The sequence below is a fragment of the Canis lupus genome, chromosome 15, assembly GCF_048164855.1.
Source record: "Canis lupus baileyi chromosome 15, mCanLup2.hap1, whole genome shotgun sequence".
Taxonomy (NCBI): domain Eukaryota; kingdom Metazoa; phylum Chordata; class Mammalia; order Carnivora; family Canidae; genus Canis; species Canis lupus.
Genome location: NC_132852.1, coordinates 5,861,554 through 5,933,338, shown reverse-complemented (window position 1 = coordinate 5,933,338; position 71,785 = coordinate 5,861,554). Strand labels below are relative to the sequence as shown.

Below are 71,785 nucleotides of genomic sequence, written 5' to 3'. Positions count from 1 at the left end.
GCATTTCTGAACCTCTCCATAGTTATATTAGTTCCTCCAGCCTTAGTTACCTGATGGGAGACAGCAGCTTGATAGGTTCAGGGGATACGTAGACATTGAGGGTCTCCTGCACACCCAGTGTTCTGCATGAAGTACTACCCAGGCAACATCGATCCCTGAGTATCCAGTGTGGGTTCCATGTGCCCCACATGGGGTCGCGGTTGCACATGGTCTGCAATGGGATGAGTTGACGGTTGCCCTCTATACATATCCCGAACCCAGTTCAATGCTGGATCATGATACGTCCTTTCTGAGGCCTGGGCATGGAGATTTTTCACCCTCCAGATGATTTCCCAAGGGGGCAGTGTTTGACAAGTGGGCACGTAGTGGTCCAATAGCATGAGACCCAGGACCGGTTGCTTCCCTCTGACTCTCTCTCTTTCTCTGTCCCTCATACTCAGGCATATCTCTGATGTGGGCTCATGGAAACAAAACCATACAACACCATGTGAAACCAAACGAAATGAAACCAAATCAAATGACCCCAAACCAAACCAAACCAAACCAAAGCACATCCATAGTCATGATAAGAGAATTTCTTTTTTTAGGGGAAACAACTGACTGCTCTTTCCTCACTCCAGGGCACCTGTTTAAGGGTGTTCCCTCTCTCTGTGCAGATGCCTGTAGGTGGAGGGTAGAGGAGCTCTGCCATGAGCACACTGGGCTTTTAAAAGTCAGAGGGCAGTACAGAAGCCACGATGTGAGATCCTTCTCCCACCCCCAAGCCCTAAGGAACTCCCACTCATGCAATCCTTATGTGACCCGGATCACAGTCTGGTTCCTTGAGCCTCGGGCCCTGTCCTCATCCAATGAACACTGTCCTATTGCTATCTCATGGCCTCTGAGGAAAATGCAGCTTCCTGGGCTCTCATGTGATGTGTGCAGTAATAGAAATGTTCCCTACTTCTTGGAAGCCTATGAAGATCCCAGAGGTCCAAGGGTGGGAAGGCCTATCTTCACAGGGCATGTATCCTGGATGACCTTCACCCACCTGTGCTACCCACACCTGTGCAAGTCCACACATCTGTTTCCATTCCATAGGGGAGGTCACAGGAAGGAGCGTTGCACGGTGAGCTTAGACAAGCAAAGGGCGACGCTGGCCAGCCCAAGTTGTTCCTAGGCTTCCAGGAGGACCCCACTTTGTGCAGCTGCTCAGGCTGGCAGGTGTGCAGCTCCACGCTTTGGGCTGCAGCGTGTGCATTTGCTAGAGCTGCAGAGGCATGATGAGTATTGACAGAAGGTCTGGGGACGTGGTTCCCACCTTGCAACTCTAATGTTGCCACAGCTGGACACTGCCTGCTGAGGAAAGGTGAAAAATCCTTCCTGTGCTGTGCTTCCAATGCTCTGCAGTCCTTGCTCATCCCCTGTGCAGCCCCTGCACCTGGGGAAACCATGGCTTTCATTGGAAGCCTGGAGACCCTACTGGGAGGTCAATATTGGTTTGGAAAAGAGTAGATAAGCTTGTGACCCTGTAAGTGCCAGGAAGTTTCTGATAATATTGCCCTGCGAGCAATTGCTCCTCCTGCTTCACCCCTGGCCAGGACCTTCCAAGCAGGGAAGGAGGGCTGAGGAATAGCTCTCACGAGCAATGTTACTCCCTATCTATTTCTCCATCAACTGTGTGTCCATCTATCGCTGACGAGCCTCCCTGTCATCCATCTCTCCTCCATCATCTCTACATCATACACCTAGAAATTTCTCATTCCTCACAATGCACATATTCACTTTCACATAATAGGAGATGAGATGACTTTCCTGCCGCTCTGCACCTGATTTCACAGAAACTACTAAGGCAAGACTCTCTTGGCCCAGTACACGGTAGTTTTTAAACGTAACTGTCTTGTGTTTTCAAATGACTTAGCCTCTAAATAAATCTAGCAAAAATGACATTGGCACAGGCATGTTAACTCTTCTCTCTCCTTGAAAGTCCTGCCTGCAAGGCTGCTGCTTCCTGGTGAATAGCTCCATGTCCAAGAGAAGAGAAAAATGGAATACAGGAGCCCCCGTTTGGACAAACACCACAATGTCCTCCATTAACCTGGTCATGAACATGTCTGCACATGGCCTGGCCCAGAGCCTGATCCTTTGTCCTCCTGAGCGCTTGGCCCATGGCCCATAGCCTTCCCCATCGCTGTGACAGTCAGCACACACGAGCTGCACTGGAGCTTCAGTTCTGTGAAAGCAAGCGTTCCAGAAGACATAGGACAACCACCCCCTTCTGGACTCATCTAAATAGCACATGAGATAGTTAACATGCGTGTCAGCATAGATATCATTAAATTTGGAATAATTTGTGTGGAGTCAGTCTTCTTGGATGTGTAACTCATGAATCGAAGGGTGAGGAAAAGATAGGTTTTCTGAAATAGCTGCAGTTTTGAACACCTGACCCAGGGTCACAGGGCACAGAGGGTCCCATTTGGCAGCAAAACCATAACCCTAGACTCAGAATCACAACAGGAGTCCAGATGTAGACCTTCTGCCTCCGACCTTCTTCCATGCAGACCTCCCTCCTTGGGAAACACTCACAGTCAAACACACACACACACACACAAATAAAATAATATTGTTGAAAGATAAACTCAAAATGGATGAAAGATCTAAATGTGAGACAAGATTCCATCAAAATCCTAGAGAAGAACACAGGCAACACCCTTTTTGAACTCGGCCATAGTAACTTCTTGCAAGATACATCCACGAAGGCAAAAGAAACAAAAGTAAAAATGATCTATTGGGACTTCATCAAGATAAGAAGCTTTTGCACAGCAAAGGATACAGTCAACAAAACTCAAAGACAACCTACAGAATGGGAGAAGATATTTGCAAATGACATATCAGATAAAGGGCTAGTTTCCAAGATCTATAAAGAACTTATTAAACTCAACACCAAAGAAACAAACAATCCAATCATGAAATGGGCAAAAGACATGAACAGAAATCTCACAGAGGAAGACATAGACATGGCCAACATGCATATGAGAAAATGCTCTGCATCACTTGCCATCAGGGAAATACAAATCAAAACTACAATGAGATACCACCTCACACCAGTGAGAATGGGGAAAATTAACAAGGCAGGAAACAACAAATGTTGGAGAGGATGCGGAGAAAAGGGAACCCTCTTACACTGTTGGTGGGAATGTGAACTGGTGCAGCCACTCTGGAAAACTGTGTGGAGATTCCTCAAACAGTTAAAAATATACCTGCCCTACGACCCAGCAATTGCACTGTTGGGGATTTACCCCAAAGATACAAATGCAATGAAACGCCAGGACACCTGCACCCCGATGTTTATAGCAGCAATGGCCACGATAGCCAAACTGTGGAAGGAGCCTCGGTGTCCAACGAAAGATGAATGGATAAAGAAGATGTGGTTTATGTATACAATGGAATATTACTCAGCTATTAGAAATGACAAATACCCACCATTTGCTTCAACGTGGATGGAACTGGAGGGTATTATGCTGAGTGAAGTAAGTCAGTCGGAGAAGCACAAACATTATATGTTCTCATTCATTTGGGGAATATAAATAATAGTGAAAGGGAATATAAGGGAAGGGAGAAGAAATGTGTGGGAAATATCAGAAAGGGAGACAGAACGTAAAGACTGCTAACTCTGGGAAACGAACTAGGGGTGGTAGAAGGGGAGGAGGGCGGGGGGTGGGAGTGAATGGGTGACGGGCACTGGGTGTTATTCTGTATGTTAGTAAATTGAACACCAATAAAAAAAATAAAAATAAAATCAGTTTTTACCATAAAAAAATAATAATAATGTTGTTGAATTTGAAAGACAAATAGTTTTCCTGACGTTTTCTTATCCCATCACTTTTTGCTACAATGTTGTTCCACATTTTGGAGCAAACAACTCATATCTAACACATATTAGAAAAGAGGACAAGTGGTTAGTTACTTGGATGTGTCTGTGGATTACTCTGGAAAGAGAAATGATGTGACATGTTAATACATCTTTTTTTTTTTGAGAAGCAATATTAACACTCATCTGATAACTCTTCATTTTCTCTTGACAAATTTCAGCAAGAACAGTGTTCTATTTTAACATTAATCCTTCCAAACATGACTCCATGAGTTTGATGGAAACCGAAGGACAAGGAGATACTTGCCTTCCCTAAAAGCATCTTTTCTACTCATGATATTAAATGAGATGTTACATTGTCTGACCATAGTCACATCAATGCTCTTATAAAAAGAAGTGTTATTTCTGTGAATATTTCCTTTAGAAATGTGGGTGTTTGGATGACTGCAAGGGGCAAGACCAAATCCACAGACTTGGCATCAGTAATTGCTCAAATAGTGGTCCATGTGAGGGCACCGTCTGGTGTGCCCACAACCAGGGTCACCCTGCCAGTCATTGTGTTGGTATTATCCAAAGCCTTGACTGAGCTGCATATACATTTGGGAAGAAAATTTCCTGGAAAACTTCGAGAATGTAATACCATTGCCTGAGCTTCCTCCAAATCTTTCACCTGAGCGCAGAGCCCAGGGTCCACAGTTTTCAAAGTAGCGTCCCCGGGGGGAATTTGAGGTCCCCAGATATTCTGTAATTATCCACTGTCCCCTTAGGGCCCTAGGAAATGCTCACACTGCAGCCCAAGCCATGGAGGTGCAGACCTCCCTCCCTGGGCACCTGCACAGAGTCAAAGCCTCCTGGAAGTGTAGGAAATGGCTCTGGTTGCCCACGTCGCCCCTGGTGCTCCAAGGGCTCCTTGCACGATGCCCCCTGGTGACCTCCCTGGACAGCATGAAGCCAAGAGTGTGGACTTCCTGAGGTGTGGGTGGAGCGCACTGCAGAAACTCCCGTGGGAGCTGCGAGCAGCAATCACGCAGGGAGCTGCGAGGATGCTAATGAATGTCCTCATGAGACCACTTCAGTCACTATGAGCGTGGGCATGTGTGTGTGTCTCTGTGACCAGAGATAGGGAAATAGAATTTGGCTTCTCCTCAGAATTGAAAGAGGTCAGGTGACTGTGCACACACCTTGCAGCAGCTGAAGGAAAACAAGCACACCACTGCCACAGCCCCAAACTCTATCTGCAGGAAAGATTCCTTTAAAAGGGGAAGATAGAATAAACGTATATTCAGGGCAAAGAAAATTGAAAGCATTTTTCTCTAGGAGAGATTCCCTACAGTAACTATAAAAGGAAATTCTTCAGGCTGAAGGGAAATACCAGAAGGAAATGTGGTTTTCAAGGAAAATGAAAAACATCAGAAAAGATAAATATCAGTGTAAGTACTTAAAAAATACATTGTCTTTTAATTTATTTGAAATTTATGTAACTTCTTAAAGCAAAATCTGTAACATTGCCTTGTGGGTTTATACTGTATGTGGATGTGATACATACAAAAAATATAGCAAAAAGACTATGAGAATAGGAAGAAATAGGTCTACCTATATGATTACAAGCCTTCCAAATTTTAAGGAAAATGAATTAACATCAACCCTAAGTTGGATGTGTATTGATAATACCAGTGAAGCCATTAATTATAATACATATATTATAATGCAAATTTTGACACAAATATCCCAGTAATCTGAAGAAGATAAGAGAGAGAGAACAGAGGAACAAAATCAAGGAGAACAAAGATGTCAAAAATAGTCAATTGATAGACCAACATCCTACTAATCTATCATTAATTACGTAAAAATGTTAAGGGACTGAATATTCTCCTTAAACAGCAGAGATAATCATATGGATTAAATAGGAAGACAAAACTACATGTTATTCATAAAGGAATCTTCTCTCCAAACATTTTTTTCCTTTGAGATAATTATAGACTCACAATAAGTTCCAAAAATGGTATAGAGAGGTCTTAGGCACCCATCACCCAGCCTACTGCAATGGGGACATTGTCCATAATTGTGAATTGTCAAAGCTAGGAAATAAAGTGGCAGAGTAACCTCAGATCACAAATTATACAGAAAGCATTAAATATAAAAATACAAAGAAAGGCTGAAAACACATGAATGGAAAAGCATAGACTATGAAAATATCTAGAGTAAGGAGGCTGGAGTGCCAATATTCATTTCAGATAAAAAAAGAATATTATCAAATGGAGAGTGGGATGCTGCATAACACTTTTACACAATAACTGGATGGATTAAAATGGGGAAACACAGTTCTACAATGAGAGCAGAAGATTTTGATGTCATTCTTTCCAGCAAAGGCTAGAACCAAAATTAACAAACACGGGTTTGATGTAAACAACACTACCACCACGTTGAGTGAATTGGTATTTATGGAATACAACCCAAAATGACTGCAAAACACACATACACACCTTTTTCAAGTACATATGACACATTCATCAACACAGATCGCATGCTGGGCTATAAAACACATATACTTTTGTTGAACTATTGATTTCTCTCTTCAGTGTGTCAGTTCCCACTTCATGTATTTCCTGGCTCTTGTTAGGTTTGTACACGCTTATAATGGTCATGTGTTCTTAAGGGGTTGACGTGTCTACCACTATACGGGGTTCTCTTGTCTCTCGCTCCATCTTTTTCCATCCTTCTACTTTTGACCTCTTCATTTCATTGAATCCAGCATGTCCCTTTCACACAAGCACACAGCATATAGTTGGATCTTTAAAAACTTTTTTTAAAAACCATTCTGCTAGACTCTACCTGGAATATTTAATTCATTTGCATTTAATACCATAATTGAGGGGATCCCTGGGTGGCGCAGCGGTTTAGCACCTGCCTTTGGCCCAGGGTGCGATCCTGGAGACCCGGGATCGAATCCCACATCAGGCTCCCGGTGCATGGAGCCTGCTTCTCCCTCTGCCTGTGTCTCTGCCTCTCTCTCTCTCTCTCGCTCTGTGACTATCATAAAAAAATAAAAATTTAAAAAAAAATACCATAATTGATGAGGTAGGATTTACATCTGCCATTTGCTATTATACTTTTCTTTTTATTATTAAGCATTTATTTATCTATGGGGGGGGCGGGAGAGAGAGAGAGAGAGCTTAGGTGGAGGGTGGGGAGGGACAGTGGGAGAGAGAGAATTCCAATAAGGCTCTGTGTTGGGCTCAGATTCACAATCCTGAGTCATGACCTGAGCCAAAATCAAGAGTCAGAAACTTAACCAGCTAAGCCACCAGGTGCCCCTGCTGTTTGTTTCCTAAATTTCTCCTCCACCCACCTTTCCTGCATTACTGACTTCTTTTGTGTTAAACAGATATTTCCTGAGGTACCATTTGAATTTCCTTGTCAAATATCAGTGACTCTTGATCCTGTCATATTTTCTATACTCTCACATCTATTCAGTGAATCTTTTTCAGGTATTATAACTTTCAATATCAATATTTTTTTTCTATTTTTTGTTCTCTACTGATATTTCCCTTTTTAAATTAATTATGGCACTATGTATGTTTATGTTGTAAATGAATTTGCAATTAATTTTAAACAACTAGATTCCAATGGCGAAAAAATCATTATTCTGTGTAGCTTGGTTTTCTCCTCTTTCTTTTGTGCTGTTAGACAGAAGTAGGAGTTTTGAAGTACGAGAGACACTCTGGGTGGCCCTGAAGGAGAAAGCTGCCATTTTATGGAAAGAGCCACAGGTCAGGGAATGCCAGGCAGCTTCTGTGTGCTCAGCATAATACCTGGCCGACATCCTGCAAGAAGACAGCAACCCAGTGCAGGCCAACAACCACAAGTGACACAATTTTTCCCGACAGCCCCAGGGGGATGCAAGGGGATCTCTTGCCTCAGATTAGATCAAAGTCCCAGCTGACCCCATGCTGCCAGTCTCCTGAAACCCTGAGCAGGGGCTCCAGATACACCATGCCTGGACTTTGGACCCACAGAACTGCGAGAGAGTGTGTGCTGTTTTAAGAAGCTAACTTTTGTGGTACCTTGTGACACAGTGAAATAAATGAGTCCAGCAGTCTTCCAAGGTAGATCTCTTTGGGGGAGCACATTTATGTGTTCTTGCAAGGTTTCTGTTGGTTCATGGCATTGCACAGTTTCGTGAATGGTTGATGTTCTTTCTAGTTGATCTTATGAATTTCCCTCCACCCAAGCAATGTATCCAAAAATGACTTACTACTGAGTCTCTTTGATTGAGCAGGTCACATATTTTGGGAATATTCCCTTTAGGATGGTTTCAGCCCAGTGGTCTTTTTTTTTTTTAATTTTTTGTTTTCAATCATGAGAGACAGAGAGAGAGAGAGAGGCAGAGAAACAGGCAGAGGCTGAAGCAGGCTCCATGCAGGGAGCCCGACGTGGGACTTGATCCCAAATCTCTAGGATCATGCCCTGGGCCGAAGGCTGCACCAAACCGCTGAGCCACCTGGGCCACCCAGCCCAGTGATCTTGTGTGGTATTCACTTGGTCCATGGGAGCCATGCCCCTTTTGTCCTACCTAATATCATAAGTTGTAAGTGACCCCACGGCTGATCTTTCTGTCCTGCCACCGTGGACAACTCCAGCCAGAGTTCTTCACCTGTCAACACGTTCAGGTATAGAACCACAGGGCGGCATGTTGAATTTCCCAAGTAGCCTCTTGAAGCTCACCTCAATCCTGAGTGGGTTGTGTGGATTGTGTATAAAAGTGCTGTCTTCCTCACCCGTCCCCTTTGAGAGCCACAGTGAGGTCCCAATCCCAGCTCACTAACACATTTTTCCAGAGGAATTTTGTCCTCTGCCTTCTCTAGCTTTCTTTTATACTCTCAAGGCATAGACACAAGGCTAAGTGTCTCAGAGCACATTCTGTGGTCAACTTCTTTGCTATTCCTTTCCCTGGGGTTCAGTACTTCTGTTGGGTATATGAGAGAAGATGATTCTTAATGTTTTGTCCTCTGCCATTTGGGAATTCAGCACAAACTGATCAATCTTGTTCTACAGACACTGCCATTCCCTTTTCGTTATTGTGAGGGGGTTTTGAAATGGACCCCGCATCAAGAAGGGACAATACATGGTTAGCATAGTAAGACCAGAGCCACAATTTCAAACTTAATGGAGGTAAAGTCATGCTAAGCAGGAGCATTATGTAGACTAGAGTGGAGATACTTCAGGGGAAAACCAGTGTCTCTTCCTGACCATTTCCCTCTTCCCATAAGAGGGATGGTTTAGGAAACCATCCTAAAGGGAATATTCCCAAAAAATGTGACCTGCTTCCCTTCTCCACCATATAGAAGACTTTCTTCTTCAGAAAATGCAGAAGACTGACATCCAGAGATCTCCATGAATTACTATGGAAATTAACAGAAATTTATCTGAGGAAGCCACGGGCAGCCACTTGACCCCAGAAAGTGCTGATTTTAATAAGAAATTGCTATGGGTTGAGATTTTATTATTTTATAAGGAGGATTGCTTGTCTCAGGAAGAAGGGGGATGGATAAAAAAAAAAGTCCTAGAAAGAAGCCAAGTGAAGAAAAGAGGAGAGAGCAAGAGAAATAGAGAGGAGTGATTGATGAGTAGGTGAGCATCTAGGGATGCTATACATAGATGCTATACATCTATGGGATGTTATTAGTAAGGGAATATCAGGGCCCAGCCACTGGTCCACCTCTCTGTATGATTCTGAGATGTACACATGAATTCTTCCATGAAAGAGACACCAGTTAGAGTCCAAAGTGTTTTCAATTTGGGTGATCAAGGAGTGCAGTGTTTGGAATGAGTAGGGAATATCTGGTCTCATGGTCCTCTCTAAACCATCCACAGTGCTCTTGCTATGAAAACCTGGGGAGGAGTACCCACAGACAAGCGATCACTCAACTGTAGATTCTTATGTTGCCCCATTGCCCACTTCCCTGAGTTAATTCCTGTGAAAATGAGGGAAGCACTCCGGGGTTGGCAGAAGTGGCGACTCAGATCCCTTTTGGAGAAAATTGAGCAAATGTAAATAGATCTGACAGTAAGACCAAGGGAAAAGCCCTATCAGTCAGACTCCAAGCATGAAAATGGCTCCCACACCAGGTAGTTTGATGGAGAAGATTCAAATGCAGAGGAAGTGATAAAGTGTTGGCAAAGCTGAACATGCAAAAAGGGAGCAGTGAGGCGGCCCCCATGTTAGTCCTAGCTGGAGGTCCCCACTGCCCGATGGCAGCGGGAAAAGCAGGAGTCTGTAGTGTGAGCCCAAGGGCTAGGACTGGCTGGCGGGAGCTGTGCCTGCAGCATCTTGGCTGAGGGAGAAGCAAGGACATAGAAGCAGGGGCTTTACTATGGGAGATAAGCCACTGCTGGAGCAGAGAGTGTGGGAGAGAAATCTGCGGCTCTCCCTTCTTCCCATCTACACTTTTGCCACCACACACTTGCATCAACTAAAATCAACCATAAGCCAGGACGCTTGAAGAACATAGTTTGCAAAAAAAGAAAAAAAAAAGGAACATAATTTGCCGATAATTGTGCCAGTTACACAGAGCAAAGCAGAGAAAGGACAGGGAATGTATCTGTGCAAAATGGTACAATGGTAGCTCAAATGTAAAGCAAAATCATTATGTGAAATTAAAATCATATGTGAAAACTGAGTGATCAAATTTCAGTAGCTGCTGTAAGATGAATAATTTTCACAATTGTTATATGAAGCTACAAATTTTATTTCATAAACAAAAGCTATAGATAGTCAATCATACATGCACAATCCATGCTGAGCATTTTAAGTCGACCTCTAACATTTTAATTTATTGGCAAGAAGAGAAGTGCAAAGTTGGGGCCATGGGCATTAACTGACTAGGTATGAGTTGCTTAAAAACACAGTGTAAATATTAGAATCAATGACTGATCGCTTATTGATATACCAAGAAATGACATGAATAATTTCTTGTATGCTATAGAATTGTAATTCCAAAAACACAGATGCAGATGTCATTTCCTTTTATCTATTTGGTTTAAATTATTATACAAAGATAGATACACAGAACAGGACAGGGGTGTGCACATCCATTTCCAGCTTCCAGGCTATAACCTTCAAGAAATGAAAGCTTCTCTGGGTCTCAGTTTCTTCAAATATAAATGGAGATAATGAATTCATAAGTCGATCTTGAGTCATATGAGGAAAGTATGGAGGAAAGATTTAGAAATTACAAGAGACTCTACAAATACATAGTAGTAGTATCTGATTGGGCTATTAGATGCCCTCTTGGACCTAGATTTTTTTAAGGATTATCTTAAAAAATAAGCAAAGAAACAAAACCAAGGGAGAAAGACAGGAGAATGATTCTGAGACTCACTCACTGTGACGTGGGTAAGGCACACGACTTCTCTTGTCCTCCCTTGAATACCAAGTCCCACTTTGAAGGCCAGGAAGGGCTGGTCTGGTTCACCTGATCCTCCATCGGCAACAGAAAAGGTTCATCTTGCAATTTCCAACAATCTTCTCATCCTCGGTGCATATCCTCCTGCATTTGCCCCGGCCAAGCCAGCACGGCTCACAAACAGCAAACACCTAGTTCAAGAAAGAGTAGCTTATACACCTTTCCAGGGACGCCCTGAAAATGAGGAGAAGGTTAACAGCCACAAAAGAATGAGGGTGGGGGTGGTTTGTACAATTGTAAAGAGTGTTTTTAAGAACCAGCCCCAGATTTTCAAAGAGCTTTGCTTTTTTCAGGATGGAGTTGGGGAAGAGGTATCGTTGAAGGAGGGATAAGCCCCATCTCTGTTCTCCACGTGTTTAAGGCCCTTGCATGGGTCAAAAGTAAGCACAGGGGGATGAGGTGTCATGTATACAACAGAACCATAAAAATACACACCTGATAGTTCTGCAAATGTTACATGATGAAGGTGGAAGGGCTACCTTTTGGTTTTAAAAGATCCGTGATAGTAGAGGTGAAGTTAGGTTTAGTTCTGGTTTGGGCCTGGCAGTGGTGGTGTGTCCTCAGTAAACTGCTCGTTTTCTGCTTTCTCATTTGTCATATAGACATTCTAGAAATGCTTGTCTACACTGTTAACTATTCTAGTGGTCACATGGAGTAATTTAGGTGAGGCAAAGCCTGTTAGCAAGAAAAAAAAGAAGCCCAACCCAGTGGTGGGCATTAGATCTAGTGTGCCAACTATGGGAGAAGGGCCTTGTGGGCAAAGGTAGAAGGACCTTGGTCCAGGGCCCTGAAAGACCCCACCTTCTAGGAGCAAGGACAGCTGGTTGACAGGGTGTGGCTTATGTAAGGAAAGACAGGGGACCCAATCCACACCCGGTATGCAGGAGCCCCACTAGAACCAACAATGAGCGCCTAGTGTTCTGTTATCCTTTGTATGCTAGCTGCCCCTCTGCCATCCGTTTTTTCTTTGCCAGGACCATCAGCTTCAGACATCTCGATGCCCCTGTATGGGCCAGTTATTACCGAACTTATTCCTCTCTGACCTGCAGGGTGGGACATGAAATGGTAGGATCCATGCATAAGCTTCCTGGAGGACTTTGTCAACAGAGGCAGAGTTTGACTCAGCTGCAAAGAGCCACCTGCCTCAAGGCAACTGCTCCCCAGAGTGACCGACAGGCAATGATTATTCACAGAGGCCACTCAGCTTCAATTTAGGACAAGGGTATGGGTCCTGCGAGTTCTCCAGCACCCTGTGTGGTGGGCTGATGCCGTGAGGGTGCACAGTGGTCAGACATCTCCCTCTGCCTGTGTTTCTTCCTCCCCACCCTTTCCAACCATGTTCGCCTTGAGATCACTGCCTAGGAAACACCCAGCACCCTGAACTCCATCTCCTCTGCAGTCGGGGACAACAGAGGAAAGAGTCCAGGGAAGAGAGGGCCTGCACACAAGAGGAATCAAATTCTACTGAGGCTAAAACTAACATAAAGACTGATGACACTCTGTGTGACAGTTTTTTGTTGATTAGAACATTTGAATTGTGAGCAAGAAAGAGGTTCACAAATTAATTGGGACCAAAAAATCAGATGGGTGTGGGCTGAGGAGAAAAGTTGAAGGGGACCTTACCTCTTCTTGGATTGCAAAGAAGATAAGAGAGAAGTAGGCGGAAATACATGGAGATTGAAGCATTTTTGTTTTTCTTCTTTTTTTTTTTTTTGTTATTGGTGTTCAATTTGCCACCATACAGAATAACACCCAGTGCTCATCCCATCAAATGCCCCCCTCAGTGCCCGTCACACAGTCACGCATACCCCCACTCTCCTCCCCTTCTACCACCCCTAGTTCATTTCCCAGAGTTAGCAGTCTTTGTGTTCTGTCTCCCTTTCTGATATTTCCCACACATTTCTTCTCCCTTCCCTTATATTCCCTTTCACTATTATTTATATTCCCCAAATGAATGAGAACATATAATGTTTGTCCTTCTCTGACTGACTTACTTCCCTCAGCATAATACCCTCCAATTCCATCCACGTCGAAGCAAATGGTGGGTGTTTCTTGTTTCTTTTTCTTTTTTTTGTTTTTTTTTTGTTTCTTGTTTCTAATGGGTGAGGAATATCCCACTGTATACATAGACCACATCTTCTTTATCCATCATCTTTCGATGGACATCGAGGCTCCTTCCACAGTGTGGCTATTGTGGACATTGCTGCTAGAAACATCGGGGTGCAGGTGTCCCGGCGTTTCATTGCATCTGAATCTTTGGGGTAAATCCCCAACAGTGCAATTGCTGGGTTGTAGGGCAGGTCTATTTTTAACTCTTTGAGGAACCTCCATACAGTTTTCCAGAGTGGCTGCACCAGTTCACATTCCCACCAACAGTGGAAGAGGGTTCCCCTTTCTCCGCACCCTCCCAGCATTTGTGGTTTCCTGTCTTGTTAATGTTCCCCATTCTCACTGGTGTGAGGTGGGATCTCATTGTGGTTTTGATTTGTATTTCCCTGCTGGCAAGTGATGCGGAGCATTTTCTCATGTGCATGTTGGTCATGTCTGTGTCTTCTGTGGAGAAATGTCTGTTCATGTCTCTGCCCTTTTCATGACTGGATTGTTTCTTTGCTTTTGAGTTTAATAAGTTCTTTATAGATCTTGGAAACTAGCCCTTTATCTGGCGTGTCATTTGCAAATATCTTCTCCCATTCTGTAGGTTGTCTTTCAGTTTTGCTGTGCAGAAGCTTCTTATCTTGATGAAGTCCCAACAGTTCACTTTTGCTTTTGTTTCTCTTGCCTTCATGGATGTATCTTGCAAGAAGTTGCTGTGGCCAAGTTTGAAAAGGGTGTTGCTGTGTTCTCCTCTAGGATTTTGATGGAATCTTGTCTCACATTTAGATCTTTCATCCATTTTGAGTTTATCTTTGTGTCTGGTGTAAGAGAGTGGTCTAGTTTCCTTCTTCTGCATGTGGATGTCCAATTTTCCCAGCACCATTTATTGAAGAGACTGTCTTTTTTCCAGTGGATAGTCTTTCCTGCTTTGTGGAATATTAGTTGACCATAGAGTTGAGGGTCCACTTCTGGGTTCTCTCTTCTGTTCCATTGATCTATGTGTCTGTCTGTGCCAGAACCACACTGTCTTGATGACCACAGCTTTGTAGTACAACCTGAAATCTGGCATTGTGATGCCCCCGGATATGGTTTTCTTTTTTAATGTCCCCCTGGCTATTTGGGGTCTTTTCTGATTCCACACAAATCTTAAGATGATTCCTTCCAACTCTCTGAAGAAAGTCCATGGTATTTTGATAGGGATTGCAATTAATGTGTAAATTGCCCTGGGTAACATTGGCATTTTCACAATATTAATTTTTCCAATCCATGAGCATGGAATATTTTTCCATCTCTCTGTGTCTTCCTCCATTTCTTTCAGAAGCGTTCTGTAGTTTTTAGGGGATAGATCCTTTACCTCTTTGGTGAGGTTAATTCCTAGGTATCTTATGCATTTGGGTGCAATTGTAAATGGGATTGACTCCTTAACTTCTCTTTCTTCAGCCTCATTGTTAGTGTACAGAAATGCCACTGACTTCTGGGATTGATTTTATATCCTGCCACACTGCCGAATTGCTGTAGTTCTAGCAATCTTGGGGTGGAGTCGTTTGAGATTTCTATGCACAGTGTAATGTCATCTGCTGCCCCGCCTCTTGTCAGGTGTACGGCTCAGTGGGAGTTGTTTATCCTGTGAGGCCCATGCGCAGTCCCAGGTACCGGGTGACACCAGGAGGGACAACACCAGTGCCGGTGGCCAGCTGTCCAGCCCTGGAGTCAGCTCCCACATTAACCATCGTAGCTCCCAGTGCGCAGGGGCCTGGGTACTCCGGGGTGGGGGCACTGACCTGCACAGCTCCTTGGCCCGGCAACAGGAGCGACCTGGCTGTCCTGTGTCCTCCTGGCCTCTGCCTGCCCCAGGGGAGCACCGGATCCTGGGTTGTGTCCCCCAGTGCACTGGGCCCCGGGGCTTGCAACACTGTGAATGGACCTAAAGTACCATGATGTGAAATTTAGAAGCATCAGAGTAAATTTTGCGCAGTTAACTTATCCTTTATCAAAAATAAAATACATAAGCCCTTATGGAAGGTTTATGAAAATCATAAAATACAGGAACAGCGCAATGACGGGGAGGGGAAGGCTCCATTGGGCTGCAGCCACCATGAGCCCCGCGGCAGGAGCTGGGGCTGGCTCCTGAGGTGGTTCACGGGGTTGCTCCGTGCCCAGGCCGATTGCTCCATTGAGTTAGGAAGCTTCTCCGGCACATCCACGACCTCCAGAGCAGGGGATGGCGTCTGCTCCTCCCCCAGGGCTATCAGGGGTGCAGGGGGCTCCTCCAGGATGGAGCAGTGAGCTAGAGCAGTGACCACTCTCTGCAGGGGCTTCGCCTCCCCAGTGGGCACCTCAGCGCGGGCTGAGCCCTCAGCCCCAGCAGCCAGGATGGCCTCGATCCCCGCAGGCCCCGACGGGGCAGCAGGCCCCACGGTCGGAGCTGGGGCGCGCTCCTGAGCTGCTTCAGGGTGTTTTCCTCGGGCCAAAGCTGTAGCTCCAAGAAGACAAAGTATCACCATCAGGACGGACTGTCCACGTCCCTCCCAAGTCAAGGCCACTCTTCCCACCGCTCCACGTGTGTGAGGGCAAGAGCCCTGGGAGGTGTCCCCAGGCTGCAGCCCGTGGGGTGGGGTGTGAGCCCACCCCCTGCTCCCGACCCAGCTGAACAGAAGCTGGATCTGCGGGCCCCCCCATCCTCAACTTGGCCACCCCCAGACCTCCTCACCCCCAGCCTCTGGCTCCGCTGCATGGAGGCGTCTGAATTGCTGGTGGTAACGCAGGGCACAGAGTTTCATGTCTGAGCCTGGCATGTGCTGCCTTAGGAATTGCAGAAGTTTTATAAGGGAGGGAAATTCTGGGAGCTGACAAAAGTCATCCCGGTAATAATCCAGCCATATTTCCAGCATGCAGGAGATGGCCCTGGGGAGGGACAAGCAGGCACAGGCATCAGAAGACAGGGCGCCCTCACTCACAGATGTCCTGAGGGAAGCCCTGCAGAACCCGGGGCCCCGACCTCCCTTGCGGATGTTGGAGGCAAGTCCTGTCCTTGTCCCCCTGCCACCTGGTGGTCCTGCCTGCCACAGGCCTGCTCCCTGAAGAGGGGCTGGGATGCAGCCTCTGTTCTGGGGAGCCCACGCCCAGTGGGGTGACCATCACCGTCTCTCCTGGGGAAGTGGGGCTCCCTCCTCAGCCTGGTCCCTGCCCACCTGCCCCTTGAGTCCACCGGCAGGCGTACGGAGACGGGGGGTGTCTGGCCTGTCATTGCCCTCACTGCACACAGTCGCTCTGGGAAGCTCCAAGGCAGGAGGGCTCGGGCTCTGTGTCCTGCCAGGCCTTGCCAGGAGCCGCCTGGGACTGCCACCTTCCCTCCTATGGCTCTGCGCTGCCTCTCTCACGAGGGGCCCCCAGGGGTGTCCTTCCACTGACTCTAATATCCCATCTCTCACCGGGCGGGGCTGCCTGGTCCGGGAGCCTTCACCGGCCCTCCTGAGCACCTGCTGTGCCCCCGGGTCAAGGTGCAACCAGATTGGGGAATGCGATGTTCCCGACCCCCACTGATCTGGGCCCCTGGTGTGGGGCAGAGAGAGGGTTGGGGGGCATAGAGAAGGTCTCCTTAGGGGTCCCAGTCCCTCCCACCAAGCCCGCACCCCATCCTGGCTCTCCTGCCCTCTTTTCCAGAAGGGGCCTTAGACCTTTACCCTGTCACAGGAATTGCAGATGTGTGGGGTGACGGTGCAGCCCCCCCACCACACAGCCCCCTCGCTGCCCTCCTGGAGAGGGAAGGCCCTCCTGCAGGAGCCGGAGTCACTCACAGTTTCTAGCACTGCAGGACCACGTCATTGTTACCCCACGCATCTACGATGCACCCATACCTAGAGGAGGGTGGGTGACATCCCATGAATAATCTTCTGGACACCACCTCTCATCATGGGGGCTGTCACCGTCTGACCCCTGACTAGGCCGGAGCCCCGGGTGCTGTCAGCTCTGTGCGTGGGGCCACGGGCAGCTCCCAGAGAAGCGCCCGCACCTGCTGGGGCCTCCTGAAGGCTTGAGCATGAAAAGGCTCTGGCCAGACCCATGGCACACTATCAGAGTGGGACCGGGCCACCCCGGGGTCCCCCTGTCTTGTTGCCCCAGGACACAGACCCCCAATGGACTCTTAAAACTCCCTTTCAATGGGGAAACAGGCTGCTCAGGACACTGGTGATGGGGGGGAGGAGGCACAGGCCTGGTCACGGGGAGGAGGATGGCTGCTGAGCACAGGCACAGACCCTCTGGCTGACCCGCCACAGGCCAGGCCCCGGGGTTGCCCTCCAGGACCCCGCTATGCCCTGGGTGACCCTGCTTCAGGCGGGGGAGCAGCCCGAGGCCGGGAAGCTCACACCATCCTCAGCCTCCCCAGCAGCAGGTGGCCCAGCCTTGGGCTGCGGAGGGGCAGGTGCTCACTCGGTGAACAGCAGGTCCAGCACCTCGTCCTTGGTGGCGAAATCCACGATAGTTGTCTAAGAAGCTGCAAATGGAGATGATGTCCCTGCACTGCAAGGCGAGCAGCAGTTGTCGGACTTTGTACTCCAGCAGCTCCGTCCGGCTGGACTTCATCGGGGCGATCCGATGCCCCTTCCCGGCCGAGGCCCCTGCACCCTGAGGACAGACGGGACGTGCAGCCTGCAGGGAGCCACCGGGACCCCTGAGAATCTATTTGCAGAAGAGAAAATTGACATTCCACATGGAAGAGTAGCCTTTGCCATAGTGCATGGATTTCCCTAAGAAACGTGCAAGGTATGTTTTGGGGGTGGGTCCCCGGCCCCAGGGGCATGAGAGGCAGCTCGCTGTGGACCCGAGAATTCCCATTCAAAACAGCTGAGCAAGTGCTGATCCCCCACATGAGTCCAGGGGGGGCCATGTCCTCAGGTCCGCAATCACCCCGTCAGGGTGCAGTGGGGTGGAGGACAAGGGTCCAAGGCCAGAAGCTGGATCATTTGCTCTCACTGTCTTCTGAGGATGAGGACACCTGTAGGTCACCGTGGAGGACACTCCAGGGGCCACAGACACAGGCTCCGTCCGACAGGAGGGGGGCAGGAGGGCCCAGAGCAGGGCCTGGCTTCTCGGGAGGAAGGAATGAGGGAGCTGCGAGGAACCGGGAGCTCCAGCAGCTTCTGTCCAATCTGGTGAAAACCATTCTCAGGGGCTGAGTGGGGGGCCGCGCAGAGGGTGGCCATGGGGGCTCGGTGCACCGCTGCTGCATCTCCAGGTGAGGTGTGGCAGTTGTGGGCTGGGGGCCCTTGCTTGGACGGAGGGCAGGTGTCTTCCTGGTCTGCGGAAGCGCGGCTGTGCATCCACGGGCACGTCTGTTTCCTGGAGGATACAGACTCCCCAAAATCCCCACAAGGGCTTCCTCAATGCCTGGAGTTGTGCTGGGAGGGCCTCCATTGCGGTTTCTTTTGGAGGTTCAGGGTCCTGTCTAGGGGCATCCGGGCACATTTCTTGCCTGGAGTCTGGAGCGGCATTTGGGAATTGTCTGCCAATGCGTTGCTGACAGTGGGACGGGTGTTCTCCTCAGGATACTTGGGTGGTGCCTGGGTGTGTCCCAGCCCATGGCCCTTGGAGCCAGCCTGGGGACCCTCATGGGAGATTCTGCAGGGCCTCTTGGCTCTCTGCTGCACACCCAGGCTGTCAGCCCTGACACAGGGTTGGCGAGCCAGCTGAGGGGTGTCAGCGATCAGCACTTCCTGGGCACCAGGAGGTCCAACAGGTGGGCTGAGGCTAACTTTAGGGCTACTCAGAGGAGATGTGGAATGGGACTGGACAGTCTCATCGGGGGTCTCAGTACGTGCCTTCATTGGCAGGGAAGGCTCAGGGATTAAAACTTTCAGGTAAAAATGGAGATATCATATCGAGATTCCTACACAAGTTTTTTATTGAACTCCATGGGTACAGAATCAATATCCTAAAACATGGTGGCTTCAGAGATGACACTTTTATTCTCTTAGTGTCCAGGGACGACAAGTGAACATCAAGAATTCAGCAGGGCCCCAGGGCTTGTGAAGCCCAGTCACTGACCAAGGCCTGGCAAAATGTTCCTGTTTCTCTTGGTCTCTGGTCAGTAAAGAAGACACATAGACTTAGGTTTCCACTTTCCTAAGACTTATACGATTTCCTAAACTTCATTATTCTTCACTATTCTATCCTGCACAAAGATGCCTCCTTTCCCAATGCAAAGGATCATGGTCACAAGTAGGAATTAATTGTCGTGTCGACTCAAAAATGTTTCAGCAGACACTACCAATTCTGTGGGCGGAAGAAGCCATAATGACACTTTCAAACCACAAGCTAACCAGGTGCCGTCCTACCTGCATCTACACCTGCCAAGCCCACAATGTGGAAAAAGGCACAAGCCTACAACATATTCCAACTGAATCAAGAGAATATAAAGGATATTGTGGTGGAATTCCCTGAGGAACAGTTAAAATGAGGCATATAAACACTGGATTGAGGATAGAGACTCTTGTAGGAAAGGCAGTTTCAAAGGAATGTTTCCCAAAAGCATAAAACCAGCCAGAGAATTTCTCTTGTGGTGGACCCGGACCACACCTAGGCAGAAACTGGTATTCATCAAAACCTTCACAATCTTTGTAGATTGGGATCATAGTCCAGAGAGATGGAAGTGTAGAAGCCAAGCAATGGATGCCATATTCCCAAATGATTGGTTACAGCTACAAACATTCTGGCTGGTGAGGAGAACCTGTTCCTATGTGATACCTGCGCTCCTTTGGGAGAGTGATCTTCCCTGTCCTAGAGCACTGACATCTAACACTCCTTGGCTCGCTTGAGGTTACTGAGGAAGAAAAAGGACATTCATAGAGATATATCCATTGAACATAGAAACTGATCAAATTCGGTTCAGAAATGAGCAGGGGCAGTTAGGGAGGTTGAGAAAGACCTGAAGGTGCTGTCTGATGAGAGAGTCAAGATTAGGACCTGGGCTGGCCTGAAAGGTCTCTATGAGAAAGGGACCACACCCAAATCCCTTAATCCAATCAAGCGATTATAGCCGATTGGAAGATCTTGCTCTTTACATTTCACTTTTTAACTGAAAGTTAGTTGACAAAATGGATATAACATCTTGAATAACCTCAAACCCTGACCCCATTTTTAATACCATTAGGTCTAAATTCAGCAGAAGTGTTGGTAAAATACCAATAGTTCAGGAAACATGAGTCCTGAGGTTAATTCCCACGATAAAATGTACCAATATAATTTCACTTGCAGAAATTTCAATCTCCACCAAATCCACATGGACTCACACCTCCATTCACAGAGACACACACACACAGGCACACACACGGAGTCATAGAAATCGCTCTCATGAGGGCATCATTAGCCTGTTGAAGCTGCTGATTGGCTCAATCCCTGCAGCTGCTAAGAGGATTAGGTGGATGTCTTTCAAGTGGCTGAAACGTCACGTGACCTTGGGGCAGTATAAAAGTCCGGGAGCAACGGAAGTGGCCATTCCTGACCATCCCTCTCTCCCAAGGGACACCCAGTCTCCTGCAGTGGAGTGTCCAGGACATTTCTCAGCCTCTCCTGATGGGCGTGAGGACCACAATCGCACTTCAGGTGAGTTTTCAGGCCACTGGTCTGACCTTCCCTGACAGAGCAATGGGACAGTGAGGAAATGATGGAGGGATTGGCCCTTCCTCCACGGGTTAAGGACTCTTTCTGGTCTAACATGTTCTGAGGACAGAGACTGAGCCAAGGCATGGCTGTGAATGCCCTGGACACCCGGAGGTTCCAATGCCAGTGGAATGGGGCCTCAGGTGTCACATTGGTGTGGGGTGGTGGACGAGCAGGGACAGAAGGCCCCTAAATGTCTCAGTGGGCCCTGCAGGCCTAGAGAAGACACAGGATCAGGGCGCCTGGGCGGCTCCATTGTTTCAGAATCTGACTTCGGTCGGGTCATGATCTCAGGGTCTGGAGATGGATCCAGGCCCTCACTGGGTTTCTGATAACTGAGTGTCTGCTTCTCCCTCTGTCCTTCCTACAGCTCAGGTGATCACTCTCCCTCATACACACACACACACACTCACTCTCCCATAAATAATTGACCTTTTTTTCAATAGAAGAATTACCTGGTTCCCAAGGTGAAAAGAAATTCACCTCCCAAACCTTCGATGGCAGTTAATTGGGGGCACTGCCACGAACACATGGAATGGAAGTGTTCAGATGGGCAGCTTCCCATCGAGTAGAGGAGAATGTGTTTTCCCAATGAATTTGGACTTAACTATGGCTTCCTCTGCTGTCACAAGGGGCATTCAGATATGAGAGAGGGAAGCCCACTTTCCTGACGCTTTTGCCCTTTGCGTGCTCCATGGTGCATCCCACTGGACCTCAATTGGGAGAGGTCCCGCCCTTGGTTTTGCTCCCACAGGGGATTTGGAGAGACTTCATGATAGTGTCAACAAGAGTCTTTCCTTAAGGGTGGCCTTCCTCAGAGCGGGGATGTGGCTTGGCTAAGAGAGCGTAGGCAGGAAGGAGGAAAGAGAAGTGACGGGGGGAAATGTGTGTTTCTCTGGCAGAACTGTCCTGAAGCTTGCTAAGACCTCCTTGGGATGACGGTACAGGGAGCAGGCCAGGGTATGGCTGTGAGTGCCCAGGACACCAGGAGGTCCCAATGCCAATGGAATGGGGCCTCAGGTATCACATTGGTGTCGGGTGGTGGACGAGCAGGGACAGAAGGCCCGTAGATGTCTCAGTGGGCCCTGCAGGCCTAGTGAAGACACAGGATCAGGGTGCCTTACCAGCTCCATTGTTTCAGGGACTGACTTGGATCAGGTCATGATCTCAGGGTCTGGAGATGGATCCAGGCCCTCACTGGTTATCCTGATAACTGAGTGTCTGCTTCTCCCTCTGTCCTTCCTACAGCTCAGGTGATCACTCTCCATTACACACGCACACACTCTCTCTCGTAAATAACTTACATTTTTTTCACAAAAGAATTTACTGGTTCCCACAAGCTAAAAATACATATATATATATTTGTCAATTTGGTGGGGCTGTATTGGGGACATTGCCAAGAAGACATGAAATGGAAGTGTTCATAGGCTCAGGTGGGCAGCTCCCCATGGAGTAGAGGAGAATGTGTTTCCAAAGTGACTTTGGACTTAATCATGGCTTTCCCGGTGGGGCATTCAGATATTAGAGAGGAAAGTCCACTTTCCTGAAGCCTGTACACTTTGAGTCCTCCATGGTGGATCCCTCTGGACCTCAACTGGGAGAGGTTCTGTCCCTGATTTTGCTTCCAAAGGGATTTTGGAGAAACTTAATGATAGTGTCGTCAAGGGTCCTTCAATGCAGACTGAACAACATTCCTTCTTGGTGGCATCCATGAGAGCAGGGATGTGGCTTGGCCAGGAGGGCATAGACAGGAAGGAGGAAAGAGAAGTGACAGGGAGAAATGTGTGTTTGGCAAGACTGTCCTGAAGCTCGCTAAGGCCTCCTTGGGAAGACGGTACAGGGAGGACGCCTAGGTCAGGTGAATAGGACTCTCTTGTTTCTTTTCCCTCAGGCTACCGGAAACCAATCCCCGAAGCAGACTGACTTGTCCCTCCAGGACATGGGACACATGGTGGCCCGTCACTCCCAGCTTGGGCCCGACATTCCCTTGAGACCCCAGAAAGGCAAGAGGCCACAGACAGCAGGACTGGCCCTCGGAGTTCCCAGTCCAGAGGAGGAGGATCCCAGGGTGAGTGGGGAGGCTGGCATGGGTTTTGAAGCAGGAGCTCTGCCAGGAGTCTTGAGACAGGCTAGGCTCACAGAAGATCATTGACCAGACCCTGTTGTCATCCTGGCATGGGCTGGAATCCCAGCAGTCTACACATTGGGACACTCAGAGGCTCTGAGCATCAGCCTCAGGGCACCATAAGATCAGATCCACGCTTGTGTTTGTTCCAAATCTTAATGATGTTTCCACCTGTCTTCAACTGACACCTCCACTCCCTCTTCACCTTCCCTCCCTTCCACGGGATGGGGAGTAAGCATCCAGAGGTCTTCACTATACTGACACCTCACTAGCCAGATAGGATGTCCCCTGTCCTCATCCCATGTGCCACTCCATGAGGACGGCCTCCCATTCGTGTGCTTGGCAGGTTCAGTGGCATTTGAGTGGATGCACTGACCCCTGCACCTTCCTTCCCCAGGTAAAGTGCAGGGACTGTGGGGCCTTTGGACACAAGGCATCAAGCACCAGATGCCCCATAAAACACTGGGGCACAACCCTCATTCCCGTGGCCTTGGGCTCCAGGAGGCTGAAGGAGAATGTGGAGCCGGGGAGTCAGCGGGACCCAAGACACCAGGCTAGGCTGTTGGACCAGGCTGAGAGGGAGAAGACACAGAGACGAAGGTGAGGAATGGGGCTTGTGACACGAACGCCAGGGCTGATACGACAGACCCTGAGTCCGTGTGCATGCACAGTGTGCAGGGCGGCTGTGGGCAGAGCCAGCTGGGCGAGGCAGCCAGAGGAGCTGCCAGGCTAACAGGGTCCACATTTGGGTGATGGAGCTGTCCCTGCTGATTTGGTGTGGGGTTTGTGGCTGGAGCAGTGTCCCTGCACCAGTGAATGTATGGAGCTTGGCACATGCCAAGGCAGACCCTTTCTGACTCTGCATGCAAGAAACTGCCTGGACGACCTGTTCAGCTCCCTATAGGATGAGGGGCAGAGGTGGGCGTAGAGTGGCTGAGGAGGGAAAGGACCAGGTTGGCCCAAGCCCCGAGCTGGTGTTGGCTGGAAGCCAGGGAAGGGAGTTCCTTCTCCTTTCTATGCCTTGATTTCTGGTGCAGGCAAGAAGCCGAGCAGAGGAAGGCCCTGCTCCACAGGTTCCCCAGGAGACCCCGGGAGGGGCAGAAGTGCACCTGGAAGGAAGAAACGGAATCGTGTGACTATGTGAGGGTGAGTGTGCGCTTCGTCCCGAACTGTGCCCTTTGGGGCTCGCTGGGTTCCATGGGCCTCCTGGGGGAGGTGGGGCTCCACTTCCTTGCTCACCAGTGGCAGTTGAGTAGCGTGGTCTTTGCACCCTTTTTTCCCTTGGTGCCCATGATGTTGCCTTATGCCTCATATGTGTGTGAACTGTGGCTGGTTGGCGTGTGATGGTCATTGGCGGGCACTCCTGGAGCACATACCAACCTCAAAGAACAGTCCTGTGTCCTTCATGACACGTTACCCCCATGCCCATCCCCACTCAGGAGCTCCTACCATGACTCTCCAGCAGCAGGACTCCTATCGCCTCATGAGCAGAGAGGATGGAAGCGCTGGTCCAATGGAAGAAGCATCGCTGTGAGGCAGGACTTTCCGTGTCCCTCCACCATGTTAAAGGGCATCAACAACATCCTGTCATTCTCCGGGAGGATCCAAACATCCTTTGTTCCGGAGCAGCCCTGCAGCCCCATTCCCTAATCCTAGGTCAACAGATTCCATCTCTTTCTTTCCCTGTTCTGGGGCAGGAAGTGTTACTAAGGTCGTGGGCGTTTGTTGGTTTCTTTCTTTCCTGAATGTTCATTTTAGCTTGGTGCTGAGGCCAAACTCATGGTGTCCTGTGTCTTTTCTTTTCCCAAAGCGTCCACACATGCCGATGCCCGTCTACAACACCAGGAGGCCTTCTATCCGTGAGCCTGCCCTGCTGATGCAGCCACGTACTGAGAACCCGGACACAAGACTCTGGTCTCATTCCACATCTCCTCTGAGTAGCCCTAAACTTAGCCTCAGGCCCCTTGGTGGACCTCCTGGAGCCCAGGAAGTGCCAATCGCTGACACCCGTCAGCCGGCTCGCCAACTCTGTGTCAGGGCTGACAGCCTGGTTGTGCAGCAGAGAGCCAAGAGGCCCTGCAGAGTCTCCCTTGAGGGTCCCCAGGCTGGCTCTAAGGGCCATGGGCTGGGACACACCCAGGCACCACCCAAGTATCCTGAGGAGAACATCCGTCCCGCTGTCAGCAACGCATTGGCAGACAATTCCCAAATGCCCCTCCAGACTCCAGGCAAGAAATGTGCCCAGATGCCCCTAGACAGGTCCCAGAAATCCCGAAAAAAACCGGGATGGAGGCCCTCCCAGCACACCTGCAGGATCATTGAGGAAGCCCCTCTAGGGATATTGGGGAGTCTGTGTCCTCCAGGAAGCAGACGTGCCCATGGATGCACAGCCGGGCCCCCGCAGACCAGGAAGACACCTGCCCTCCGGCCAAGCAAGGGCCCCCAGCCCACACCTGCCACACCTCACCTGGGAACGCTGCAGCCGTGCACCGAGCCCCCACGGCCGCCCTCTGCGCGGGCCCCCACTCAGCCCCTGAGAATGGTCTTCACCAGATTGAACAGAAGCTGCTGGAGCTCCCGGTTCCTCGCAGCTCCCTCATTCCTTCCTCCCGAGAAGCCAGGCCCTGCTCAGGGCCCCCCTGCCCCCCACCTGTCGGACGGAGCCTGTGTCTGTGGCCCCTGGAGTGTCCTCCACGGTGACCTACAGGTGTCCTCATCCTCAGAAGACACTGAGAGCGAATGAGCCAGCTCCTGGCCTCGGACATTGTCCTCCACCCCACTGCACCCTGACGGGGTGACTGCGGACCTGAGGACGTGGCCCCTCCTGGACTCATGTGGGGAATCAGCACTTGCTCAGCTGCTTTGCTTGGGAATTCCCGGGTCCACAGCGTGATGCCTCTCATGCTCCTGGGGCCGTGCACAGACACCGAACCACAAAGACACACCTTGCACTTTTCTTTAGGGAAATCCGTGTGCTGTGCAAAGGCTACTCTTCCCTCTGGGATGTCAATTTTCTCTTCTGCAAATAGATTCATCAAAAAATGGGAGGAATTTTGAATGAGCACTTGTGACTCCAATGGAAATAGAAACTCAGACTTTAAGCTCTCATTGGCGTACACATGTCTGCATTTGGGTTTTCAGCTTTGAACAGCCACTGTGGGCCCTGCAAATGGACACTGTGTTTTCTCCTGAGATGAGCTTTTCTTGACTCAGTGGTGGTAGCTTTGCAGAAACTGTGATTGTCGATATTTAACCCAGGCAGTTCGTTTATTCTTTAATGTTAATTTAAAATTGTGTGTAGTGTTTTTCTGTTAATAAAATATTAGCACAAATGAATAGTGTGCATGTCATTCTTTTGATCTTGTTTTGTGGGGTTTTTATTGCTCAGCATTTCTGAACCTCTCCATAGTTATATTAATTCCTCCAGCCATAATTACTTGAGAGGAGACAGCAGCTTGATAGGTTCAGGGGATACGTAGACATTGAGGGTCTCCTGCACACCCAGTGTTCTGCGTGAAGTACTACCCAGGCAACGTGGATCCCTGAGCATCCAGTGTGGGTGCCAAGTGCTCCACATGGGGCTGCGGTCGCACATGGTCTGTAATGGGATGAGTTGACAGTTTCATTCTTTATATATCCTGAAACCCACTTCAATGTTGGATCATGATGCCTCCTTTCAGAGGCCTGACAATGGAGATTTATCTCCTTCCAGATGATTTCCTAAGAAGGCAAAGTTTGACTAGTGGGCATGTAATGGTCCAAATAGCACAGGACCCAGGACTGGGTACTTCCCTCTGACTGTCTGTCTTTCTCTCTCTGTCCCTCGTTCTCAGGCATATCTCTGAAGTGGGCCAATGGAAACAAAACAATACAACACCATGTAATACCAAACCAAATGAAACTCAGCAAAACCAAACCAAACCAACCCAAATGAAACCAAACCAAAGCACATCCATAGTTGTGTCTTGAGGATTTCTTTTTTAGGAAAAACAACTGACTGCTCTTTCCTCACTCCAGAGCTCCTGTTCAAGGGTGTTCCCTCTCTCTGTGCATATGGAGGGTAGAGGAGCTCCTCGATGTGCACACTAGGCTCTTAAAAGTCAGAGGGCAGTAGAGAAGCCACGGTGTGGGATCCTTCTCCCACCCTCAAGCCCTAAGTAACTCCCATTCATGCAATCATTATGTGACCCGGGTCAGAGTCTGATCCGTGGAGCCTCAGGCCCCTGTCTCATTCCATGAAAGCTGCCCTATTGCTACCTCATGGCTTCTGAGGAAAATGCAGCTTCCTGGGCACTCAAGGGATGCATGCCACAACAGAAATATGAGGATCCCAGAGGTCCAAGGGTAGGAAGGCCTATCCTCACAGGTGATATCAGGAGTGGAGCTAGTGAAGTAGCCTAAGGATTCTTGGTCCTGCAGGTATATAGGGCACAGGGGTGAGGAGGCAGGCAGGCTTGAGCAAAGGGCCTTCAGGCTGGGCTCTCCAGCAGAACTGGCACTTCATGTCCTTGGAGGGGATTTAGTCCATGTGCCCAAGGAGACCAGGGAGAAAGGCTAGCGGAAGAAGGTCTGAGCAGGCCTGTGCTCTCCCCTCTAGTCACTTCACGTGTCTTTTGCTTCCCTGCCATCAAAACACCAAACCAAAGCAAAGCAGACCAAATCTATCTTCCCAATGGAAAATCCACTCTCATCCAGATATGGAGGAAGACAGAGTTATCTGGACAAGCTGGCATAGGTTATGGATATACCATGAGCCTGAGACACTAAATCTCAAATTGTCAAGAAGCAAAACTTATATATGGAGAACAATAAAATTCATTCCAGTGACAAGAAGCCAAACATAAAGAATGTATCTATAAAATATGAGTGTAAAAAATCGAAGTTATCAAATGTCTTAAAATCAAAGAGTTGAGAAAACACGAAACCAGTGGAAAAGGGGAAAAAGACAACATCATGGAATTTTAAACTGCAGATATAGGAATCATTAGATGAACAGTCAAATTCTCTATACTGTGTTGTCCCACACCTGGAATACGCAGCCCTTTGATGTCCATACACATGGTGTTCATGGCATCTTGGGAGTTGATCTCCCGGGGAGGGGCCTGCTGCACTGATGCTCAGGGTCTGTTCCTGGTCCGGTTTACACGTCCCGTTGCCTCGGGGCTGGGCTCACTGTGAGCTCTTTCTGGTTTTCCTGTGTGGCTTTGTTCCCTGAAAGCCCCCTGTGCCTCTTTAGGAGACCACACGAAATGGCTGGAATCTGATCTCCAGCCTGAGAGCAGAAAGATCAGGTCTCGCTCTTCAGTAAGCACTCAGGGCCAAGCAGGAGTCACTGGGGTGTGCCAGATGCTGCAGATGCCTGTGGTGGGCGCCCAGACCAGTCTGCCAGGAGAAGAGAGAGGGTTGCCCTGTTACTGTTCCTTCCAGGGTCTCTGCACTGAGACCTGTCCCCCGGTGGTGCACCTACACTCTCTGCCTCTCCCAGGGGAAGGGGCAGTGTCCCCACTTCCCTGTCCTTTGCAGGATTCCCATGTGGAGAGTGGTCAGCCGATTAGGCAAAGTGGTTCCAGTTTTAGGGCCAACTGAGCTGAGAGGCCCCTCGCACTCTTGTTGGCCATGACCAGTGTCCACACCCCAAGGCTTGGGAACTCCACCCCCATGGGCACCCCCATTCTTTCTGGGGCTCTGAGAATTCTTAGACACTGTGTCCAGAGTAGTGTCTGCCCATTTCACCACCTGAGCTCATTTCAGGCAAGGTTGTGTCTCACCGGATCAGATTGCTAAGGCAGATTGCAATGTGGGCTCTGTGGCCCTCTCCTTTCCCGATTCTGGGGTGCGTAAACTGCCCGCCCTGCCATGCACCTTCTGATATATCACTTTGGATTCACATCTCGCATCTCCCACCTTGTAGAGGGTGGTCGCTTTTCAGTGAAGAGTTCCAGCAATTCTTTTATTAAACGTCAGGTGGGATTCCTACCTTTTCACAACGATCGGATAGCATCTACCTACCTTCAAGGATCCAGCTGAGCGGAGGTCTCCAATTTTCGACAATCTTGCCCCTTCACTATCTTATTTCTTTGCAATTGTAATTTTGCCAGTGTTTTACACAGTTGAGCTCACTGAATTTTTAAATATATTTATTCTTGCGATAACAATAATCAATTATCTCAGGTTCCTCGGGGAGTTGGTACATACACAATGCCTAATATAATCAGTAATTTATTATGAAAATACAAGTGTTGTGATGAATCAATTTTGAGTTTCGATGTGCATAGGAAAGGGTTAGAGGATGACAATACCTTAGTTCAAATCCAATAGTAGATACGGATGCATTTATGGGAAGCCGGAATGCCCACTGTCCTCCTAATTTCTGTCAAATGCACCGAGTCCTATTTGGGAATTTTCAAATCGGATATAGAATACGCTTCTTGCTCAAATGTTGTTTAACTGATGTAGCAGGATCTGATGACTCTACCTTTGCTTATTTAATAGAGGATGCTCAGGCATAGCTGGTGGTTTTCCTATCCTGAGGAATCCACACACATGTAGAGAAAGTATCCTCTTCTCTTTTATAACATAAAATAAATATGTGTCATTTGCTTCAAAAAGTTAAAATACATTGGAACCAGATCTAATGAGGTATGAATACATGTGGAAAACCATTTGACTTTCTAAGACAGCATTTATAATCATTCCTTTATGTATGGATGTGTGTATTCTTTGAGTATCTGCGTGTGTTGGGGGTTTGTTTCAGGAAAGAGGGTCTACCTGGAGGAAGAGCAGACCTTGCCCATCCCACACCCCTGTCCTCCAAAGCCCCAACTGCCCAGAAAATTCTAGTGATGAGTGACCTGTCACTCTTCCTGAAATTTTCTCTCTCCGACAACAATCATGTCTAAGTCGAGTTGTGACTCTGAGCCCGGGCTGTGGATCTCCTCCTAAATAGTTCCCTCTGTGCCCTGAAATCCTGTGTCAGTCATTATCACTGGAGCTGCTTTGGAAAACCAAACATCCTCTACAACGCTGGATCCAGGAATTCTAGATGAATGAAGACTGACAGGTATTTTTGGAATTAAAGGGTTTAAATTCTCAAAGTGGAGTTAGATTTTGAATGACTACATCCAATGAAGTGTCTTTTATTGTTGATTTGATCTGAACTGACAGGAATCTTAAGTGAAATGGCAATAGGGCAGGACACATGAATGATGAAGGAAAAAGCCACAGAAAAATCCACATACTCAAGTCAATCTGTACAAATTTCGGTATCCAAACCTCTGCTGGATTAACATCTGCATTGAGACACACACACACACACACACACACACACACTCACACTATGAACACCCACAGAATCATCCATTCAGCTCCCTGCACGTTGTGGCCAGCATCTCCTGCATGACCTTCTCCCACCTGTGATACCCACACCTGAGCAAGTCCACCCACCTGTTCCCATTGCATAGGGGAGGTCACAGGAAGGAGCCTTGCACCGTGAGCTCAGACCAGCAGAGGGCGACGCTGGCCAGCCCAAGTTGTTCCTAGGCTTCCAGGAGGACCCCACTTTGTGCAGCTGCTCAGGCTGGCAGGTGTGCAGCTCCACACTTTGGGCCGCAGCGTGTGCATTTGCTAGAGCTGCAGAGGCACGATGAGTATTGACAGAAGGTCTGGGGACGTGGTTCCCACCTTACAACTCTAGTGTTGCCACAGCTGGACACTGCCTGCTGAGGAAAGGTGAAAAATCCTTCCTGTGCTGTGCTTCCAGTGCTCCGCAGTCCTTGCTCATCCCCTTGCAGCCCCTGCACCTGGGGAAACCATGGCTTTCATTGGAAGCCTGGAGGCCCTACTGGGAGGTCAATATTGGTTTGGAAAAGAGTAGATCAGGTTGTGACCCTGTAAGTGCCAGGAAGTTTCTGATAATATTGCCCTGCGAGTAATGGGTCCTCCTGCTTCACCGCCGGCCAGGACCTTCCAAGCAGGGAAGGAGGGCTGAGGAGTAGCTCTCAAGAGCAATGTTACTCCCTATCTATTTCTCCATCGACTGTGTGTCCATCTATCGCTGACGAGCCTCCCTGTCATCCATCTCTCCTCCATCATCTCTCCATCCTACACCTAGAAATTTCTCATTCCTCACAATGCACATATTGACTTTCACATAATAGGAGATGAGATGACTTTCCTGCCGCTCTGCACCTGATTTCACAGAAACTACTAAGGCAGGACTGTCTTGGCCCAGTACATGGTAGTTTTTAAATGTAACTGTCTCATGTTTTCAAATGACTTATCCTGTGAATAAATCCATTGAAAATGACATTGGCACTGGCATGTTGACTCCTCTCTCTCCTAGAAAGTCCTGCCTGCAAGGCTGCTGCTTCCTGGTGAATAGCTCCATGTCCAAGAGAAAAGAAAAAGGAAACAAAGGAGCCCCCATTTGGACAAACACCACAATGTCCTCCATTAACCTGGTCATGAACATGTCTGCACGTGGCCTGGCCCAGAGCCTGATCCTTTGTCCTCCTGAGCGCTTGCCCCATGGCCCATAGCCTTCCCCATCGCTGTGACACAGTCAGCACACGAGCTGCACTGGAGCTTCAGTTCTGTGAAAGCAAGCATTCCAGAAGACATAGGACAACCACCCCCTTCTGGAGTCTTCTAAATAGCACATGAGATAGTGAACATGCGTGTCAACATAGATATCATTTAATTTGGAAAAATGTGTGTGGAGTCAGTCTTCTTGGATGTGTAACTCATGAATCGAAGGGTGAGGAAAAGAACAGTTTTCTGAAATAGCTGCAGTTTTGAACACCTGACCCAGGGTCACAGGGCATAGAGGGTCCCATTCAGGAGCAAATCCACAACCCCAGACTCAGAATCACAACAGGAGACCAGACGACACCTTCTGCAGGGTTTGCCTTGGATTCAGGAGCCTAGGATCCTGGGAAGCTGTTACCCATCCCTGCCCAAGGGGACTGTCATCTTCTGGGCCTCCAGAATGAGGGTACCAGTGCCCAGATGTGTGCACATAGGAGCTCGTGGACCTGGATGCATGTACACACCAAGGAAGAACGTGTGGGTGGAGGTATGTCCTGCAGGTGACACCCGCCACAAAGGTCATAGATATGAGGCCACAGTGGCCTGGGGACGTCTGGGGGAAGCACCCGCTAGGACACTCCCTGTCCCACAGGAAAGATGTCGATCATCCCCGATGGGCACAACGGCTACTCCGGGGTCAAAACGGGGAAGACTGGACGGTCGTGTCTGAACCCAGGCGTGTGTCCAGGCCAGGGCCCTGGGTGCACACAGTCCTTCCCTGGAGCCTGTGGACAGGGGTGTGTTGTGTCCCTGTGTGCACATACCATTGCCTGCAGGGAGTGGGGGCGTCGGCAGCACGAGCACTGCCCCTGCAGCTTCCTCCAGGAGTGGGTTAGGGAGCGGGTCCCAGGAAGTGAGGTCACTTCCGTGTCACAGAGCCTAACAGAACTTGGAACCCCTCCAACCAGGCACATGCATCCAGTGCAGCCCCAGCTCAGGCTCACTTGGCTGGAGACATCTGCTACTGAAGGATGTTCTCTTGCTGCCAGCCCACCTCTGGGGGCTCTGGTTCCCAGAAACCCCAGGGGTGCGGCTTGTTCCAATGCTCTAGGCATTGGCTCCAGCATAGATACCAAGGCGTCAGGGCGGTGATCAGGAGGCGCCGTCAGGTAACACAGCGCAGGCCAGGCCAGGCCCCCTGTGCCACCTTCCTTGGAGCCCCATCCCCTCCTCTTCAGGTTCAGGGAACCAGGGATGTGTGGGCAGGTCCCATCCAGGCTGGGGGACACTGCAGGGTGGCAGGTTCCCCGGGGATCCCTTCAGGGTTATCCTGATGTCATAGAGGACAGGGGGGAAACAGGGTTCCTGAGGTCCTCTACCCGCCCCAGAGTCACCCCAAGACCCTTCAGCCTCATCCCTTTGCTGTCCCCGGGGGCGGTGGTTACCGCCTGCGCTGTGTGCTCCCACATGAGTCTGGATCCCCCCTCCCCACACTTGCCCCCATGGCCCTGCCCCTGCCTGGGCCAGATGCAGAGTCCCTGCGCACAGATGTGTGGGAACATCAGAATAGAGCCCTCAGGGGAGGCCTGTTCCCCCGGGGGTTAGCGCCTGCCTTCCCCCAGGCCTGATCTCCGAGGCCCGGTATCGAGCTCCGCCTGGGCTCCCTGCGCCGGGTGCTTCTCCCTCTGTCTGTGTGGCTGCCTCTCTCGGTCTCTCTCTCTGTGTCTCTTGAGGTCCTTGTATTGATCCAAATATTTTGAACATTTATCCTCTGAGATTGTTTCTCTATTGCATAGTTGGTCCTGTTTGTGTAAGAGACAGGCAGGGAGCTTGAGCGGGAGAGGGAGCCCTAGCTCCTCAAGCCCACGGGGCCCCAGCGCAGGGCCTGCCGGGGCGGGATCCCAGGCCTCCGGGCGGCTCCCTGCAGGCTGCTCGTCCCCTCCGTCCCACCTCAGGGTGCTGGGGCCTTGGCCGGGAAGGGGCATCGGATCGCCCTGATGAAGTCCAGCCAGACGGAGCTGCTGGAGCACAAAGTCCGACAACTGCTGCTCGCCTTGCAGCGCAGGGACGTCATCTCCATTTGCAGCTTCTTAGACGACTATCGTGGATTCGCCACCACGGACGAGGTGCTGGACCTGCTGTTCACCGAGTGAGCACCTGCCCCTCCGCAGCCCAAGGCTGGGCCACCTGCTGCTGGGGAGGCTGGGGATGGTGTGAGCTTCCCGGCCTCGGGCTGCTCCCCCGCCTGGAGCAGGGTCCCCCAGGGCCTAGGGGGGTCCTGGAGGGCAGCCCTGGGGCCTGCCTGTGGCGGGTCAGCCAGAGGGCCTGTGCCTGTGCTCAGCAGCTGTCTTCCTCCCCCATCATGAGGCCTGGGCCTCCTCCACCCCGTCACCAGGGTCCTGAGTGGCCTGTTTCCCCATTGAAAGGGAGGTTTGAGAGTCCATCAGGTTCTGTGTTGTGGGGCAGCCAGACCCGGGGACCCCGGGACCCCCCAGACCCACTCGGATATGGGCCATGGGCCTGGCCAGAGCCGTTTCATGCTCAAGCCTTCAGGAGGCCCCAGCAGGTGCGGGCGCTTCTCCGGGAGCTGCCCGTGGCCCCACGCACAGAGCTGACGGCCCCCGGGGCTCCGGCCTAGTCAGGGTCAGAGGGTTACAGCCCCCATGATGAGAGGTCGCGTCCACAGGACGATTCATGGGATGCCCCCGCCCTCCCCTAGGTATGGGTGCATCGTAGATGCGTGGGGTAACAATGACGTGGTCCTGCAGTGCTGGAAACTGTGAATGACTCCGGCTCCTGCAGGAGGGCCTTCCCTCTCCAGGAGGGCAGTGAGGGGGCTGTGGGGTGGGGGCGGGGCTGCACCCTCACCCCACACATCTGCAATTCCCGTGACAGGGAAAAGGTCTAAGGGCCGTTCTGGAATGAGGGCAGGAGAACCAGGATGGGATGCGGGCTTGGTGGGAGGCACTGGGACCCCTAAGGAGACCTTCTCCATGCCCCCCCCAACCCTCTCTCTGCCCCACACCTGGGACCCAGAGCAGAGGGAGTGGGGAGCATCGCACTCTCCAATCTGGTGGCACCTGGACCCGGGGGCATAGCAGGTGCTCAGGAGAGCTGGTGAGGGCTCCCGGACCAGGCGGCCCCAGCCCCATGGGAGAAGGGAGATTAGAGTCAGTGGAAGGACACCCCCGGGGGCCCCTCAGGAGGGAGGCAGCCCAGAGCCACAGGAGGGAAGGTGGCCGTCCCGGGCGGCTCTTGGCAAGGCCTGGCAGGGCAAAGAGCCGGAGCCCTCCTGCCTTGGAGCTTCTCAGAGCGACAGTGTGTGCAGTGAGGGCAATAACAGGCCAGACGACCCCGTCCCCGATGCCTGCTGGCGGACTCAAGGGGCAGGTGGGCAGGGACCAGGCTGAGGAGGGAGCCCCGCTTCCCCAGGAGAGATGGTGATGGTCACCCCGCTGGGCCTGGGCTCCCTGGAACAGAGGCTGCGAGCCAGCCCCTCCTCAGGGAGCAGGTCTGTGGCAGGCAGGTCCGCCAGGTGGCAGGGGCACAAGGAGCAGGACTGCCTCTGACACCCCGCACGGGATGCTGGGTCCCCGGGTCCTGCAGGGCTTCCCCGGGACACTTGCATGTGACAGAGCCCTGTCTTCTGATGCCTGTGCCCGCCTGTCCCTCCCCAGGGCCATCTCCTGCATGCTGGAAATATGGCTGGATTATTATGGGGACGACTTTTGTCAGCTCCCCGAATTTCCCTCCCTTATGAAAATTCTCTAATTCCTAAGACAGCACATGCCGAGTTCAGACGTGGAACTCCGTGCCCGGCGTAACCTCCAGCAATTCAGACTCCTCCATACAGTGGAGCCAGAGGCTGGGGGTAAGGAGGCCTGGGGGTGACTGAGCTGGGGACAGGTTGGGCCCCACGGATCCAGCCTCCAAGCAGCTGGGCTGGGAGCAGGGGGTGGGCTCACACCTCACCCCATGGGTTGCAGCCTGGGGACACCGCCCAGGGCTCTTGCCCTCACACACGTGGAGCAGTGGGAAGAGTGGTCTTGACTTGGGAGGGACGTAGAAAGTCCGTCCTGATGGGGATACTTCGCCTTCTTGGAGCTACAGCTTCGTCCTAAAGAATACACCCTGAAGCAGCTCAGGAGCGCGTCCCAGCTCTGACCGTAGGGACTGCTGCCCCGTCGGGGCCTGCGGGGATCCAGGCCTTCCTGGCTGCTGGGGCTGAGGGCTCGGCCCGCGCTGAAGTGCCTGCTGGGGAGGCGAAGCCCCTGCAGATAGTGGTCACTGCTCTAGTTCACTGCTCCGCCCTGGAGGAGCCCCCTGCACCCGCGGCCACCCCAGAGGAGGAGCAGAACCCGGCACCTGCAATCGGGGTCCCCAGAGTGCCAGAGCCGCCACCTGCATCTGGAACAACTGGCTTCGACCCCTGAGCTCACCCCAGCTTCCAAAGCAGGGCTCATGGTGGCTGCAGCCCAACGGAGGCTTGCCCTCCCCTGGCATTTCACTGTTTCTTTATTTTCCATTTTTCTTTAACCTTTAACCTGTATAATGGCTTATGAGTTTTATTGTAATAAAGGATAAGTTAACTTCACACAAAATTGACTCTGATGCTTTTAAATGCTACATTGTTGTACTTTAGGTCCTTCACAGTGTGGCAGGCCCGGAGCCCAGGGCACCGGGGGACACAGCCCAGGATCCGGTGCTCCCCTGGGAAAGGCAGAGGACGGGAGGACACAGGACATCAGGTCACTCCTGCCGCCGGGCCGCGGCAAAATTTTGAGGGTACTCAGGCCCCTGCTAATTTGTTTTCCAGTATTTTTGGATTGCAAGAGCAGTTCCAGGGCACCCAAATGACATTAGAAATTTTATGCGGGCTCTAGTGAGGCAAGGAGGGTTGTGTGACTCTCCCAGGTCTACAGGGAATGGTGCTGATCTCTGGACAGAACGTGTACATTTTTCTAGGATCTGTCAACCTGGGGACATTATCCACTTGGCTTCCCTGCCCTCATGGAGGGTATATGCCTCAGGAGAGGAATGTGGAACATGCTGAGAGGGTTTCCGCATGAACGGAAACCAAGCAGTGGAGTGGGAGAACTGTAGCCTCGTTGTGTGAAAGTCTTCTGGGGAAAAATCAGAAATGGTCTCCAAATATCGGACGCTCCTCTTGAATAGAAAATGTAGTCAGTGTTTTATAACAACCACCCATGAACAATCCATAATAAGACACATAACAGTAAAAGTAATAATCAAGAGCAATGTAATGATTGGAGGACGATCACAATGACTTTAACGCTATTAAAGCAATTAATACTGCCAAGTCTACTACAACAAACCTAAGAAGTTGGGAGATTCCGGTACATATTTCTCAAATTCCTTGTCAAATCACAAGATATCAGGACCTTCTTCCTGGGGTATCTCAGGGTCTGAGCCCCATGTTCTGATCAAGAAAATTATTTCATAAGGCCAAAACAGGCAGCCTCTGGCATAGAAAGTCAAACCAACTAGGTCCAGGTAATGGGAGATCTTGGGAACTTGTGTGCACATCCCAGTGGGGGAGCTTTAAAGAATGGAGATGGAAGGAGGGCTGTCTGGGTCTGACCAGCCACATGATACCCATCAGATTTCAAGTATTTGGCCAGCCCAGGGTGCATGCAGAGAAGGCAGGAGCCAGACTCACAGCCAGGGTGCATGAACCAGGCTATGACTCCCACTAAACCCCAGCATTTTCTTAGCCTTAGCATCCCATTGCCCTTCTTCCACCTCTTCCATCCAACCACTGGATGTCCAGGTAACCATATTTGCATATACAGGCTCTGGGCTGTTGGAGAGTGAGCCTCTGTCAACCAGACCAGCAGGGGTGACAAAGGCCAGCATAGGAGTTTCATACTGCTTTTGGGTGAAACCAGGAAGTGCTGAAGTTGCTGGAGTAGGTGGGCAGTCACCACCCGGTGCCTTCAAAAGGCAAGTTCCCCTTTTTTGGAACAAGGAGAGGACTTTAAACATTTCCAGGGACTCAGGCTGGCTGAGATTGCCCAATAGTGGTTCCCTGACGCTGAGCTGAAGTACAAAATTCTAAGGATATTTGGGCAGGTGTCAGCTGAAACCTCTCCAGGAAGACAAGAGCTGCTCCTTGGTTCCCAAGTAGACTCGAAAACATTTGACGACTCTGGCCATCCAAGAACAAAATCCCTATGTCTTCCCGCTCATCACAGGAGGTATCTGGACCTACAGGAGCTCTCATAAAGTTTTATTAGAGATTCAGTTAGGTCATGGGAAGCCTGGTTGGATTTCAAGTTTTGACACTATCGGTTCTCAGGGTCTGAGCTGAAGCAGATAATTCTGAGGATGCTTCAGTTCAGGATAACTTTCTCCATCATCTTCACAGAGGCGAGTGATCCCTGGGCCCCCAAGTGTTCTTTAAAAACTTTGTGGAGGTTCTGGTGGACCAAGGATGCCCGGAAATGGCCGCAGCTTGCTATGTGGAGACGGTTTCTAGGAGGCGTTCAGAGGGAAAACCAGGCATAGCCCAGTTAACTCCCTGAAATGAGGATGGAGTAGAGATGGAGCAGATAAAAAGAGAAGGGAGAGCTACTTGGGGAGGGAACCTGAGCTCCATGAATAGGGACCACCAACCCCAACTGTCAGAGTAGACAAGCACATCTCCCCACCCCTCACCCCTGCCCCCAGCCTTATCCCCTGGGTGTTCAGGCACAGCCGCGGTCAGTGCTTGCTTTGGAAGTGGTGCTGTTTAGAGAGCGCTACAGAGTTCCTGTCCTGCTCGACGTGACATTCTCCCCAGGGCTCATTCTTTTCTCTTTTTTAATATATCTGATTTTGTTTCCCCCTTTTCTGTGTTTCAATCCTAAGCTCTCTGCCTTTTGTTCGACCCTCTTAAAAAGTTCAGTCTGATCAGGTATGTCCATCAATCTCATCATCTTGTAGAACTCTGTCTCAGAGATTTCTGAGGTGTCACAACCAATATTGTTGCCAGCTGTGCATGTTGCTCCCTGTCGCATGGAGATGTCTCTTGGCTCTCATCCTGGGATTCCCACCAGAGTGTTCTCTTGAGTTTTCCACTACTTTCCTATTGTCACTGTAATGAATTACCATACACTTAGTAACTAAAAACAACAGAAAATATTTCTTTTTTTTTCTTTTTTTACAGGTTTGGAGGCCTAAAACCTACAATGAGTCATTTTAATAGTCGTATGGTGGTATCTCACTGGAGAAACCCCTATGGATTCTCTATGTTTCTTACATACTTCATTGTCTCATTTGATGAAAATACTTTGCTGCAGTTTTCACAATTGGCCTTGGTTCTTTAAAAGCAAATAACTTTGCTTAGTAAAATTATATATGGAGAAAATATAGAAGTGATGTATACAAAATTGTTTCATTGAAGATCTAGTAGGTTCCTTGAGAATAGAGAGTGTGCCTCATTTGTCCATATGTCTGCAATGTGTGTTAATAAAAAACTCCAGGACCACCGTCATCATTACTCTTCCCCCATTTTGAGTTACTACCATTGGTAATTAAGCACTGTTGTCACCTCTGTGTCTACTTCATACATTTCAGCAAACCCTAGGTTTCTGTTCATCAAAACAAATGAATAAATATCCTACCTCAAGTGTAATAATATCGCCTATTCCTCCTTGAATATACTTGGCCAGGACTTTTAGATACTGGCTGTTCTCTTTTATACTTCCAGTTCTTTCCTTGGTCAAAAGCAGGGAGTCTGATGCAGGCTATGGTAAGGCATGGTTGGACAGGATGGTTAAGACCTCTAGTTCCTGTTTCTACCCTAAATGTAGAAGGGCACATTCGGTTTGGGAGTCAGCTGGAATCTCAGGAGGAATCCATTTGAGAAGACCAGAGTTGAAAGGTAACAGGGGGAGCCAAGGGTGGAATAAAGCCATAAAAAATGACTTAAGCCCCAAAGATCAGTTGTATGGAGCTAATTTTCTTAGACTCAGTTTTCCTATAAGTAGATCCTTATCATTTCCCATTGCCTGGGCCCCCGAGCTGTATCATGGCTCTGTCATGCTATTATCTGAAAGTCACTAACTCTTGGAGAATATAAGCAGAGGAGGTTTGGAGACAAAAAACACTGTTAGGAAAATGCCCCATTTTCTGTTACCCATCTCCTGTTCTGTTTCACTGATGAAGTACAGATGGTTCTAAACACCTGGAAAGGCCCTGACTGCAGTTCATCCAAGTCCATCTTACCAGACCTAGGATGTGATGCACACAATCAGGAGGGAGCATTCAGGTACCAGGGAATTATGGTCTCTCAAACATTGACTATCCCATAGGACGTAGCGGGATGTAGGTAGTGTAGGTCGTGGAGTCTTTGGCCTATGTGTAGGATTCTCTCAAGTGCTCAGTTTCTCAAACTGAATAAGTCTTTTATAAACTTGTTTTGTTACCTGAGGAGACTTGGTTCAAAAAAGAATAGATTTGCACGAAGATAGTAATGGTTCTCATGGGTGAAGGTGTCCATACAGACAGGTGGAAAATGACTTCATTTCAGTCCGCACTCACCAGGACTAGTAGAATGTCCCTGCATCATGAGGACATTTCAATACCTCCCTACAGGTATCTGGGGACAGGGGTGTCCTATGATAGCAGAACGGCCTTCAAGGGAGGACAGAGAGTCCTTGTTATTTTGGATGCTCATGGAAGTGGGCAGTTTTGAATGGAAGTAATTGTCAAATGGGAACATAAGCTACGGACACTTTGGCAATAAAATGGAACAGCAATCTTTCAGGTCAGTTAAAGTGATTTTGACTAGATTGACAAGAAGTTGGTTTGAACGAGGACAGGGTATTTTGTCTGAGAACTTGTTTCAGACTCTGCTAACTAAAGTGAAACTCAGTCATTCTGTTCTGAGCTCCCACAGGCTTCCCATCAGGCTGTGGAAACTGCCATGTTCTATGTTACTTTGCTGGACATGTATTTTCCAAAGAAAGTCTGAGGTTCTAGGGCACCTGGGTGGCTCAAACGGTTAAGCATCTGCGTTTGGCTCAGGTCATGATCCTGGAGTCTGGGATCCAGCCCCGCTTTGCTCAGCAGGGAGTCTGCTTCTCCCTCTGCCCCTGCCTTCCCACTTGTGTATACCAGCTCTCTCTCAATTGAAAAACAAACAAACAAACAAACAAATAAGTAAATCTATCTATAAAGTCTGAACTTCTGTTTCCCGAGCAAGGAGGTGAGACATTTGTTATGTTCCTCTCAATATCTCCTTTTCAAAAAGTGCAGAACAGTGAAATACCACTGGGCTGAAAGACAGAACTTCTAGATTTGAGTTCTGAAGCTCCACTCTGGCTTCTAACTGGAAGTGTGGGACACAGAACCAGGGCACTTTCAAATCTCAGATGCTCCTCTGGTCGGTGATCTATAGTTGCCAAACATCACTATGCAGGAGATTTGATCGGACATGTGGTTTTAAAAATTCAGATTCTTAACTTAAAATTCTGAATATGAAAGTGTGAGAGTCTGGAACAGACCTCTGGTTTTCAAAAATATTCTAGGTGACTAGAATCAACTTTCTAAAAAATATTTTTTTTATTTATTCATGATAGACACCGAGAGAGATGCAGAGACACAGGCAGAGGGGGAAGCAGGCTTCCTCTGGGGAGCCCGATGTGGAACTCGATCCCAGGACCCCGGGATCATGATCTGAGTCAAAGGCAGATGCTCAACCATTGAGCCACCCAAGCATCCCTAGGTGACTAGAATCAATTTGGCTCTGGAAACACTGATTTATATTACCTCCAAGGCCACTTCTAGCTCTAACATTTTAATATTCTAAAAATTCTGGTAAATCTGAGTGTGACACTTATCCTTAGTTTTTATGATTGAACAAGAAACCCGGTCTGTGAGTGTGTATGCGTGTGTGCATATATGCATAATATGTAGCATGAAATGTAGAACCATATCCAATCCCTAATTCTTGGTAAATGAGAACAATGTTAGTGATGAGAGAGAAGGGAGGAAAAGGTATGGCACAATTTGCACACACTGGGGAATAATCTATGTACATTTATGCTGTGAGGGAATTGTGTGATTTGTAAGGGACAAGAAGCCTGAGGAAGTCATTTTTAACTTGAGTGCCTGAGTAAGTGGTAACAATATTTACTAAGATCTAGAACAGTAAATGAAGATCAGTTTTGGAAAGGAAGGGATAAAGTGCAATAAAAACTAGTTATTTGTGGGTGCCCATCAGAGATCCAGTTAGGGAAGACCAATGCCCTGTAAAACTTTAGCATGAAGTTGAAGTCGGAAATACAGTGTAGGATTTTTATCAGACAAAGCTCATTTAGGTCAACAGAAATCATGCTGGGTATTCAGAACACGAAATTTAATGCGAAGGATTGCTTACACAGGTAGCAGATGGCCAAAAGTCCACAGAGATTAATAAGTACAGGCCCGGAGGAGCAAATGGGAAAGGCGCTATCAGGGGCAGGGGTTGGAAATCCTGGTGTTAGCTACCTAAAGCTGGGGCTGGATGTGTGAGTATGGGACACAGCACAGCTGGTGCTCAGACCTCTAAGTCAGGAACAGCACATGAATGATGCTTAAGACTTTTAGGAAGGAGTGCTCCATGACTGGGGCCCAGACAAGTGGGGTGGAGACATCCTGCAGCCAATGTTCAGACTTTTGAGGGGAAGATACGGCCAAACAGGGGCCATGGAGAACCAGGGTACACAGCAAAACAGGTTGTGGCCCAGCCATGCCTTTATGGGTGCTGGGTGCTGTTAGTTCCTTCAAGGGTTATTGCAAGGCTGCTGAGAAAGCCAAAAGGAGTTGGAGCCTGGAGCCAACCATCTGTTGCTGTTGGGGTGCTGCTGGCCAGAGCTGGAAATGAAAGGGACTGTCTTCACCCTTCATCTTAATTTCCTGCCTACTGCCAATGTCTTGCATTAAAGGGGCTAATGGGAAGCAACTGGCCTCAAGGTCTGGAAGATGCAGTGTGCAGGGCATCCATGCACTGCCGTGGAGTGGAGTAGAGAACGGAGGCTTGGAGCCTGGAAAGGCTGGTGAGGAGGTAATGCCACATCAACAGGAGAGGCTGAAACCACGGGAGCTCCTGGAATTGCTTAGAGACATGTGTAATATGAAGATGGATGAAACCAGGGTGTGTGCAATCGCAGGAAAGGGAGAACATAGGAGAAAAGGGAAGAAGAGAAAGAAAGTAGCTGGAAGACTTCTATCTTCAAGGGCTGAGGAGACAGGAATGAAGGAGGAGACAGACCACATTATGAAATGCTTGTGAAGTATCGAGGAAACAAGAAATACCAACCATAGATTGCTGAGGGTGCCCCTGGAGTCTTTACAAAGAACATGGTGACCAACACATGTCTAAGAGTTCATGGTCTCCTCATTAAGAGAAATCCCAGCAGCATGAAGGTGATAGAGGATGTTTCTGTAAGTCGAGAAGCAGAGGAAGACACTATACACACCACTGTTAATTTTGCAAGGAAAGAGGAGGGGAAAAAAAAAAACAGAAAGAACAGGGGATGAGACCTAAATACATTTAGATTCTCAAAGGCAGTTAGTTTTATCTGAGGCCTGGGCAAACAACTTCTGGGAAGACCTGAGGACCTGTGATACTTGCAAAAAGAGAGCTTCTTCCACCCACTCGTCTCTTGCATAGTTTTCAGAATAACAACATCAGCCCATTAGCCATGAAGATATGTAGCAGCACCAGAACATTTTTTAGAAACATGTTTTGATTTCTTTTTACAGCCTTTATAAATTGGCTCATCCTTGGAAGTAAGTTGTGTTTTATTCTGCTCTCCTTTATTTACATCTCTACAGAAAGCAGGCTTAGTCAAATAGGTAAGGACATTCTCCAGACTGAGCCAAGGGGCTGTCTTTCTTCTGTTCTGGAGCAGTGTGCTGTCAGTCTAGGATGACAGTGGCCTATGACATATATATTGCTAGCCCTGAAAGCTGGGAGTCTGAATTTTAGCAAATAAGGGCAAAAGCAAACCTGTGTGCTGTTACCATCAGCCCAGACAAGCAAGGATCACAAGGTCACAGGAGGGATCTTGGAAAGTGTCCAACTCTTCTGCAGCTGTTTCCACTTCTTCTTCCACCCAGCTGCTCACCGGAGCTGCTATAAATAATCCCTGTTCAGGCTTCTGCTCTCAGCCAGGGCCCCATTTTGTGGACATGCTAAGAACATAAGACCAAAAGCCAAAGTGTTGCTGTGACTAAGCCGGCAACAGTGGCATCTTCTGGGGTCTCTATCTCCTCCGCTGTAATGAAGGTGTTGAATTAGACTATCTCTAGGAACCCTGCTCTTGAAGAGGCCATGACTGCTACATTCTCACTACAAGAGGCCAGCATGAAGACGCTACCCAATCTTTGGCCAGCTTAAACTTTGACACAGGCCCTTTTCATTATGGCACTTGATGTTCCAGATTGAAGAGGGAGGGGAAGCCATGCTAACAGCTATCTGTGAAGGAGCCGGAGAAGCATGAGCCAGCAGGACTGCTAAGGTGGCCACAATTTGTGTCCATCACGTGGGCATGTACTATGTGGTTGAGTCGTCTCATATTACAGAGACCAGAGTCTGAACGACAAAGACCCAGGGTCACAGCTCTGTCTGAAGCCAGGGTTTTAGAACATTTCAACCATGGTCCCACCTTTCCATTCTACCTGTTTAATCTGTTAATCTGCTCACTCACTTTATCAATCCATAAAATAATTAAGGGGGCCTCTGCCAGCAAGTGAGGATTCCGAAGGTCAACATAACACAGTGCCTTCCCCCAGGCCCCTCACGGCCTACAGATCATATTTCTCTGCAGTGTCAGAAGCTGGATTGACAGCTTCATTCAAAGAATGCCCATGTTGGAGGTCAAGAGAATAAATCCAGAGATGTTTGCCGCATGGAGCTCACAGCCAGAGGATCTTTGCTTCTCACTTCCTGTAGCTCCGGCTTGGCTTTTAATTATTCTTCCTTTTTTTTTTTGCAGCAAAGTGGCGTCAGTTCAGCTCTACAGCCCCCAATCTTATCTTCAAAGGAAAGGCACTCAACCTCACAGCGACCATCCATCTCTGACACTGCATCCTTCTGTGTATAGCTCCATGGGCTGTGTGGAGAAAGCAAGGCATCAGTTATCCAGTACTTGGTGACCAGAAAGCAACATAACATCACCCAGGCCAAAATCACAATTCCCTATTACCGAGTCTCCTGCAGACACCGAGTACACGCCTGGTGATCAGAAAAAGCACATGTCACGTGAGCAGCTGTATGGGAGCTCAGATTCCCTGCACAACTTACACAGTGTCCCTACTGGGTATTCAATTCCTTCTGCCATAGTCATTTCTAGGATATCTAGAAGCAGAGTATGTCTTCCTGGGATGGAGGCAGTCTACTTTCTAATTTTAATAACATTCCTTCCCAATGCGTGATTGTTTTCATGTCTCCAAATTAATAGTCTCAGATATATGACAAAAGGTAAAGATGGTGCTGTTTATACTGTAGGCAGGTCAACGATAGGCCACATGCAACGATAGACCACAGCCATGTGGCTGTGGAGTTTCAAGATTTTAGGTGCAAAGATAAAAGAAACCTGAGGCTGATCCATTCTGTAAGAAATATCAATGAATAATGGGTTTAATTCTGGAATTCAGGGTGATGTGGACAATGAGTTTTTCTTCAGAACAAAGATTAAGCTGAAGAGAGTAAAGGTATTTTGAGATAAATGATTGAAAAAAGTTTTTGGTGACAGATGTTCTCAGGAGAAATAATACAAAGAACTGGCAGTCACTCCCAAAGGGAACTTGTTCTTGGAAAATACAGCTTTGAGGAGGAGAAAGAACACATATTGCTGTCTAATACTTGAGATAATACCATGCTGAAGAAACACTGAACCTGTTCGTACCCCAGTTAGGACTCAGACCAACAGAAAGGAATTGCACAGCCTTAGATTTCTGCTCAAAGTAAGAGGAAATTTTTAATAGAGTCCAAAGTTGAACTGGGGATATTGTAATAGACTACTGAAGTTCATCAGGCATCTAGCCAATCAACTGACATAGAATACTCATAAGGTGTTTAAATACTTAATTGAGGCAGATAATAAGAATGAGAATGATGATTAAAAAAACAATGATAAGCAGACAATAATAATATTGTACTTTCTCAGGCACAGAGGATGTGCCTGGCTTTGTTTAAGCAGATTATAGAAAGAGAGGGATTGTTAAACCTTCCCAAACAGTTATTTCTCATGTCAAACAATGAGTAATGGGATCTCTGGACAACACGAGGAGACTCAGCAAAAGACATCATTCCTAGGCCCCATGTCTCTGTATGGTTGCTCAATTTAGAGCTAATGGCAATAAAAATGGGGTCATAGTTTGACGATATTCATGATGTAATATTCATTTTGTCAATTAAAACTTTCAGTTAAACACGGAGATATCATAAAGAGCATCCTACACAAAAGTTTTTTTAGACTCCATGGTTTCAGAATAAATATCCTAAAACACGATGGCATAGGTGATGACACTTTTATTCTCTCAGTGTCCAGGGATGACAAGTGAACATCAAGAATTCAGCAGGGCCCCAGGGCTTGTGCAGCCCAGTCACTGACCAAGGCCTTGCAAAATTTCTCTTGGCCTCTGTTTAGTAAAGAAGACAAATGGACTTAGGTTTTCACCTTTCCTAAGGCTTATTCAAATTCATAAACTGGAAATGGTCATGGTCACAGTAGGAATTAATTGTCTTGTCGAATCAAAAATCTTTCAGCAGAGACTACCAATTCTGTAAACAGAATAAGCCATAGTGACACTTCCAAACCACGAGCTAACCCCGTGCCTACCTCCCTGCATCTACAACTGCCAAAACCATAATGTGTAAAAAAGGTGCAAGCCTACGACATACTCCAATTAAGTCAAAAGTATATAAAGAATATTGGTGTAGAATTACCTGAGGAAAACTTAAAATTCGGCATGATAACACTGGATTTAAGATATAGACCTGTCAGAAAGGAGCTTTAAAGGAATGTTTCCCAAAAGCATAAAACCATCCAGAGGATTTCACTTGTTGTAGACCCGAGACACACCTAGACAGACAATGATATTCATTAAGACCTTCATCATCTTTGTATATTGGAATCATAGTAGACAGAGATGAAGGTGTAGAAGCAAAGCATGGACACCATATTCCCAAATAATTGGTTACAGCTACAAACATTCTGGCTGGTGAGAATAAGGTGTTCCTATGTGATACCTGAGCTCTTTTGAGAGAATGATCTTCCCTGTCCTAGATCACTAATGTCTAACTCTCCTTGGCTCGCTTGAGGTTACTCAAAATGAAAAAGGACACCCATTAAGATTTCCACTGAACATAGAAACACTGAAGAAAGTCTGTTCAGAAATAGGTAGGGGCAGTTAGGGAGCTTGAGAAAGATCTGAAGGTGCTGTCTGTTGTCGGAGGCAAGATTAGGAGCTGGGCTGACCTGAAGGGTCTCCGTCAGTGAGGGACCACACCCAAATCCTGTATTCCAATAAAGCAATTAGAGTGGATTAGAGGACTTTGTGCCTTATCCCAGGGCCCAAAAGCCATAAAGGTAGAGGTGAGGTTCATTATCTGACATTTGGAAACTGGCACAGTGAGAGGAGCATCCCTTTGCGACCCGAAGCTCCTGGTTGAATGTATCTTGTGGACACTGTTTCTGCAGACATGGAGGCTGCCCACCTCCACCCCTCAGAGGAGCCTCAGTTCAGCGCCTCTCCCAAACCCCAGTTATGCTGGTCAAGGAGAGGCGGTGCTGAAGTCCACGGAGGACCCTCTGTGCCCGAGACGACATCCCCTGCATCAAAGACTCTCTCCTCCCCGACTGACCCGTTGGCTCCCGCATCAGCAGGGCTGCCTCCCACCAAGACGCCTCTGAGTTGGAGGAGCCTTTCCCAGGTGGGAGCCGGGCTTCAGAACATGGGCAACACTTGCTATGTGAATGCGACCCTACAGTGTCTGACCTACACAGAGCCCCTCGCCAGCTACATGCTGTCCCAGCAGCACGGGACCACCTGTAGGAGGCAGACATCCTGCATGCTGTGTACCCTGCAGGCTCACCTGACGCGGGTTCTCTGCCATCCTGGACGTGTGCTCCGGCCCCTGCCACTCCTGCTCACCGCCTTCCACAGACACAAGCAGGAAGATGCCCATGAGTATCTCATGTTCATTCTGGATGCAATGCAGCAAGCATGCTTGCCTGAGGACAAGCCCTCAGACCCTGAGCGTCCTCAGGACAGCACCCTCATCCAGCAACTCTTTGGGGGGTACTGGAGGTCTCAAATCCAGTGTCTCCACTGCCAAGGCATTTAGAGCACTCTGGAACCTTACCTGGACATCAGCCTGGACATCGGGGCTGCTCACAGCGTCAGCCAAGCTTTGGAGCAGTTGATGAAGCCCGAACTGCTGGAAGGTGAAAATGCCTACCATTGTAGTAAGTGTCTGGAGAAGGTGCCTGCGTCCAAGGTGTTGACTTTGCACACTTCCCCGAAGGTCCTCATCCTGGTCTTGAGACGATTCTCAGACTTGACAGGCAACAAAATGACTAAGGAGGTGCAATATCCTGAGCGCCTTGACATGCAACACTGCCTGTCTGAGCAGAGGGCAGGACCCTTGGTTTATGTGCTCTATGCCGTGCTGGTGCACGCTGGGAGGAGTTGCCACAGCGGACATTACTTCTGTTTTGTAAAGGCAGGAAATGGCCAGTGGTATAAAATGGATGATGCTAAGGTCAGCGCCTGTGATGTGACTTGCGCGCTGCGCCAACCTGCCTATGTCCCCTTTTATATGCAGAAGACTCATCTGGAGAGAGACCTTGGGAGGGAGTCAGTCAAGGAGGGAGGACTCGCATCTCCCGAGGCAGACCCCACAGTGGTGGGTGAGGCCTCAGGAGAGCCGGCAACGGATCCCTCCGTGACCCTTCCTGAGTTGGAGGAGCGTGGGGAAGAGACCTCAAGGCAACAAATGACATTAGACCAGTGGAGATGCCTCCAAGAATGCAACCGCCCTAAGCCTGAACTCAATGTCAGGAGAAGAGAAATTGCTCTTCCTGCGAACGCAGTCATCCTTCACCACTCCAAATACAGACCTGAGATGCCGAAGAATCATCGTCAGCAGACCATCGACCTGCTCACCACTGCAGCTGGGATGCTCCCACCTCAGGTGGCCAGGGACGTGGCCAAAGTCCCGCGTGTGCCAGGGAGAGCCCGACCTACCAAGAGGATGAGCAAGAAGGGACAGAGTTCTGGGGAAGCAGTCCAGGGATGTGTCTCCTAACTTTGGTGCACATGGGCGCACACACCCACACACACAGCGTCACTCACTCACTCCAAACCCGAACACAGTCCCATACTGGAAATATTTTGTGTTATGTGAAGTGTGTGTTCTATATGTATGGAAGAACCATCTATCTGGTGTGTTCATGGGATATGGCCCTCAACTGAAACTTGAGGACACTGATATTTAAACCTGGTTCATTGTCATGATCTTTTATTGGGATAGTGTGGATTTCATATGGGGTGTATCGAGGAACCTGCCTCTCCTTCAGCCTTGGGGAGAGTGGGGGCCACTTGCAGGTGAGAGGCAGTGAGCAATCAGGGTTGACAGTGGATATGATGCTGAGGACCTGGGGTTGAAGTCAGTATGTTTGACCCTTTCGTCATGCTCCCCACTTCCCAATGCTTTTCTTCTATTTATATTGAAAGAATATTTCTCCGAACATAAGTATGTATTGGGTCTTGCTAGCGATGTGTCTTGGTCATTGCTTGGAAATTGTAAGATGGAAATTAAGTGCTTATTTTTGGGGCGATAACTGCATTCAGACCTGATTGAACCACAGTGATTTTATTATGTTCCCTTCACTCTCTCCCACATTAAGACTGAAGAGAAGCAAACTAACAAGGACTCTTATTCCAAAGGGAAATGCCCAGCCTCCCACTGAACATAACTTTTTATGACTATTTTGCTACCGTCTACTCTGTGGCATCTCTTGACCCAGAAGAAGTGGACTCTGGATTTCAGACCAGTTCAAATTCAAATTTGGACCTGGGTTGATACCTCTGGAAAACAGTGCCAAGTTCATGAGTCTACCAAAGCGTTTTGAGGTCAGGTTATAGGTGTTCTGTGTTATCATTGCATTTCTTACAGAAGAGTTTGACAAGTTCATTGTAGAATGGAAATTATTGCATGACCAGCAAACGCCTCTGAGTGTGACCGTAGATGTGCAGTTGTAACATCACATCATAATGTTATTTTCACTCTGTATTCAAACTTGGACATGCCACCCTTACTGGATAGTAAGGGACAATAGGATCTGTGCAGAAGAAATCAGGCTTTTTTGGAGATTTTCATGTACCTAAGACAAATTAGAGATCTAAGGTGTCAGGGTTTCTTTCATGTCTGGGAATTGTGTTTCTTATGGCCAATACAGTTTATTGTGTCGTAAAGAGTGAGGGAGCCTGTGTGCATGTCTTGCCAAGAGTTCCGTAAGAGGACCTGCAGGTATCCCCGTCCTCTGAAGACTGTCATAGGGAATGAGACAGCTCATGGACTCGGGGACTTGTCCTCCACAGCAGAGGACACTGAGGAGGTGTCTGTGGGAATGAGGATATGTCCCCACCTGGACTGATGTGGTGAACCAGCAATTCCCCCGCTGAACTGGATGGAAACCGTCAAGTCCACCACGTGCTGAGTGTCCTGCTTTTGTGCGCCTACACATACACTCCCCCCACTACACAGATGCTGCAGTTTTTCTTTAGGTAAATCTATAGGAATGTCAAATCGTGCTTCCCAGTCTGGAATGTCAGTTTGTCTTAGTGAAATCCATTTTCTAACAAATGTAGGGAAATCATCCTGGCAATTTGTAACTTGGTTGTAACAGAAATTAACAAGTTAATCTGAAATTGTTTTATAAATGTCTGAATTTCTGATTTAGAAAAAGATCCCATCCAGAGTTTTGCAAATTACACCATGTTTTCTCCTAGAAGACATTTTCTGTACTTGTTGATATTATTTCTCTGAAATTGTTATGTAAAATATTGCATCTGCTTTGTTTGTTTTTGCTCTAAAATGTTATTACAAAGTTGTGTGTTTTTTATTCTTAATAAAAAATTCCCACATACAATTTGGTGTGCAGTCTTCTGAGGATGAGGACACCTGTAGGTCACCGTGGAGGACACTCCAGGGGCCACAGACACAGGCTCCGTCCAACAGGTGGGGGGCAGGAGGGCCCTGAGCAGGGCCTGGCTTCTCGGGAGGAAGGAATGAGGGAGCTGCAAGGAACCGGGAGCTCCAGCAGCTTCTGTCCAATCTGGTGAAGACCATTCCAGGGGCTGAGTGGGGGCCCGCGCAGAGTGCGGCCGTGGGGGCTCGGTGCATGGCTGCAGGTCTCCAGGTGAGGTGTGGCAGGTGTGGGCTGGGGGCCCTTGCTTGGCTGGAGGGCAGGTGTCTTCCTGGGCTGCGGGGGCCTGGCTGTGCATCCACGGGCATGTCCGCTTCCTGGAGCACACAGATTCCCTGAATTCCCCACAGGCCCTCCTGGATGCTTCTGCAGGTGTGCTGGCTGGGGCTCCACCACGCTTTCTTTCGGGGGTTCAGGGTCCTGTCTAGGGGCATGTGGGCACATTTCTTGCCTGGAGCCTGGGGGGGGGGCATTTGGAATTGTCTGCCAATGCGTTGCTGACAGCGGGACGGGTGTTCTCCTCAGGATACTTGGGTGGTGCCTGGGTGTGTCCCAACCCATGGCCCTGGGAGCCAGCCTGGGGACCCTCGAGGGACACTCTGTAGGGCCTCTTGTCTATCTGCTGCACAACCAGGCTGTCAGCCCTGACACAGGGTTGGGGAGCCGGCTGAGGGGTGTCAGTGATCGGCACTTCCTGGGAACCAGGAGGTCCACCAGGTGGGCTGAAGCTAACTTGAGGGCTTCTGAGATGAGATGTGGAATGGGACCAGACACTCATGACTGGATTGTCAGTACGTGGTTCCATCAGCAGGGCAGGCTCAGGGAAAGAAGGCCTCCTGGTGTTGTAGACAGGCATCGGCATGTGTGGACACTGTGGGAATAGAGAACACATGGGACTCCATGAGTTTGGCCCCAGCACTAAGGCAAAATGAACACTCAGGAAAGAAAGAAAGAAACCAACTAAAGGCCAAGACCTTAGTAACAACCCCCTCACCCGGAACAGGGAAAGAAAAAGATGGGATCTGTTGATCTGACTCACCCTGGGAGTAGGGAATGCAGTTGCAGGGCTGGTCCGGAACAAAGGTATGACTGGATGCTTTTGATGCCCTTGAGACATTGTGGGGGGACAGGGAAAGTCCTGCCTCACAGCGATGCTTCTTCCATTGGACCAGCTCTTCCATCCACTATGCTCATGAGGCAATAGGAGTCCTGATGCTGGAGAGTCATGGTGGCAGCTCCTGAGAGGGGATGGGCAGGGGGGTAATGTGTCATGAAGGACAGAGGCCTGTTCTCTGAGGTGGTATGTGCTCCAGGAGTGCCCGCCAATGACCATCACCTGCCAACCAGCCACGGTTCACACACATACAAGGCATAAGGCAACATCTTGGGCACCAAGGAAAAAAAGGGTGCAAAGACCACGCTGCTCAACTGCCACTGGTCAGAGAGGAAGTGGAGTCCCACCTCCCCCAGGAGGCACATGGAGCCCAGGGAGTGCCCAAGGGCACAGCCCGGGAAGCAGCAGACACTCACCCTCACATAGTCACAAGATTCCGTGTCTTCTTTCCAGGTGCGCTTCTGCCCCTCCCAGGGTCTCCTGGGGAACCTGTGGAGCAGGGCCTCTGCTCGGCTTCCTGCCTGCACCAGAAATCAAAGCATGGAAAGGAGAAGGAACTCCCTTCCCTGGCTTCCAGCCAGACACCTGCTCGGGTCTTGGGCCAACCTGGTCCTTTCCCTCCTCAGCCACTCTCTGCCCACCTCTGCCCCACCCTGACTACAGTGACCCACCAGGTCATCCAGGCAGTTTGTTTCATGCAGAGTCAGAAAGGGTCTGCCTTGGCATGTGCCAAGCTCCATACATTCACTGGTGCAGGGACACTTGTCCAGCCACAAATCCCACACCAAATCAGCAGGGACAGCTCCATCACCCAAATGTGGACCCTGTTAGTCTGGGAGCTCCTCTGCCTGCCTCGCCCAGCCTGGCTCTGCCTGCAGCCGCCCTGCACACTGTGCATGCACACGGACTCAGGGTCTGTCATGTCAGCCTGGCGATCGGGTCACAAGCCCCATTCCTCACCTTTGTCTCTCTGCCTTCTCCCTCTCAGCCTGGTCCAACAGTCCAGCCTGGTGCCACTGGTCCCGCTGACTCCCCGGCTCCACATTCTCCTTCAGCCTCCTGGAGCCCAAGTCCATGGGAACAAGGGTCGTGCCCCAGTGTTTTATGGGGCATCTGGTGCTTGATGCCTTGTGTCCAAAGGCCCCACAGTCCCTGCACTTTACCTGGGGGTGGAAGGGGCAGGGGTCAGTGCATCCACTCAAATGCCAGTGAACCTGCCAAGCACATGAATGGGAGGCCGTCCTCATGGAGTGGCACATGGGATGAGGACAGGGGACATCCTATCTGGCTAGTGAAGTGTCAGTATAGTGAAGACCTCAGGATGCATCCTCTCACAGCCAGTGGGAGGGCGGGGCAGGGAGGAGGGATTGCAGGTGTCAGGTTGAAGACAGGTGGAAACATCATTAAGATTCGGGACAAACACAAGCGTGGATCTAATCTTATGGTGCCCTGAGACTGATGCTCAGAGCCTCTGAGTGTCCCAATGTGTAGACTGCTGGGATTCCAGCCCATGTCAGGATGGACAACAGGGTCCGGTCAATGATCTTCTGTGAGCCTAGCCTGTCGCAAGACTCCTGGCAGAGCTCCTGCTTCAAAACCATGCCAGCCTCCCCACTCACCCTGGGAGGCGGGACAGGGGGTGGGGGGTCCGCTACATGAGAGGGGGTGCTGGCTGCAGATGGGAGGCCCGGCAGGAGGATAGGTCCTGTGGCTGAGGGTCTTCTCTCTAGGGACTCCTGACGCTGTTGCTCTTTTTACAGGTTTGCTTTTATGTCCAACTCAGCCCATTGTGAGACCCTGGCACAACCTGGATGGCCCCAGGACCCTGTGGAGCGCTGCCTCCCTGTTGCGTCCTGGACACAGCCACACTGGCCCAGGCACACGGGACACACGTCCTTGAGGGGAGACGGCTTGGCTGTGCACCTCAGGAGGCCGAGGGGCCACTGTGGCCATGCACGAGAGTGTGAGCAACAAACACTGGTGGCGTGATTTTAAAAACCCCAAACAAGAAAAAACTTAAAGTAGTGCCTTCCATCCTCCACGTGGGAGTAGCACCTTCCATGGACCTTATTTCTTTGCCCTTTTGCAATGTGCAGGAATGAGTGAGTGGCTGCCTTCCGATGCTCTCTAGGGCAGACTCCTCCCTGGCACAAGAAATTACAGTCACGTGAAGCAAACTGCCCTTTGTCCTCAAAGAAATTGTTTCAAAAGAAAAGTTTTTTAAAAGATTTGCTTGATATTATCTGCCTTGTTCTTATTGACTTGAAATGTTGGCATTTTCTAACTGTGCCTTGTTGGCTACAGTAATTCATTATTCCTGTCAAAACTGAAAAATGCCCTAATTGAATGTGTTTGAATGTTATTCTTGCACAGTTCTTTAAATTGAGAGACAAAATGTTTTACCTCACTGTTGGACATACATTCCAAGCTTTTCAACTTTAGGAGAAAAAAAATAATCATGTTTTCCGGTATTGTAAATTTTAGACTATTTCGTATACATTGTATTAAAACTGCCACATCAATTTTAATGTAGAGATTTTGCAAATCCTAGGGGAGGTGGTGGCCCTGGTGAGCCAGAGCCTGCAGGAGGGAGAACGGGACTTCAAGGTGAAAGTGAGGTCCATCCTGTGCCACCTGCACCACCAGCCCAGTTGGCCCCTGGAGGTGGTGGAGCTGTGTCCGAAGTACCAGCAGACTGTGGTGGCCATCGACCTGGCAGGAGACGAGACCATTAAAGGGAGCAGTGTCTTCCTGGGACACGTGAAGGGCTACCAGGAGGCTGTGAGGAGAGGCATCCACCGCACTGTGCATGCAGGGGAGTGGGCTCAGCGGAGGTGGTCAAAGAGGCTGTGGACACGCTCAAGACGGAGAGGCTGGGCCATGGCTACCACACGCTGCAGGACGAGGCCCTTTATGACAGGCTGCAGCAGGAAAACATGCACTTCGAGATCTGCCCCTGGTCCCGTTACCTCACAGGTCCCTGGAACTCGGACACGGAGCATGCAGTGGTTCGGCTCAAACATGACCAGGCTACCTACTCCCTCAACACGGATGACCCACTCATCTTCAAGTCCACCCTGGAACGGATTACCAGATGCCCAAAGAGGGCATGGACTTTGCCGAGAAGGAGTTTAAGAGACTGAACATCAATGCGGCAAAGTTTAGTTTCCTCCCAGAAGATGAAAAGAAGCAGCTTCTTGATCTGATCTCTAAAGCCTATGGGATGTCATCTTTGGATGCTTCAGGGCAGCATCCCTGAAGACATTATGGCCACCTCTCCAAGCCCTCCCCCTGGGGATGGAGCCTCAGTTCCCTGGGTTGAATGACACTTACCTTTACTCTTTCAAGGAAGACGATGATGCCCATAGTCAACTTCTGCTGCTCTTGAAGCCATGTGCCTGTTTCTAGACACAGGAATACCTCAGCACACCACATCTCTCCTGACTACGGGCCAGAGTCTGGTTGAATCTGAAGCCTCCCTCCTATAGTGACACATGTGAAAATCTGGTGCTTAATAAAGAACTCAAAGGCTGGTATTGTTGGGGGAAAAAAAAGGAGATGATCATATTTCTTTCTTTTTTTTTTTTTTTTTGGAGGACTGACTTTGTTTATTAAGGGAACCGAGAACAGATCACGTACCCTGGAACCTGAGTTATGCAGGAAGGTAGAAAATATCTACAGTGACTGGGTGACAGAACGGAGCACAGCACAAGGTCCCAGGCCAGCCCACCATGGGACACTGCCCCACTCCCTACATGGAATACTAAAACCGAGTGGTTTTAGCAGCTGCCCCAAGACTCCAGTAATGATGCAATGGAACAAGGATTCTATACGGCTCCCCTCAGCTTCCCCGGAGAGAGTGGATGTGAACAGGTCAGAGGCCTGTCCGCGACAAAGTGGGGCAGCCAAGGCTGCCTCTGTCCTGGCCACTTGGGGCTGGAGCAAAGGCAAGCCTGGCCTCCTGCCCGGGGCAGATGGCAAGGCCAGTCAAATCCACAAGCTGCCTCATGGGCTGGGGGAGGTTGGAAGATGTGGCATCAGGGAAGCGTTCCCACACCAGGCATCCATCCCTCAGAACAGCTGTGGATCCACGGTGACCCCACTCACCCCACTGCCCCCACAGGGGTACGGAAGCAGCCCCCGCAGCCCACACTGAAAGTGTGGCAAGGCTGGAGGGGAAGGTGGGAGGCCAAGGAAGCCTGGGGGGTGGACCCGCCGATAGTAGCAGAGCTCTGGAGGCTTCTGTGAAATGGGCCGACAAGTGTCCCCATTTCATGTCCACCCACAATCCCAGAACAGGCCCTTGTTTGGAAAAGCAATGAGGGTGACAGTGATGACACGGACCTGCAGATCTTCTGCATCTCCTGCGGGCACCCTATCAACCCACGTGTTGCCTTGCGCCACATGGAGCGCTGCTGCCAAGTACGAGAGCCAGACGTCCTTTGGGTCCACGTACCCCACACACATTGAGGGAGCTACACGACTCTTCTGTGATGTCTACAACCCTCAGAGAAAGACATACTGTAAACGGCTCCAGGTGCTGTGCCCCGAGCACTCCCGGGACCCCGAAGTGCCAGCTGATGAGGTACGTGGGTGTCCTCTTGTGCGTGATGTCTTTAGCTCGCGGGTGACTTCTGCCTCCTGCCCAAACGCCAGTGTACCCGCATTACTGCTGGGAGAGGTTGCGGCTGCTGGAGTGGCCCTGGAGCGTGTGCACGCGTGGTACAAGCCGGACGAGCTGTTTGAGCAGGAACGCACCGTTCGCACGGCTGGGACTGACGGGCAGGATCACTGGCCCTGACGCTGCACCTCACGATCCAGCATGACCCGCTCACTCCCGAGCCGCGCTCCAGTGCTGACCGCTGAGCCTCACTGGCCCCGAAGTCCCCACGCTCTGCATTCCAGGCCCGGAGCCGCCCGAATCCCCCGTTTGGCTGCTCTGCCATTCATCTGTTTCTCCAGTGGTCCCTGAGTTTCTCCCTGTGCCCACCCACCATTTGACTACCCCGCTGCCGGTATCAGAGGGTCTCAGGATTTTCTTCTGTCCTTGTCTGTCCCTCTGTCTCTCCGTTCTCTGTGCCTGGGTGGGACTGTGCAGTTTGCTCACTGTTGCCTCCCCTCTCCCTGGTTTTGTTAATAAAATTTTGAAGAACCAGAAAAAAAAAAAAAAAGATGATCTCTACAGGGATAAACTCTGTAAAGCCTGAAGCTCAATCAATTGATGTTGAAAACTCTCAAAGGGAGTAAAGGCTTGATCTGAATGGTCTAGAACATGTGCTGTAATTTAATAGAAGAGATGGTCGTCTTAATATTTAATGATTTAAAAGAACTTCTCAGTCCATGCGAAGAGTACAGTCCAAGGATAAATCAAATTTCTGAACGCATTTTATGCTACATATGTGTATACTTTGCAATCCTCAGGTGTTCGTGCCAAATATTCTCTTTCAATAAGTCCTTCTATATGTTTCTTAATAACAACTGTACTTGGGAAGAATCGAGCCTTCACCTGCTGAGTTACCTCTGCTACTAACACACTGTGCTGCATCTTCTTTCTGGATTTCGTTATCCGCAGGATAGCAGCTTCGATCTCATGTTTCCTGTCGTCATCTACTTTCTGCCTCGTTTCTTTCCTTTCTGGGTCAGATTCACCTTGTTTGGCAGCAACTGTTTGAGTCTTGACTCTGTGTACTTTGGATGTGAACTGATCATTAACTGTGAATCTGTGGCCATTTTCTGTTTCCTTGGACTTGGGTTCTTTTGTAAGAACCCGCTGTGTTGGTTTACCACAGGCGAGGGACTGCAGGGCTCTACCAAGTTCTCTTTCAGGGATATCTGTTTCTTGTTGAATTTCCTCAAACGTGTATTTTTCTCTGTATGATTTAATTCATACATCTTTTATTCTTCTTTTGGCAAACATCAGATAATATGAGCAAAACTATATTTCTTGCTCACTATAGTTACCTACATTCTTTTTTGCTTTATATAAGTTTGTAAACATATGTTAAGTGGATAAAATTCTTGGCTAAGGACATACTCCAAAACTCTGACATATACTTTTCTGAGTTAGGGGAAAAGAAAGCTTATGAAACTTCCATTAGACCATAATCACACAGCAAACTAAATTAGTATATGCTGTTTTTAAATTAACATCTGCCATTTTTTAAAGACTTCAGGTTTTGGTTACAGCTAAAATGATTTTTATCTGAAGTTTATGAAAGAACAGAAGCTGACCACACAAATCTTACTCATAAGCATATTGGCCGTTTCAAAATAGAAAATAATAAAAATAAACCTATAATCAAGGAAATTCCACTCATCTTATTAGAAAAAAATAGCTACCAATGTTATTATAAATACAGATGGCAATTTGTAATAACTAGGTTTCATGATATTTGCTTTATTTCTTTTTTTTTAATTTTTTATTGGCGTTCAATTTACTAACATACAGAATAACCCCCAGTGCCCGTCACCCATTCACTCCCACCCCCCGCCCTCCTCCCCTTCCACCACCCCCAGTTCTTCTTCTCTTTTGATTTTAAAGTAACAGATTGGGATCCCTGGGTTGCGCAGCGGTTTGGCACCTGCCTTTGGCCCAGGGCGCGATCCTGGAGACCCGGGATCGAATCCCACATCAGGCTCCCGGTGCATGGAGCCTGCTTCTCCCTCTGCCTATGTCTCTGCCTCTCTCTCTCTCTGTCTCTCTCTCTCTGTGTGACTATCATAAATAAATAAAAAAATAAAGTAACTGATTACTTCATAATAAAGGCAAGCCATTTAGCATTTTATAATTTAATTCTTTTATAAATTTCAGACCCCAAAAATTTCAGATCAAGTATTACAAAACAGCCAGCCTTCAGAATATATTTTGTTTGGCAGACAGAATGGTTTTTCTTCTTTTGAATTGGAATACATTCATGCAGTACTTAACTTGCTCTAAGCTGACCCATCCCTACTAGCTTCCCACATTGTCACCAGCTGGGCATGTGAGGCTGACACCCGTTTTTAATATTATAAAACTCAGTATTAACTTACAAAAATTAAGTTGCATGCATGGAGCAAAAATTCAAATATATCATAAACTTGATGCTAAATCTTAATACTCATTCCTAATTTGGGAAAAAGAGATCAAACCAAAAAGGACTCATCTTCATAATACTTAGTTACATAAAACATTATCAATAAGAAATGTTTCTATATATGGATACTGTCTTTTTAGAATAGTGTTAACAGTAACCTGAAATCTGAGATAGATAAATCATTCATATCACAAAGTATTATATACTGTCTTTCCTATACAGTCTTGGCTCCCAAACAGTGGGCTTCAACTTCATCCCTACATATAATATAAACATTCTCAAATATTTGAAATAAAGGAAAGGTGTCATTAATAAGGCTAACTAAAATTACAACAAAGGCTTTCTTCTAATCCTAGAGAATGAAACAAAAAGGTCTTGTAAGACACATTGGAAATGAGGAAGAATTTGAAGTCAAGTTGGCCCTGGACCCTTTTACATTGCTACTCCTTCTGTTTGTTCAAGTTAAAGAATAAGAGAGGCCACCAACTGCTCCTTAGTGGAACAGGCTGCAAAGAAAACAAAGCAGCTAAGTGATGATGAGGAAAACAAAGAATATAAAAAGTTGTAGTTATGAAGATGATCAATAAATAATGGAGCTCCTGGCTGGCTCAGTTGGTAAGGCATGCAACTCTTTATCTATCTCAGGGTCATGAATTCAAGCCCTATGTTGGGCAGAGAGATCACTTAAAAGAATTAAAAATAAAAGACATTAAAAAAACTGTAAAAAATGATGGTAGTAATTCTATTCTGAAGTTTAAGAAACAGCAAGGAGTAACAAATAAATTAGAGAGACAGTAATCTCCCTATTTTTTTCTTCCATTCCCTTTTAATTTGAATACAAATACAGAAAGAATCATGTCGTCTGCTCATAACTCACTCTTTGACTATAGAATAAGTCAAAACTTGTAAATGCGTCATTGAAAACATATTAACACTCCATCTGCAGCCTTTGAGGTTTCAGCCATACTTCACTACCAGCGTTGTGTGAGCAAGCCATATAATTTCATGTCTCCTTGTGTCTCTTTATGCTGCTCTGCCTCAGAAACCCCTTTTTTCCTCTCCTGGGTAGCTCAGTGGTTGAGCACCTGCCTTCGGCCCAGGGCGTGATCCTGGAGACCCGGATCGAGTCCCACATTGGGCTTCCTGCATGGAGCCTGCTTCTCCCTCTGCCAGTGTCTCTGTCTCTCTCTGTGTCTTTCATGGATAAATCAATAAAATCTGAGTGGCTCAGTCGGTTACGCATCCCCCTTGATCTTGGCTCAGGTCATGATCTCTTGGTTGTCGGATAAAGCCAGATGCCAAGCTTTGCATGTTCGGCAAGAAGGCTGCTTGGAACGCTTTGTCTCTCCTTCTGCCTTTCCCCCTGCTCGTACTCTCCCTCTTTCTCTCACTTTTTTTTAAGTGTTAGAAACGTTTATTTGTCAAAATATTTTTTAAAAAGTGGGAGGAGTGAAATAAAACAAGGCTAAATTTCAGCTAATGCTGTACCACGATCACAGGTCAGACATAAAGCAAAACAAACAAAACAACAACCCCCACCCCCAAAACCCCAATGGTCCTAGCAGTTTCAGAAGATTAGCCTCAACGTTAGGGCCCAGAGCTAACAGAAGAGTAAAAGGTCTCGTGCCACTACATGGTCATTTTAAAGGGAAAGGAGATGTTGCAGGTAGACAGGGAGAAGGGCTCAATTCCTAAGGAAAGCAAGATAAGAGGGGGATCCACGGTACAGGAAAAAGGGGATGCCAGCATAATCCTTACCTAGGGCTGCTCAGAGGCTGAGAATATAAGGAACGGAGTGAAAGGCTACAGGGACTAGTATCAAGAGGAAAGATAAGTCAACTTATAAGAATTAAATTAAGAAAGAAAACACAGTTGGTCACAAACTCCTTTGTTTACTCAAACACGAAGCAATGGAAACATCGTGGCAAGGGGACGCGCGGAGCAGGTTCTCATGTATGACCGCAGCCCAGGGTTCAGTCCGCAATGATCCTACCTCCAGTTTCTAAAGGCTGAGCACCGTGCTCGGTCCACATGTGCTCCCGCTCACACTGGGCCATGCCATACAGAGAATCCGTGCAGCTGCTGAGGCCTGCGGCAGCTCACTCTCTGGCCCATAACCGTGGGGAGCACAGCTGTGGCACGACGAAGGGGGCTCCTGTCCCTTCCATAGTAGGACGAGGTGTTGGCAGCGGCAGCAGCCACAGAGCCGAAGTGGCAGCAGCCCCTGAGCTCGGCAACAGGTGTCTGTCGTAGGGATCAACAGAAGTGGGGTTGGGGTGACTGGTCCCAGCTGTGCTCTGGTCGTGAGGCAGATGGGACATGGACTGCTCCACGCAGTTGTACGCAGAGGCTGCTGCTGCCGCCGCCACTGCCTCATAAGAGCGGACCCGGTAGCGCTTCTAAGAGTCGATGCTCCATATGCATCGTTGTAACACGTGGGTTCCCCGCAGCCCAGGGTGTACGGCGTGCGCACTGCTCCATACTGTCCGTTATGCTGCTCAGTAAAGTCCGCCACACGACCTGTGCGATCTACTGGACACTCTTTGGACCAGTGCCCCTCTTTCCCACGCCGATAGCAGCCACTCTGGTCTCCCATCCCAGGGGCAGTCCGAAGTCGGCTTGTGGATAACTGCACGTGCATCCTTTTGTCTTGAAACTCTGTGTTGTCAAGGCCCCTGATGGCCTCCACTGGAGGCCCGTTTGACACCTTGAAGCTTAAATAGGAGTTGTTTGAGGAGACCAGTGTGTGCCTCTCAGTTCCACTGGCTGCTTGTGGTCTCCAGGGGAGGTGGGATTTTACTTATTGAGTCCCTCCTGTAGGGCCAGCATTATGTATCCTGAGAAGCAAAATGAGCGTCTGGCCACGATCTGTAATGTTGGAACACCAAGGAGGACAAGTGGTGTCCCAGGGAGGCCTTGCATTGTGGCCTTACTGCATGTGGGGACATCTGTGATTTTGATTTATATTTGGGGTATCTCTGAGGCAAGAGTGCCCTGAGTTCCTTACCCTAAAAGGAACAACTCTTAGACAGTGGCCCAAGAGTTTGTAAGAGGTGCTGATGGAACCATTTGCTGACCAGGGCATCCAGAGCTAAATGGCAGCCTAAAGCTTGGCTTCTACTGCTGACTGTTGGGTGGGTTGTGTCCTTTATTAGGGACATAAATATTCCACATGAGCTCCCCCCCCTGTAGCATGGTGCTCATACCATCCATAAAGTAGACAAACTCCATTGCAGTTCACTCAGTTGATGTCATGGGGGCTCCCTACATAGCCAAGGGGACTGGAGAGGGCTGACCTTCTCTGGTATGGTGGCATCAAGCAAGGGACTGAGGAAGAACAGGGGAGACCTCCCCTGCAGGTGGGATAAGCCCGCGGCCTCAAGTTCGACTCTCTCCTGCATTGAGGAGACCTCAGTAGCTATGCCTCCCAAGGCTCAATGGACAGCTGGATGTGGACGGTCACACGCCAGTGTCTACAGGAACCTCTCTTTCCAGGAGAGCCCAGGATGTGGCAGCAGTTGTTACTTGGTTGGTGTATAGCATAGACAAGGACGATATTTTCTTGCATCTGAGGGCCTTGGGCACTGTATGTCCATTATGGATATGTGGTCCAGAAAAAAAAAAGGCAAGTCCATTGCTTGTCATGGGAAACAAGTCCGACCTAGAGGAGCGGAGGCAGGTGCCCATCGAAGAGGCAAGGACTAAAGCAGAGGAGTGGGGTGTGCAGTACGTGGAGACATCAGCTAAAACGCGAGCCAATGTGGACAAGGTATTCTTTGACCTAATGAGAGAAATCAGAGCCAAAAACATGTCCGAGAACAAAGACAAGAACGGCAAGAAAAGCAGCAAGAACAAGAAAAGTTTTAAAGAAAGATGTTGCTTACCGTGAAAGCCAAGATGGCGGATGAAGTCAGTCGCCACTAAGGACATAGGGCGGGCTCATTAAGAGAAGAGTATAGTTGACGCCTTGATGTGTTCCTTGCTCTCCCCAACCTCATTCACACATACTTCTTTAAAAGGGGAAAATATTTGTGAATCAGTGGCTGGCAGGAGAAATAAGCCCTTGTCCATGCATTGGAATGGCTACTTTGTTGGGAGGCTTTGGAATTTCCTTCTTCCCTTCTCCTTCCCAAAAGTTTTATCACATATGTAGTGCTATAGGTAAGAAATAAGTGTTAACTAAAAAGAAGTGTACTGTCATAGCATCTTATTTCCCTCCCTAGTTTTATAATATCACCATCTTTTGTTTTGAAATAAAAATGTCTAATTAGGTTTGGGGAAGGGAGTAGGATAAGACTCTCCCTAACTCTTATCAGCTTAACAGAAGTATTCAAATAAATCCATTAAGCTCTAATAAAAACTGAGAGATTTTTGGGATAAGTTTTTTGGCAATACCCCATGGATCTGAAGCACAGTGGATAAAATAAAAATAAATATGAATTGGGCCAAATAGGTCAGTAACAAGCTCACAAACCCTTCACACATATGAAAAATGAAAGTTGAATTCTTTGTATTTAAATATTAGCCAACTATAGCCTGTGTTAGCTATTTCTCTCCTGTAGCATCCTGATTTTTGTGTAGAAGCTTCTTTTTAGCAAGTAAGTGAAGACTCAAGAGTAATATACTTTACAAATGACACAGTTTTCTAACCAGGTCAAGACTATATCTTTGGATACACCATCTCCTAATTGCCAGATCGTAGGCTCATCCTTCTCTGTTGGTAACCAATGTATGTCCTTCTGGTCAACCTCTGCATGCAGAGGTGAAGAGAGCCTCTTTGTGTGTTTCTTTTAAGTATAATGAGTTCTTCTGAAGAATGTGATGAGTTGAAATTGTATTTTCAAATCATGAAGCCAGAGCCTGTGCCAGACCTTCTGCTACCTCTCATAGATTTGCTCTAATTCTAAATGTAAAATTAGGAGAAGTGGAAAAGGAGAAGATAAGCCATTGCCTTTTTACCTCTAGGAATTGGCTGCTATTTCTATGTAATTTTCTTCTGAGACAGCCATAGAGTTGGTTAGAAAAAGGCTTTTACTGATGAGATATTGTTAAGCATTCTTGTATCAATATTCTCAATTTAGCAACCAGAACATTTTTCCTCACGAAAGGAGTACTGTGTGATGAAAACCCAGTATTCAGCATATTTTCCCCCTTTTTTTGGAAGTGACATTTCACACACAGGTGCCAAAAGTGAATTGGGGTGGGGAGAGTGAGAAACTTTCAAATTTATAGTTATTACAGAAATTGTGGAAATTATGATCTGACTGGAAAGCAATCTTGTATCACCTCCCAAAGAATCATGGTCATTTTTAAAATAAAAAGCAGACAAAAAATTGTTGTTTCCTGCCTTGTTAATGTTCTCCATTCTCACTGGTGTGAGGTGGGATCTCATGGTGGTTTTGATTTGTATTTCCCTGATGGCCAGTGATGTGGAGCATTTTCTTATGTGCTTGGTGGCCATGTCTATGTCTCCCTCTGTGAGATTTCTGTTCATGTCTTTTGCTCAATTCATGATTGGATTGGTTGTTTCTTTGCTTTTGAGTTTAATAAGGTCTTTATAGATCTTGGTTTCTAACCCTTTATCTGGTGTGTCATTTGCAAATATCTTCTCCCGTTCTGTAGGTTGTCTTTCAGTTTTGCTGTGCAGAAGCTTCTTATCTTGATGAAGTCCCAATAGTTCATTTCTCCTTTTGTTTCTCTTGCCTTCATAGATGTATCTTGCAAGAAGTTACTGTGGCCGAGTTCAAAAAGGGTGTTGCCTGTGTTCTCCTCTAGGATTTTGATGGAATCTTGTCTCACATTTAGATCTTACATCATTTTGAGTTTATCTTTGTGTATGATATAAGAGAATGATCCAGTTTCATTCTTCTGCATGTGGATGTCCAGTGTTCCCAGCACCATTTATTGAAGAGACTGTCTTTTTTTTCCAGTGGGTAGTCTTTCCTGCTTTGTAGAATGTTAGTTGACCATAAAGTTGAGGGTCCACTTCTGGATTCTCTATTCTGTTCCATTGATCTATGTGTCTGTTTTTGTGTCAGGACCACACTGTCTTGATGACCACAGCTTTGTAGTACAACCTGAAATCTGGCATTGTGATGCCCCCAGCTCTGGTTTTCTTTTTCAATATTCCCCTGGCTATTCGGGGTGTTTTCTGATTCCACACATATCTTAAGATGATTTGTATCAACTCTCTGAAGAAAGTCCATGGTATTTTGATAGGGATTGCATTGAATGTGTAAATTGCCCTGGGTAGCATTGGCATTTTCACAACATTAATTCTTCCAATCCATGAGCATGGAATATTTTTCCATCTCTTTGTGTCTTCCTCCATTTCTTTCAGAAGTGTTCTGTAGTTTTTAGGGTATAGATCCTTTACCTCTTTGGTTAGGTTGATTCCTAGGTATCTTATGCTTTTGGGTGCAATTGTAAATGGGATTGACTCCTTAATTTCTGTTTCTTCAGTCTCGTTGTTAGTGTACAGAAATGCCACTGACTTCTGGGCATTGATTTTGTATCCTGCCACACTGCCAAATTGCTGTATGAGTTCTAGCAATCTTGGGGTGGACTCTTTTGGGTTTTCTATGTAAAGTATCATGTCATCTGCGAAGAGGGAGAGTTTGAATTTTTCTTTGCCAATTTGAATGCCTTTTATTCCTTTTTGTTGCCTGATGGCTGAGGCTAGGACTTCTAGTGCTATGTTGAATAGCAGTGGTGAGAGTGGACATCCCTGTCCTGTTCCTGATCTTAGGGGAAAGGCTCCCAGTGCTTCCCCATTGAGAAAGTTGCTGTGGGGTTCTCGTAGATGGCTTTTAAGATGCTGAAGAATATTCCCTCTCTCCCTACACTCTGAAGAGTTTTGATCAGGAACGGATGCTCTATTTTGTCAAATGCTTTCTCTGCCTCTATTGAGAGGGTCAGATGGTTCTTGTTTTTTCTCTTGCTGATATGGTCAGTCACATTGATTGTTTTACGTGTGTTGAACCAGCATTGCATCCCGGGTATAAATCCCACTTGGTCATTTTGAATCATCTTCTTAATATATTGTTGGCCTCTATTGGCTAGTATCCTGTTGAGAATTTTTGCATCCATGTTCATCAGGGATATTGGTCTCTAATTCTCCTTCTGAGTGGGGTCTTTGTTGGGTTTTGGAATTAAGGTGATGCTGGCCTCATAGAAGAAGTTTGGAAGTACTCCATCTCTTTCTGTCTTTTAAACAGCTGTAGTAGAATAGGTACGGTGTCTTCGTTAAGCGTTTGATAGAATTCCTCAGGGAAGCCATCTGGCCCTGGACTTTTGTGTCTTTGGAGGGTTTTGATGACTGCTTCAATTTCCTCCCTGGTTATCGGCCTGTTCAGGTTTTCTATTTCTTCCTGTTCCAGGTTTGGTTAATCGTGTTTTTCCAGAAATCTGTCCATTTCTTCTAGATTGCCTAATTTATTGGCATATGGCTGCCCATAATAAGTTTTTAAAATCGTTTGTATTTCCTTGGTGTTGGTAGTGATCTCCCCTTTGTCATTCATGATTTTATTAATTTGAGGCTTTTCTCTCTTCTTTTTAATAAGGCTGGCTAATGGTTTATCTTACTAATTCTTTCAAAGAACCAACTCCTGATTTTGTTGATCAGTCGCACAGTTTTTCTGGTCTCTATTTCATTGAGTTCTGCTCAAATCGTTTTTAACCCTCTTCTTCTGCTGGGTGTAGGATCTATTTGCTGTCTTTTCTCCAGCTCTCTGACAACTGGCTTTCTGACATTGAATTGTAATCCAGATTTTGTAACTCTGTGGGAGAGAGGACTGTTTCTGATTCTTTCGAGGTGAGTTTTTCCTTCTAGTCATTTTGCTCAGTGCAGAGTGGCCAAAAACAAGTTGTATTGGGAAAAGGAGAAAAAGAGAGGAGAGAAAGAAGGAAAGAAAAGAGAAAAAGAAAAAAGAAAAAAAAGAAAGAAAAAGGAATAAAGGGAAAAAAAGGTGGGGGAAGCAAACAGAAATCAAAAAGCAAAACAAGGGATCCCTGGGTGGCACAGCAGTTTGGCGCCTGCCTTTGGCCCAGGGCCCGATCCTGGAGACCCGGGATCGAATCCCACATCGGGCTCCCGGTGCATGGAGCATGCTTCTCCCTCTGCCTGTGTCTCTGCCTCTCTCTCTCTCTGTGACTATCATAAATAAATAAAAAAAATTTAAAAAAAGCAAAACAAAAGAAAACAAAACAAAGCAAAACAAAACCACGGGGTAGTATCTTCTGATTCTGTATACTTTAAGTCCCTTGAATTCCCCTGGAAGTTGTCCGTCTAGCTGGTCTTCTGGGGGAGGGGCCTGTTGTGCTGATTCTCAGGTGTTAGCACTTGGGGGAGCTGCTCTGCCCCCTGCCTGGTGCAGGGCTCAGTGGGGGTTGTTTACCCCGTGAGGCCCCTGGAGTAACAACCGCAGTGGCGGAAGCAGGTCTGGAGCCCTGGAGTCAGCTCCTGCAGTAACTACAAAGCTCTTGGTCTGCAGGGCCTTGAGGCTCCAGGGCGGGGCCGCTGATCTGCTCAGCCTGGGGCAGGAGCGTCCTCGCTGTCCTGGGCCCTCCGGGCCTCTGCCTGTCCCGGGGGAGGCCAGATCCCGGGCTGTGTCCTGGCGCCCTGTGCTGTGGGGCCTGCGCTGTTGGATTTGCGCTCCCGCCCCGCAGACCCCTCCGCGGAGCCTCTTCCTCTGCCCTAGCCCCTCCAAGCTGCTCCCTCCATGCAGCCCCCTCCGCGGAGCCACCACCCGAGCCCCCGCCGAGCTGCTCCCGCCCCGCAGCCCCCTCTCCGGACGGAGCCTCTTCCTCCGCCCGAGCCCCTCCAAGCTGCTCCCGCCGCGCAGCCCCCTCCGCGAGGCCGCCGCCGGAGCCCCCCCAGCTGCTCCCGCTCCGCAGCCCCCTCCGTGGAGCCTCTTCCTCTGCTCAAGATGCCGAGCTGCTCCCGCCCTGCAGCTCCCTCCGCTGAGCCGCCCCCAGCCCCTCAGAGCTGCTCCCGCCCCACAGCCCCCTCCCCGGAGCCTCTTCCTCTGCCCGAGCCCCTCCAAGTTGCACCGCTGCGCAGCCCCCTCCGCGGAACCACCGCCCGAGCTCCCCCTAGCTGCTCCCGCTCCGCAGCCCCCTCCGCAGAGCCTCTTCCTCCGCCGGAGCCCCTCTAAGCTGCTCCCGCCCCGTAGCCCCCTCCCCGGAGCCTCTTCCTCTGCCCGAGCCCCTCCGAGCTGCTCCTGCCTCGCAGTTCCCTCCGCGGAGCCGCCCCCAGCCCCTCTGAGCTGCTCCCGCCCTGCAGCCGCCTCCCTGGAGCCTCTTCCTCCGCCCGAGCCCCTCCAAGCTGTTCCCGTTTCGCAGCCCCCTCCGCGGAGCGTCTTCCTCCGCCTGAGCCCCTCCAAGCTGTTCCCGTTCCGCAGCCCCCTCCACGGAGCCTCTTCCTCCGCCCGAGCCCCTCCAAGCTGCTCCCGCCCCGAAGCCTCCTCCCCGGAGCCTCTTCCTCCGGCCCAAGCCCCCCAGCCAGCTGCTCCTGCCCCACAGCCCCCTCCGCGGAGACACCGCCTGAGCCCCTCTGAGCTGCTCCCGCCCCCGCAGCCCTCTCCCCGGAGCCTCTTCCTCTGCCCTGCCCCCCCCAGCTGCTCCCGCCCCGCGGCCCCCTCCGCGGAGCCGCCCCCGAGCCCCTCGGAGCTGCTCTGGGTCCCGCCCTGCGTGCTGCAGCCCTTAGGGAGCTCAGCGCACTCTCCCGGGGCGCAGGTGTCTGTTAGTGTCTCAGGGAGTCCGAGGGCATCCCCGACCTCCTGGGTCTTGCTCTAACTCCCTGCGAGCCCCTTTCCTCCCGGGAAGGTTGGTGCAGCTCCTGCTCCTCCGGGACGGGGCTCTCCTGTCCTGGGGACACTCGCCCCGGCCTCAGCCCGGCTCCTTGTGGGGCCCCTCCCCCTTGGAGGCCTTTTGTTTCTTTATTTCTTTTTCCCCGTCTTCCTACCTTGATAGAAGCCGAACTCTTCTCACTGTAGCACTCCAGCTGGTCTCTCTTTAAGTCTCAGGCCTAATTCGTAGATTTTCAGGATGATTTGAAGGTTATCTAGGTAATTTGGTGGGAACAGGTGATTTGGGGACCCTACTCCTCTGCCATCTTCCCCTCCTTCGATCTTTTTTTTTAATTAGGAAAAAATCAGGCAATAATGTGGGGTGTGACATACAAATGTCCCCACCCCCCCGGGAGCTGAAGAAGCAGCAGGAAGGGCCCCCCCCCACTGTGCCCCGCTTAGAGGCCTGCGCCCTTGCTGCTCTCTATCACTGTCTGCGGGGCAGAAAGTTGGGGCGGGAGGAGCAGGATGGTGCTGCAGACGGGACATCCCACGTGGTGGCGGGACAGGCTGATGTGCGCTGAGGACACAATCCTGCGGCAAGGCTTTGGGGCTATCCGCGCAGTTAAAACTTGCTTGAAAGGAATAAAAACCTTCTGGCTTCTTTCTTCTTTTTTTTTTTTTTAAGATTTTATATATTTATTTGGCAGAGACCAAGCATGAGCAGGGGGCAGGGAGGGCAGAGGGAGAAGCAGACCTTCCGCTGCGCGGGGCGCGGGGCTCGATCCCAGGACTCTGAGGTCACGGCCTGAGCCCAAGGCAGACGATTCCCGCACTGAGCCCCTGGGCGCCCCAGCTCCTGGTGCTGAGGGGGCCCCACGTCCCGGGAAAGGCCCCCATGCAGCCGCGCCGGCAGGTGCCCACGGCTCACCATGGAAACTGCACCGTCTCTGCCTCCATGTCCTCGTCCCACAGCGGCCTTGAGCTGCGGCTCCATTTCGGGACGGCGGGCGGCCGTGCTGGCCACAGGGTCCCCCGGCATCGTGGGCCCCTGCAGGTGGAGCAGACCCTAGTGGACACACCTGCCGAGAGCAGCCTGATGCCTCCAGGAGCCCCGGGCCCACGTGCTCCTCTCCTGAGTGGCCCGGCACGTCCCCGGGCTAAGCCCCGCCGGTGCCCGAGCTCGAGGGTGTGGGCCCCTCCTGCCCCGGGGAGCTCCCACGCCTGCACCTCCCTGGGCCGCTGCCCCGGGTCCCGCCGACCGACCCTGGAGATCGAAGGCTGGACCCACGTCACGCTCATTTCTCCTCTGCGGATTATCCACGGTTCTTTGCTGCGATGTCCTTAACCGAGGGATTTTAAAGGAAGGCCGTCTCGAAGGCCACTCGCCCCCCCGCGGACGGGATGCTCTGTGCTCTCGCTCTTCTCCCAGGCGAGCCCTTGAGGGTGACACCTTGTCCCCACATCCCCGTCCTCCCAGTGGCGGGCACAGCTCCTGCCCGGGCCGGCGGCTCCCTCCTCGGCTGAATGAAGGCACCACCAGCCCAGGCTGCTGCCTGGAAGAGCCTGTGCGGCTGCGCTAATTCCGCTGCATGTCCCCTTGCATGTGCCTAATGAGGCAGTGCTGATGTTTGGGCTCCTAAGGACTCAACATCCATTCTCGGGTGTCATTTAGCTTTTGATTTATTGTCTGTCTCTCTCTCAGCGTTTTCTTTTTTTGCCATTTCCTCCCTCTCGAAGGAATGGGAAGCCAAGTATTTTCTCCACCTGGAGCTCACCTGGGGAAGCGATCCCATCTTATCTGTTAAACATCTTCAGCCGCGAAGAGGTTGCAAATTGCCAACTGCCCTCTCCAGCTGCAGCGGAGGCACAACACTTCCTTGCAACAGGGGACCGTCTTTCTATGATTCCCTCGCATCCTATCATTACAAGTGCCTGTGCTCAGATTCAGTATCATTATGTCATTTGCAATGCGGCAGCACGATGAGAACCAAATCAGAAAACACCACTTCCCGTCAAAACCGCAAATTGTAAACATGCATTTCTCTTTGAGTCTCGGAGATTCCGTGTATTTACCACCTGAAAATCCATACTTTGAGAGCTCTTTCCCCAACTTGTTGGAAGGTTAGAGAATATAAGAATGTTGAAATGTAAGATTTAGTGATGGCACGTTTGATAAAATGCCACAATGTCCCCAATGGCTGGGTTCAGAGAAGAGCAAAAGAAAAAACACAATGAAAGAAAACAGAAACACAAGACTTCTGGCAATTCTCACAGCTCAGTGCACATTTTCCACGACTGTGGGACCACAGCCGGGTCGTGAGTTTTGCCCTCTGAGCATTCATGGCACTTGATGAGGGGTTCCATTTCCGGCGGTGGACGGACGGGGATGACAAATGGACAGTCGTGTCTTTAGCTGTAGGCATCTTGGCGTTCGGTACGTCCATTCCCAAGAGGACTGCAGGGCAAGAGGAAGCCCCCTCCCACGGGAGCCTCGGTGATGGGAGAACAGTGAACAGGAGGGTAGCAAGGGCTCGGCCAGGAAGTCTTCTGGAAAGAGAGAGGTGATGTTTCTACAAGACCCCGTTTTAATTCACGTCCCGCCCGAGGAGTGTTCTGTGGACCCACTGATTTCTGGTGGTCAGCCCAGCTTCTTCCCAAGAGAGCCCCCGCTTCCCTCCTCGGGTTCACACGACCCCAGAGAGGAAAGCCCGACTCTTACATGCGCCCCTGGGAGTCAAATGCATACTCAGGATGGGATTTGCATCCTTTTCAAACATCGAGCTTCTCCACGCACGTCAACCTTATAAAGAGGACATCGTGGGAGAACCCAACGCCCCCCCAAGCCTACCAGCAGCTACTCAGACTTGGTGGCAGGG

General features: G+C 49.2%; 3 pseudogenes; 2 read left to right on the top strand and 1 right to left on the bottom strand.

Moving 5' to 3' along the window:
* Positions 1-47,669: 47,669 nt before the first annotated feature.
* On the top strand, positions 47,670-55,301 carry LOC140605407 (adenosine deaminase pseudogene; annotated as a pseudogene).
* Positions 55,302-55,850: 549 nt separating this feature from the next.
* Positions 55,851-56,908, top strand: LOC140605406 (CXXC-type zinc finger protein 1 pseudogene; annotated as a pseudogene).
* Positions 56,909-61,107: 4,199 nt separating this feature from the next.
* On the bottom strand, positions 61,108-62,349 carry LOC140605405 (RNA-binding protein 4B pseudogene; annotated as a pseudogene).
* Between the last annotated feature and the right edge of the window lie 9,436 nt (positions 62,350-71,785).